This window comes from Pyrus communis, chromosome 2 (genome assembly GCF_963583255.1).
Source record: "Pyrus communis chromosome 2, drPyrComm1.1, whole genome shotgun sequence".
Classification (NCBI taxonomy): Eukaryota; Viridiplantae; Streptophyta; class Magnoliopsida; order Rosales; family Rosaceae; genus Pyrus; species Pyrus communis.
In genome coordinates, this window is record NC_084804.1 from 18,079,899 (window position 1) to 18,150,852 (window position 70,954).

Consider the following 70,954-nt stretch of genomic DNA (forward strand, 5'->3'; position numbering starts at 1 on the left):
GTCTGAAGACTCAAGCTGCTAGACGAGCACCACCTCACAAGCTGAGGATTATCCAGTTGTTATGCAGTTTCTACCTTACAGCTAAGTTCTCGTTCGTTTCACTCATTTTTCAATGAGGAATTCAGAAGTAATCACAACGTGGCTCAGCTGCATGTTTGCAACAACTGATCACTCCTGCATTTCAAAGAAAACCGCGCCCTTTTTAGAAACTCATCGTAGGAATTACACCCCTCGATGGACCAACCATGCTCTCTAGTACGAGAGGGTAAACCAATTCCCCGACACCTATATGGGTCAGCTCTCCAAGACGAGAGGATAAACTCTACACTCCAAATATCCAGACGTGGATGAGCTTGGCTGCCCTATTATAACTAGATGCACGATGGCTTGCGCCGAGATTCCTAGAAGTAACCACAATGGTCTTTTTCAAGGCTTAGCTAACTGAATGATTTTGGGTCTCTTGGTCTAATCCTAGGGAACCGGGCCCCAGAGACGGATGGGGCACTTTACACAGTACGCCCTGTGGACTGCTGCCCTGGAAACCTAAAGTTGCTACTGAGTACACTAAGGTAGCCTACGGTTTCTAGAAGACTGCCTACGACTTATCCTTTGAGCAGTAAAGCCATGCTAGACTTATGCAACCGCACATTCTTATGAAAGGTTAAACAAGCTAGCGTGCATATACTAAACTTTATCCACTGCCGACATGCTACGTAGTCAATAAGCTTCACCTCTGCCAAGTGCGTAACAACTTACACTAAGTCCTAAAGTGTTGTGATACTTGCTACGCAACCTACGAAATTAGAGAAAGCCAATGTTAACAGTCTAGTGGTTACGCGGACTTGTCTGCTTCTGTAAGTAAGGCACCCGGCTACTAACCCTATGGCTAACAACTTTGTAAAGTTCTACACCAACACCTATGACTGCATAGGTTACGCGAGCATGTTTGCTTATGAAAAAGTAGCACGTATGTTACTAGTCTATAAAGTCTAAAGGTTAAGGCTTGAATGAAAGAAGCGAAGATGAAGAAAAGCGAATGAAGCATGTTTATAAACAACTAACAAATGCCGAAAGAGTTAAAGAAAAACAAGAGCTACAAGGAAAAACAAAGAAAATCCTAAAGCCTACCTAAAAGACTACATTTCAGCAGCTTGGACATCCCATGACTACTTTGTCACCACACATTCAGCAGCCGCGACGCTCTTAGCAGCGGCATCATCCAGCGGTTCACCTTTGGCTGCCCTAGCCTAGGCACCAAGTTCTTCAATTACTTCACCAATGGAAACCTTAAAAGTAAAAACAAGCAAGTCTTCCGAAGAAATAGATAAGGTCTCGAAACCTTAATCCCATCTTTCTCACCCTTGAGCTGCTCAAGCAGACCAACACGGACACGCTACAACTAATCCACTTCTTTCTTCAGACTTTCGTTGATCTTCAATACATCTTGAAATCCAAGCACTTGGAGTTCAAGCCTATCGACGATTCTCTTGAAGTGGATCACTTGATTATAAGCAGTAATCACCTCTTCATCCTTTGCATAAGCAGCAAAACGAAGCTTAAAAACTGCAAATCCAAGATCTTAAATCTGAGGTATGTAACATCCAATCTATTTCTCTGCACTTTCATACTTAACTTGAATCGCGTCAAGCCTAGTCTTCAAGTCAATAATATCTTGGAGAGCGGTTTCAAGCTGCAAAGAAATGAAGGCAGAAATATTAGACCCCTTCAAAGCAATGAGCTCAGAATCTAACCTCTTAATCTCTTCGGCCGAGGAATAAGCTTCAGATGCCATAATCTTCGCCACCTCATTGGCAACCTTGCTATATCTACATCATAGCAAGCAGAGCAATCCTTCTATATTGGGTTGTATGCTTCACAAATGAACTTGGGCAAACAAACCTTTCTAAATGTCATCAACAAACTTGGCACAAATGTCTATGTCTTCAAGCATATCTGGTTTCAAGAGCACACAGATCTTAGTAGCCTTCCCATAAGCAGGCTTAGTGGATTTCTCACAGCTGCCCACGCAAACAGTCTCCTCATTCCCAACAGGCGAATTAGTATCAGCAGCAGAGGGAGTGGGCCTTAGTGCCACTTTAGCAGCAAAGTCCACCTTATCGCTCTTCATAATAGCAAGCCTTTTTCGAATAAGAACCGGACTTAGCTCCCAACGGACATTTTGGCATAGACTTCGGCACTGGGGGCATGACAAGACCTCTACACTGAGCAATACTATCAGTAATCGAATTAGTCATTCTCAACATGGTAAGTGTTATAGGCTCAGATCTAGCAGCCTTATTTTTCTTCCCATTAGAAGAAGTCATGTCAATCACAGGCATCTTGACAGCATGTGGACCCTCACGAACAACGAAAGAAGTTTTCAGTTTTTTCTTAACCAGCATCTCTTGAGCAGATAGGGAAGATTTCTTCTTTCCACATTCATTCACAGTAGGCTACATGACAGCGATCAGATGAGCCAAAGTATACACCTTGATCCTCTTTACCTTCTCTCTCGGGACCAACCCACATTTCTCTCAACGAAGAAAACTAAGCAGCCAACGTTATTCACGGTACTCAGCAAGGGAACTCAACCAATACTGGTTTTTTCCTCATTTTTTCTCCCAAACCAACAGGTAGGAGGCCTGTATGCCCAGCATTCCAGCAGCCCATGAGGCTCTCGACCTCTTCATCTCTCTCAATCGCCGGCCTGGCCCTTGTCAGGTCCAAAAGTTCAAAGGACAAAAATCATACCGCTTGCTTAGCACTGCGCCTCAGCGCCTCAATCTGCGACCCCAGCCGCACAAGCTGCCCTTGGTTTTAGCCAAGCCGAGCAGCCCAAGCAATGGTCCCTGCCACAACATCTCCTCAACCTATACTGAGTTCGCTCCCAGCCCCTGCCAGCCGACGTGCCACACCACCCCGACGGCTGCCCCGCGACAGCACTATCCAAGAAGAAGACAAGGAAAATTAATTTTTTCTTATCTCGGTGCGGCGCAGAGAAGACAAAAAAAGCAACAAAAGACGATCATTTGCACGAGCAAGATGTAGACGATTGCTAGAGGAGGGGGAACAAATATCCTATAAGCTCTCTTTCTTGTAGGGTAGAATAAATCGTTCTCCAAAGTTCATTTAATAACCCACTTAAGGTGGACTTTTCCTATTAAAGAGAGAATCAACATCAAAATAGGAAACAATCCTACGTTTCCTAAAGCAAGAAGATCTCTACACCTGCTGCCCTTTCCTATAAGCAGCCCAACAGGTGTGGGGGGCATTTGTGGAGCCAAAAATAATCAAGAGGCGACATGTGGATTTTTAGGTAAAAGGACAAAATTACCCTTGAGGAGCACTGAAATTCCTACGCACGAGCAGTGGACAAACATCCCACAATTAAATCAAAAGTGCCTAAAATAGGTAACAAATTCAAAGTTATTTCATCCATCCTCATCCTATATTTTCCACAAGGTAATTATTTCATAAACTTCAAAACGTTCCATATAAATTGAGTTAATTGGCTAATTAATGTATTTATTCCTCATTAATCCATTAATTACGAATTATATCACTCATCTCACACAAAAAATACCCCAAAGGGCCGGCCACCTTTTCTCCAAAGGAGGACCGGCCATGCTCTATATATTGAACCTCATTTTCTCTAAAAACCTAAGGACACACTCTTGCAAAACTCCAAAAACTCTCTAAACATTTTTCTATCTAAATTCTAACTTTGGCATTGGAGGTTCTTCAGCCAAAGCCCCCCATTCATCGTGGGCGCGTGAGGCTTTTGGCCTTGACCCTAAGGTGTTAGCTGTTTTGTAGGTGCAATTTTGTCCAAGAAGGAGGCAGAAATTGCACCCACAATGGTGATTTTGAAGTTTTAAATCCTTCAACCAAGGTATGACTCAATTTATGAATTTTTTGTTCGTTTGATTTCAATTTTTTAGAATTTAGAATATGAGTATTTTAAATTTTACATGTACATTCCTAAATTTTTATGTACTAAATTAGTATTTACGATTTCACACAAAACAATAATGTTTCTGACATTCAAACACCAAAGACTAACCAAGATGCATCTTGAAATACAATATAATTCAATATAACTTGTAGCCTTTGATATACTGCAGGTAAGTAAGTCTTGTGTCTATGACATATGTGCTTGTAAATTAATATGTGTGCCACAAATCTTAGGCTGGTGGTGGTTGCCCTGCATCTTTAAGGCATGGCCGTTGGTTAGACTTGTACAGTGGTATTGGATTGGTTGGAATGTCATAAGCAAAATTTGCAACTGATATGCGATTGTGCATTTTCAAAATTACAGAGATATTATCTTGTCAAACAAACAGTAATGTTTTCAAACAAACCCAATTTAATTACTAGTGCTCCATGCACTTCATGAAGCGTATAGAAAGATTCTTATGAAAAGGTATGGTAGCAGACACATATGCTCATGAAACAGAGATCACATAGAGAGAGATGGTGATACATGGTTTTTGTCAACATCTACATAAGTGTCAATCTTGTTGTCAGCCATGGCTGAATTCACACCTCAATTCTCACTGTCCATTTTCAAACGACGTAAAGGTAGAGTTATAAATCAAATGGGTGTAAAAATAAATTCACATATTAAATTGGATTTATAGGGGTATATTAGATAATAAATTTGAGTTTAAAGAGATATTAGTAGTTTAGTTAAAAATCAAATGGGTGCAAAGAATAAGTTAGGTGTAGAGATAGGTTACATGGGTTTAAATAAAATTTCTCAAATTCATATTCAACAAGATAATTAAATTTTAAATAGAAATTAGAAAAGGGTTGTGAACCAATTTAGTCATGATCACACATGAGCCGACCTCATAATGGGCCGGTTTGATGGAACATGACGGCCCAATAATAAACCCATAAAGTAGCCGAATGGCCACGTTCTATATGACGCATCAATGATCTATTGAGGTAGAACCCAAAGAGTCAAAGGAAGGTTCCTAAACATAGTCAACATCACAAATGTTTCCTGTCCATCATCGTATGATTCACTAGCATCATAAATTAAATCAAGACATGTCGTGTGAAATATGGACCTGAATGTTGTCGTCCCCAGCACTGTGCCATGTTGTGGTTTATCACCAACTTCAATTAGATAACACAAGATACGTTGAATTACTTATCTAATTTTAAAATGCTAACGAATGTGACAATGTTTCATTATTAGGTTGCAATTTAAACACTAACAATACTAAATAAACCAAGTTATTTTAATGAATTTTGAAATATTAACTGATGTGACAATCTTTCATCCGTTTTACATTTGGGCTCATCTTCAAACTTATTTATTCACAACAATAAAAAAAATATTAACATTGTTAAATAACTAAAGTTTGCGTATAAGTTGATTCTCTGTTATGTTCTCTCATATCTTCTTTCAATCATCATTGTCTTTGAATTTGAATGCGGAAAATAATAATCATTTATACAACTATGCAAGGTTGGCTTTGGTGAAAAGGACATTGTGGAGGACCACATGTCTAAACTCCAATATTGTTGGGTTGCTTCATTAGCAACTTCGTGAAAATTTCAATGGCTAGATTGTTGGTGAAAGATCCTCCTAAAAGTCCACAAAGCAACAAAATTGGATTTCTAATTCATTTCTATATTTAATCAGCTTAAAGCAACCCATATTTTAGCATTAAACAAATTAATAATCTACTTTCCTTGGTACCTATAGTCAGCATTCAAACAATTCATGAGGAACAACAGTACCAACTTAGAATAATAATGGGAACATTAGTAATCAAATCATGCTACCTATGTGAGAGAGAGAGAGAGAGAGAGAGAGAGAGAGAGAGAGAGAGAGAGATAGGATTTGTTCAAAGGTGAGGTACTGACAGACAGATGAACTACGTACACAAACAACTCAGCAAGAGCTATATATAAAAGCTTGAAGCTGCAGGTCAGGGTCTTGTACGCTCTCTAAGGGAGAGAGAATCACTTGGGAGAAGAACAGGCTTTGGTCATTAATTGTTCGATCGAGTGTAAGCTTCCTTACTTCTAATACTATTTGTACTTGCTATTTGTCGTCTGATTCAGCTTCTTCTTCCAAAGCTTAGGGTTGTTTGTTTCTGTACAATTTTAGAGTTTTTATTTGCATATTTTGTACCGAAAGGGATTCTGTTGAGAGTATCCCGCATTAGAGAGGGTAGTATTGCATAAGTGCTTAAAATATTCTTTTAATTTTTCCCTCTATCAATTGTGTTTTTGGTTTAAAACTTGCATTCTAATAGGATGCGTTGAGCGGATTGTTTGGTACGGGGCCAGTAACTTGTTACAATGATTTTTTTTTTTTTCCAGGACCCTTCCTTGAGCTCAAGATCATCAAGAAAAAGAAAAAGGAGCAAATTTGATGGAGATTTCATCAAGAGGAGGATCATCTGAGCTGGTAAGACAATTCTGCAGCAACCCCTGGTGTCGTTTCCTTTTGGACAAAGATAAACATGTGCAACAAAGGTTCTGTTTTTAATGTTTGAATATTCAAGGATTATTTAGCACATAATTAATAATTTGAGATTGTATTAATGTTAATGTTTTGGACTTGTTTGAAACAGTTTCATTCATTGTATTTGATGAAATATTGTCTATACTTAATTTGATAATTACGAAGGAAAATTGTTTAACTTACAGGGAATGGAGGATCCCTTCTTCATCAACCAGTGGCAGTACATGAACTCTTTGGATGAGCTCGGTATGCTCCCGTTAGCAGCTGCATTTGGGGAGAATTTACAACACTCTCAGTTCCACCCAATTTTCAACCTCAAAACTCCTATCGATAATGCTCATACCACCATTGACAGACCAACAAAACAGCTCAAAACTGATGGATGGACTTCATGCAAAACTGATCATCTTGTATCAAATCCACAAGTTGCTTCCTTGCCTCCAAACATTCTTTCGTTCGTCAATTCTCATCATGCAAACCAAATGCCGGTGCTTAAGCCCAAAGAGGAGGCAGCAGCAGTGTGTTCAAAGAGCACCAACACTCTCCCTTCTGATATATTGCTTTCTCAAGGTTCATTTGGAAACCGAAATTATTCATCAAATGGGATCAGCACAACCACTCGGCTTTCTCACACCCAAGATCACATTATTGCAGAAAGGAAGCGCAGAGAGAAGCTCAGCCAACGGTTCATAGCTTTATCTGCAATCGTTCCTGGTCTAAAGAAGGTAACAGAAATTATATCCTCTATCTGTTAATCCACTGCAAGTTTTATTCAAGACATTCTTTTACATTTGATTGTCTTGCTTATACTCCAAGTAACCGGTAGGTTTTGGGATGGCATCGATTCCAAGAAATTTGGATTTTTTTTTACCTGCTGAATTGTGTTTCTAAACGTAAATCATACTTCATGCTATGACAGATGGACAAGGCTTCTGTTCTGGGAGATTCAATTAAGTACATCAAACAACTGCAGGACAAGGTAAAGACGCTTGAGGAACAGACGAGAAACAAAAACATGGAATCGGTCGTGTTTGTGAAGAAAACACAGCTCTTTGCCAACGGCGACAATTCTTCCTCTGACAAAAACGGCACCACAGGCCCGTTTGACACGACACTGCCTGAAATTGAAGCAAGGTTCTGTGACACCAATGTCTTGATAAGAATCCACTGTGAGAAAAGAAAAGGAATTGTGGAAAAAACAATAGCAGAGGTTGAGAAGCTCCAATTAAAATTCATCAATAGTAGTGTGATGACATTCGGGAGCTGTGCTCTTGATGTTACCATTATTGCTCAGGTAAATTTCCTTCTCAGTTATATGAATGAAATTTGTTGCTTCATAATATTTTCAATAGAAATGATTTCCATACACTCGTGTCTCCTTCGACAAACTAATGTTTATTTTTGTCCCTTAGACTCTCTTAATTTATTCAATAAAAAAACAGAGATAAACAGCCGTGTGTTGGGGATAAAATGGGCGAATATCTCTTCGCCACTTTTAATCCAAAGTCATTTGATACCATATCTCGATCTTTGCAGATGGAAGCGGAATTCAGCCTCTCGGTGAAGGATCTCGTCAAGAATCTACGCGCAGCTTTTGAGCTGTTCATGTGAAATGAATCTACTCGCAGCTTTCGATCTGTTCCTTGCTGCAGAAGCTTCACAATAAATAGGAGTATTTCCTCAAATATACCAGTCCAAGTTTAAGTACCTTTTTCAGAATCTCTGTTTACAAGGCCTGCAATCCTTCACCAAGTTAGATTACCAGTACCTTCAAGCTTGTTTGCTGTCAGGTTAATATTTTGCAGGAGGGTTTTTTCACTTCAACTTTTTTTCATGGTTAACTTGTTTACCATGCTTATTTACCCAACTGTTTAAGCAAGTTATCTCACAGCTTTTGATTTACTTCAAGGAGTTTGCGAAATGCGACTCATCCCTTTGTGTCCCCTAGGGTTTTTTTTTTATAGGTGAGGATGAAAGCAGGCATTTGTTTGGTCAGCGTTTTAGAGGCATCTTGAACATCTAATTTCTTGAGCCTCTTTTTCTAGTAATCTTCTCTTTATATGTAACCCTTTTGTTGCCAAGTAATGGAAAATAAGTAATTTCATGTTACCTTTACCCACAAGTGTATTGGAGTGGATGTATGTTATTCTATGTAACAAAATAACGTTCCGTTATTTTTAATTGACTTCTTATGGTTTGGGCGAAGTTCCACTTTAGTTTCTACAATTTAAGTTTTATCGAATGCAGTCACTTAATTCACTAATTATTGTAATTTTGAGCACAAGCTTAATTTTCGTCAAAAATTTTCACAAATTAGCACAAGTATAAAATCCAAGGGGTAAATTGGAATTGCCTCATATGTGCGTTAAACATGTTACACAAACTGATGTGAAACAATTAATAACTCCATGACTACAATCGCAAAAAAATGGTACTTCGCCCAAACTATAGGAATCAAATCATCGTTTTGCCTTTTTAACTTTCCTTGTCCAAATGATTGTGTATACTCTCTAAACAAAGGGAAAACACACACACACAAAATGCCATCACAAGGATAATAGTTGAATACCATCATAGCATATATCAAAATTATTGGAGGTTAGTTGGGAATATAGCTAATTAATTAAGCTTGCTGGTTTTTGGTATTGGTGGGTGCTGGGGAGTAGACTGGACAAATAAGACTTTGAAAAATTGACACTAACTAGAGACTCGAACTTGGAATTTTGAAGGTCTTATTATCTTATAAATTTAGGTGAATGATTAGCGGAGCTTAATATTCTCTGCTAGCCCCACTAAGATTGTGATCTTTGGTATGACTTTATGGCAACAACCTCTCTCAAGTTTCAAAAGAATGATCCCCCTTCATTATAATCATAAATTAAGATACTTTAGAGGGGGAGAATTAAAGAATTAAGGCAAATGTAGCCGTTGATTGGATGAGATTTTATATTGAATATCTATAAGCCAGTAATTCACTTGAGTCACAGAATCTCGTGTTAATTTTGTCTGTTAGTCTTATAGTCTCATATTAATAAATGATTAAAACTTGTCTATAACGTGAGTGTACAAGAACTATATGATAATAAATTAGGACTGTAATAAGTTCAGAGTTTGATTTCTTGCTATATAATAAAAAAATGAATATCCTAATCCTCTGATAATCAGAAAAAGGAATATTCTATGCATGTACACATAGAGCATAAGAACTAACAAAGCAAGTTCCTCAAATAATTCCTCAAATTGTATTAGGGCAAGTATGTATGCCGTTAATAAATGAAATTTCAGTTTTTTTGTCACAAACAACTGGATTTTGATTTCTAAACACCCATAATCTTGTCCCTTTCTCTCCCTGTGAGAGACCTTCCCTCTGGTTGAGGGTGATTCTCATCGTTCTGTGTGAGTGGCCAATCGAGTCCCTTTCTGTTGTCGCCGATCCTAGCTATCGGTGGGTTTTCTTTTGTTTTTTTCTTCCTCGAGTTTCTTGGCTGATCTGCCTTCCTCTCTCCCCTCTGCTGTCTCTCATCCATCTTCATCCAATTTCCGAGCTTCAATCACCTTTGACCACGATTTGTTGTGGTGTTTTGAGTGGGTGTGTATCGATCTGGTGCTTCCACTGGGTCGGGTGTTCCTTGCACCGTCACCCTCTCTTTGTTGTTTGCCTTTGTTGGTAGTGTTGCTCGTGGACTCCCACGAGCTTCTTTCAATTGGTTGCAGGTTCTTGGTGGTTTGTAGCTGTGTTCAGAGTGAAGCTTGGATTTGGCTGCAGGTATCGATGAGGCGCAGTTTATTTTGGGGCCAGATTTTGGATGGATCGACATGCACGGCTGCTGTTTTGGTGGTTGCAGTGGTGGTGATGGTGGACGATGCAACGGAAGTGGAAGTTTCTAGGTTTTCTTTTGTTTTGGTCTTAACTTTTGGTTGGGCTACTGTTCTTTGTTTGTGTGTTTTGTTTTTGGGCCTTTGTGTTGTATATTTTGGCCCATTGTGTTGTAATGTTTGTGATTGAATATATGTTGCCTTTGTTCCGAAATAAAAAACAAAACAACTGGATTTTGTTGTTGATTGGTTTTGATTTCAATTGGGCTGCTTCTTTCATTACATTTACACTTAAAATGATTTGGTTTTTCAAAAATTTAGCCTGCAAGGTGTCGTGGTGTAGTTCGTTATCATATAAGTCTAACACGCTTGTTTGGTAAGCCAGTTGAAATTAGATCTTGAGAATATGATTGGATTGACAAAGACTTGTAAGATATGATTTGTAACCATGTAAAAATATAGGTTAGATAACTCACTCTATTGTGGAATCATAACTCATCATGTTCAATCATGTCTTTGTATAAAACATGACTTACATACAAGTCATGTCCATCTTACATTTGATATAATAAATAACAGATTAAACTCAAGTATACTTTAATTGATCATAATATATCTTATCCAATCCACCAAACGGGATCTGAAGGTCCCGGGGTTCGAACCCGGTCAACACCATTTTTATGTTCCGTAGTCTACCTGACGTCGTTTTGTGTAATCTATTTTAAACGTTGCCGTTTATTTCTCCTTAACGGTGTTACGAACCTCAATCCAAGCATAGAAACCCCGCGAAACACGCGGCGGGCTAACTCAAATTTGCATAATCCACGTCATGGTGAGAAGCCTCCACCAAACCTCAACCAATCACGCGAGCCGTTGGCATAACTTCCTCCCTTCCCATTGGTCCGTTTCCTCCACGTCATCACCCCCTAGATTCTTCACCACTCAAATTTTCCCAAGAAAATTAAGAAAAATGAATTTTCTCGAGAAAAAACGCCCCCACTTTCCCATACATAAAAGATGAAACCCCGAATCCAAAATCTAAATCAAATCCACCACCGATTTCATTCCCAAAATCGCAACTGTCCAATTCCCAGTTCGTCCAAAAATTCAAAATCCAAAAACAATGGCTCCCAAAACGCTGCTTTTGATCCTATTGACGGTGCAATTCCTCCCGTCCTCTCTCTCTCTGATTTCCGCGCCGGAGCTCCGCCCTCCCTACGCCACCCCAAGAGCCATCTCCGTACGCCCCATCTCTTTTTCTCTCTCTCTACAATTTGAATTTTTGGATTCGGATTGATTGATTGATTGATTGATTGATTGATTGATTGATTGGTTGTTTGATTGAGATTTGGTTGGTTGATTTGCAGGATTTGAAGGAGGCGATTGTGAAGGGACTAGGGTTTCAAGCGGAGGATCTAAAGGTGTCGGGGTTCGATTTGAGGGACGCGCAGGTGGGGCATTCGGTGGCGTACGAGTTCGACGTGGAGGTGGACAACAAGGTCCTGCCTTTCAAGCTTCTGGAGGACGTCGACCGCTGGGACTACGCCGACTTGCCCATTTTTAGGGTCGAGGACGAAAATGGGTTGGTCCTGAAAGGCAAATCGGGTGGTGGGTTGCCTCCGGTTTTGGCTCCGTTTCAGCTGGCTGGGCCCATGGAGCTCTGGATTCAGGACGCCAAAGATATGAGGATTTCGCTTCCTGTAAGTATAGGCAACTAGATTTCGAATATTTAGCTCAAAGTGTTTTAATTTTTAATACACAAACGATATTTTACTTTAAACTAATATAGAATCTGCGGATTTGATGAATCATTTAAAATTTTAACTTGTTCCTAATTTTAAAAGTATGATTTACGGAATTATAATCACGGAAGTAAAATTGCAATGTGACCTGTTGTTTATGATTAAAATTTGGAGTTCTGGGAACTGATTTGTTGAATGTTATGCAGCATGATGTGGATGCTGGTGTGTTGAAGAAGGTGATATTGGCAGAAGGGGCTGTGGTCACAGTGAAGGGTGCCAGGTCTGTGAGTCTTCGCCAACCTCTTCAGCTCCCATTGCCATTGAACCGAACCAACAATGGGTTCGCTTCTGGTCTTGTGACCTTGGCTGAATGGCTGCGCCGTGCTTCTCGAACCCAATCATCTCCACTGCTTTCTCTCCGCATTGTTGGTCCGACTTCCCTCGCATCACCTTCCTCGACCTCTCCCTCCGTGAACAACAAGCTCAAACTAAAGCGCCTTGCCCCAGGCCTTGTGGAGTTGTCCTCACGATCAAACACCAAGCCCGTTTCTGTTGAGCTGCAAAACCAAGAGACCACGGCCATTTTAACCCCTAGCTACTTCAGCACGGTCTGGCCCCTTGCTTCCATTAATGGCTCCAACCCTAACTTGGTAGGTTTCGAGTCACTGCTTGCATCCGTGCTGGGTCCTAAGGCCAATAAGAAAGGATCCTTCAAGTTATTGAAGGCAGATGTGTCTGCACAGACGTTTTTGAAGATCGGGTTTGGGGTCGAGAAGAAGCTTAAAGAAGGAGATGGGATTGATTTGAAGGGTTTTCCAGAATGGAGGACAAAGCCTGAGACCGTGAGGTTGCATTTTGAGGTGCTGGCTAAGGTTGACGGGGATAAGATCATTCCAGAGAGAGTGGTTCCGGTTAACCCTGTATTAGTGGAGGACACCGTGGCACCGAGTGAGCTACTGGGCAATGTCTCCATGTCCACAGTCCCCATCATTCATCCTCCGGCGAACCCCTATACCTTGTAAAGTTTTCCGGTTTAGGGTTTACTGATACAAAATCTGGAAGTGTAAAGATAAAACCGATTTTGTTCCTTTTTTTCTTCAAGCATGAGGAGTTAGATGAGGTGTGGTTGTACTATAAAAATTTATGTAATGGAGTTACCGAGCGTTTAAATTAATTTATGAAACCTTGATTTATATGTATATATAGCATGAGTTCAACTTCGTCAGAAGGACTGATGTTTGAAATGACAATTTAATCCAACTGGATTCTTAGTACAACAGCAAACTAAATACAAATCTCTGCAGGAAACTTGAGAATTTAGTAAATTTCACTTCTTGATGAACGAAACCCCCTTCTGGATGCTTGCTGCTAACTCCGTTTTCGCCTTCTCTAATCCAACCCTATCGACAAACCAATAAGAATGTTTAAGTTGTTCTATGCTATTTTGCAGCAACACAATTGTGGAGTGTGCATAATTAAGAACTGTTTTACCTCTCATACTCATTCAGAGGCCCGAGTTGGTAGATTTCCTCTGCTCCGCCACGACCAAGCCGGACCTTGGTTGCGAAGAAAGGAAGTTCGGTTACCTGCCACAAAGATTAAGCATTGTGCTTGGTTACTAGAAGTTCAGAACTTGGTCTTAAGACAACGTTGATGCCAATAAGGCTAGAACAGAGTACCTCAGAGGCAACAAAAGCGCATTCAACAACACCAGCATCTCCTCTCAAGCCGCGGAGGCATGCATCCGCAAATTTCACAGCTGCATATGCCTGCAGAATATTTTAGTCAGTTCCAAGACTTGATAATCCTGAAGTAAATTATGTGTATACAATTGAGCGAATTGAAATGACCAACCATTGACAGTGTTGCCGAACCAGCCCCAGCTTTTGCCTGCAAAATTGCGAATGATAAAGTTGTCGGAGTTTTGTATATGATTTCATTGAAGAATAAACACACAAGAACAACGCCTGGACTAAACAGTAATATGGAAGAACAATATGCGTCAAACCAGATTCATAGCTTTCCAGATAATAAGTGAAGAAGATTCACAAGCTAAGAGGCATTACCTCAACAACTTCTGTTCCACCGTTTTGAATCCGGTTTGTTAGGTATTCTGTTTCTTCTTTGGTGAAGGAGCAAGGAGGCTTGACCTGCATACACAGGCGTCGTCTTTAGAATTTTGCGCGCTTGTACGGCAACCAGTTCATTATTTGAAGGCAACATAAGAAAACAACTAAAGATGCTGAAACTTGTATCCTTCTATACAACCTGTGACAGAAGCGGCAAAATGGTCACTCCAGCATGACCACCAACAACTGGAACATCGACTTCCCTAGGATCAAGTCCAAGAACTTCCGCCTGGAAGAAAATTACGCGAGTGGAAAATGAAAAAACCACGAACATAAATGATAGGAAGCGCACACAAACTTGTTTGACTAGTACTTACAACAAAAGTATTTGCTCTCACGACATCAAGCATCGTGACTCCTAGAAGACGCTTTGGGTCATATGTCCCGGCTTTCTTGAAAACCTCTGCTGCAATAGGAACTGTCGAGTTCACTGGATTACTGATCAAGTTGACGATTGCCTTAGGACAGGCTTTCGCAATTCCTTCACAGATGGTCCTGACAATTCCCGCGTTTATTTTGAAAAGATCATCCCTTGTCATTCCAGGCTTCCTTGGAACACCGGCAGGTATGATCACAAGGTCTATGCCCGTGAGAGCGCTCTCAAGCTGTGGCTGCCCCAAGAAACCGCGCACCTGAACTCCAAGGACGATACTTTCTTAATCTAAACACTTGACTTGAAGACTTGAATATGAGAAAATAAATTAAAAATTGTACGTCTCAATCTGTTATCTAATCGAACGGTTCATAAAGTTCTAAATCAAGTATCTCGGATTAGGGTCGCATTAGAAATTTAGAATGCTTCCATAACTTACAAACATCATTGTCATTAACTAGGAATCATAACATTGTTGTAGAATGTAACGAACATTTCATCGAAAACAAATTGAAGATTAAGGTTGGTGAAGAATTCATTACCACAGCTCCGGTATCCATGTGGCTAATGTCAGCTGTGACACCGGGGGCATTAACGACATCATAGAGATGAAGAACTGAAACCAGTGGGTTCATCTTCATGAGCATTGCAAGAGGTTGGCCAATGCCTCCAGCAGCACCCACAATCGCCACTTTAAAGCCCGGCGCCCCGCCCTTGGCTCTGCAATCACCTCTGCTCAGAGCAGAACCATCCTCCACCTTCACACAACCCATAGTCCCGACATCATTATTTGGCACCACAACAGCAAAAACCAAGCCAAATTTGAAAACCGAAAAACGTAACTTTGAGTTTTCAGTAACGAAATGGTTATCAACGGGCTCCTAAGCAAATCTTGATCATAAATTTCAAATAAACCGAATGTTAACCATCATATAATACTAATTGCTACTTCATCAACAGTCACAAACATTTTTATGAAGTAGTACATCAGAAAATAAGTTAGTTCAAGTCACGTAACGCATTTTTATTGAGCCAAAGGTAAACCCGAGCGGATTAGGCTAATCGGCTAGGGCAGTATGCTCTCCCTCGCATCCGAAGTAAAATCTTTTCTCTATCTAGTAAATTAATATAGAATATTGCTTTGTCAAAATAAACAAGGAAAATCCAAGAGAGAACCTGGGAATTTGGTGGAAACAGATGAGCTGAAATCCTTGCAATGCGTCCATTAGCTTCCACGCTCGACTCCATTTTCTCTGTGCTTTTTTTCAGACAAAGGGAGAGTGAGTTTTCAAGTGTACCGAGCTAACCTGCTTGCATTGCATGCAATGGAGAATGGACAATAAATAATTAAAAAATCCAAAAAATCCCACTTAAGAAAAAAACAAAGAGATAATTGGAAGGAACGATACATAATTTTTTTCTCAATATTTAAAATGTGTGGAAACTAATTATTTAGAGCTCTTATCCTATCCATTTTTCTCAATTGTGGCTCTCACAAATTTTGAACTAGCGACTTACATCTGTCTGAGTTTGATCCAATCTTGTTTATACTGATGTGGTGACGTGGCACCATGGCTCTCCCTTTCCTAAACTTGGCCCACCAATTTTTTCATGGATCAATATCCAACCCAGAAAGGAATTTGCATGATTCAGGGCCATTAAACGGGCCAAAATACCAAGTTATGAGACTTGAGGTCCATTGGACTCTATTATTTATCATCCAAAGAATAAGACAAAGTACTTATTTTTTATGAGTTAATGTTACGAAGATCAAATTTTTGCACTAGATTTGAATAACACGTGACGCCACGCATACAATGTAACCAATAATACCTTCTTCTTTTTTTAACAAACAATATTATCTACACTAAAGAGTGAATGTGGCTCATAATGAACTAGCAATAATATGATTTAAATTCGACTTTGTTGAGAATCGAACCTAAGACTTTTCACTTATAAGTGAAGAGAATATCACTAAACCATGATACTAATAATACATAAAGATATGATTATTGGTTGACGTAACATATACGAATCACATATCACACGACGTTGTATGGTATTTCTAAGTGTTACTGCTTTTTGTAAAAATTCTATATATACTAAAACCCAGTTCAGAAGGTTCACTATTCTTAAGCATAGTAAAATGATAGAAATACCCCTATTTTATTGTTTAATTTTTTCTGTCTTTTTCTTATTTTCATAGTGAAATGACTAAAAAGCTGGACATATGTGTTGCTTTTATATGATAGTGCGTTGTCGTCTACTTCGCGTTGTCGTCTCCTCTCTATTCAATTTACTTTTCACTGCCATAAACCGTTCATTGCCTTTTTCTCTCGCTCACAGCCATCACAAAATCCCTTAACCCCTCAAACCAACAAATTCAATTTCGCAATCTCTCACACCTAATCTAAACCCTTGCAACTTCACTATCAAGTATTCAAGGTATGGATTGAACTTTGAATCTTCCTCGAAATCTTTTCACTTTTTCATATGGGTTTTTTTGAATTTTAGAAAATATTCTCTTCTTAGGGTTCAATTTTTGTTAATTTTAGTTGTTTTCTCCTAATTTTGGTGATTAGATTTTGAAACTTTTTTTTTCCCAAATCCACATTGACATGGGTTTGTGGTTGTTTTAAGAAAGTGCAAGAAGACAATGGCATCTGCTCAACTCAAAGCTTTTCTTTCAATGGTTAATTAGTACCTTCTCGACTCATTGCCAAAATCTCTTCAATTTCAACAGCAGCAACCACCACTCTTCCCCAAAGGTAAATTTCTCTTCTCTTTCTTGCATTCAGAATCTTCGAAGTCCTCATCTACATTGTTTGATTTCTGCAATTTCAATTCACAGAAACATGGTTCTCTCTGCAGCACTGCCCATTTTCCACCAAAATCACATCTCAAATTCTTCCAATTTCGAACACGACATGCCAATGAAGGTCAGTACCCTCACTCATACCCAATTTACCCAAAGATAATTTTAATATCAGTGATGGGTTTTTAACAGGCACTTCAGTTGAGTTAGGGTTTTATTTAATTAAATCTCATTAGTTTGATTCTAATTCAATAAATTTGAGTTAGGGTTTTGTTCAATTCAATTTTAATAGTTTGATTCTAATTAATAAATTTTCCTCATAGTCCATTCAATTTGTTTTATTTCTAATTTGGATTTTGAAAGTGAGTAAATTTTGTAATTGCTTGCTGCAATTATTCAACTTATGTCTCTACAATATTTATGTACTTATAGGTGCTCAGCCATCGTAAGGGTTAATCTGTATCTTTTTTTGTTCCTTACTACAGGAACTACATCCTTGCACCAACTATTGAGATGACCATGGAAATAGTTGAGCTAAAAAAAAGGAGCAAGATGATCAAAAGCAACAATCTGCAGCACCTTACTTTGTTAAAAATATTGAACTGATCCTAGGTGAGAATGAGCGTTGATACGCAATAATTTAGTTCCTGAGACAATAGTGTTGAATCTACTTTTATTATACGTTCAATTTATAATCTAATCTTATTTTTCTTCAATTTCTTTAGAAATAAGAATTTTGATTTCAATTTTTTTTTTTTAAATTTTTGTTGAGAATTCATATACTTACCTTTCTTTTTACAGATTCCTGAAGACTTGGCAGAACAATTTATGTGTGCAGAGTAATGAAATTTATCATTTGCATCAGTGGCATTCAAACACATCTATCTAATGAATGATTGAAAGGATGGATATATATATATATACACACACACACACACACATTTTCTTTGTCATTTCAATGTAGTGATAAACTAGGGTTAAGCGTTGAATTGGGATCCTTTGCAACTGGACTAATTATATCAACTACTGATCTCATATGGTTAAGAAATATGTAAGCTGTCATTATACTCTAGATAAATTAAGTATATTGGACAACGTCATTCATCCTCTTTTTTTTTATTTATTTATTTACTTAAATTTATTTTCCCCCTCAATTTTTCTACCATGCTATTTCATTTGGTTTTTGATTTTCCTAAAGGTTTTCATTTGAAGGGAAAATATTGCATTCGTATGAATTCTACGTCGCTGTTCAAGTTTATAATTTTCTTTTTTGTTTTGTTTTCTTCCTTGCTCAGGCATTATTTTCTTTTTGCTGCATATTGCTATTGAGTTTCTGTTTGGAAATGCCTATGTTTTTTTTTTTTTTTCTTTTTTTTGTTCACTTGCTGAAAATGTCTCTGCCAAAATTTTAAGGGCTTTTCCTTTGTTTCTTCTTATCTTCCTCTTTCTCTGTCCAATTATAAAGCAGTTTTACGTTTTTGTTGCTATAAAGGGTTTTCCTTTGTCCAATTATGCTAAACGCAACTTTTTCTAATTTAAATGGACTCTTTTTGTCACACATTGCATTTGATAGACAGATGAAAAAAGAGCGAAAACAGATTATATATGCTCCCTCATTATCACAAGAAAACTCCGTCTTAGCTTTTGGTTATGTGTCCCCCATTTGTTTACTTATATGTTTTACTGTTTTGAGTTAAATTTAACAAATTATCCACACTAAGAGCTCCCTATTTCAAAATGCGAACCCATACAGAGAAAATCCATAAGAGAAAATTGCAAAACCCATTTTTTCTAGAATAGCAAATTCCATTTCCAACTTACTTTATATATGATTCTACATATGTATGAGTACAACATTGTACATCAATGTCTTTTCCTTTTTAGCTTTACATGTTACTCATTTGTATGTTGTTGCTCTCAGACTTCATATAATCCTCATTTGCTTCATTGTTTGCACATGATTCCTTTATATATGGTTTCTTTGTGAAATTAATCACAACAGATTATTACATCTTCGTCATAACGATACCTTCTTTACAATTTTAATTTCTACATACACATTCATTTTTTGACTGTTTTTGTTGCTATAAGTGATTTATTTGAACTCCCCGACTTTGTCTAATTAGTATCACTGAGATATATTTTGTGAAATCTCACATCGTCCAGGGGAGTGATCCTTATATGTATATTCCCATCTCTACCTAGCACAAAGCCTTTTGGGAGCTCACTGGCTTTGGGTTTCGTAAGAACTCCGAAGTTAAGCAAGTAGCAATCGAGAGCATTCCCAGGATGGGTGACCCATCGGGAAGTTTTTATGTGAGTTCCCAGAAACAAAACCGTGATGGTGTGGTCGGGGCCCAAAGCGGATAATATCGTGCTACAGTGGTGGAGTAGGCCGGGGAAGTGGTCCCCCCGGGCCGAGATGTGACATATTTGATATAGGACTTAAGTGCGAAAAATGGGTTGGTTTGAATGCACAAAACCGTGATGGTGTGGTCGGGGCCCAAAGCGGATAATATCGTGCTACAGTGGTGGAGTAGGCCGGGGAAGTGGTCCCCCCGGGCCGAGATGTGACATATTTGATATAGGACTTAAGTGCGAAAAATGGGTTGGTTTGAATGCACTCATTTTAGTCCTTTTGCATCTGATAGAGCAGATGAAAATAACGGGAAACAAAAATCTCATTTGCACCTTCAGGATCACAAATGAACTCTATCTCAGTTTTACTTTTATGTCCCCCCTTTGTTTTCTTATATGTACGAACTAACAACTCCTTGTTTTTTTTTCAAAATTTGTAGGAACTAGCTGAAACCTTAAACAACATAATGAAGATGAAGATGAGCCGGAAACAATGAAGTAGGAAAATCTAGATTCAATAACATGTTCATAGTCTATCTAAATATTTTGAATAATGAGCAGTTTAATGCTGTTAATCTTTTGATCACGGTAATATGTTGCTAATTTACTTTCTCAAACAACAGACATGTAAATATTGATATATAAAACTTATTTTATGTTAAATAGTATTGTCTTAAAGTGTTCTTAAAACCCGCAGCAAAGCGCGGGTATTCATGCTTGTGGAAACTATAGGTAAGATGAACATTTGCAATCCAAGGTGTAAGATCGCCAAACATTAAGGTGTAATTTCAATAAAAGGAATTGGGGTGTATACAATTGCAAACTTGATTTTATTGAACATATTTTAATATGATAATACAAGTCATATTCTATTTTATACAACTCTAAATTATAAACAAAAGATTTAAACTCGGACACATAGAAGAGAGCGCAACTGTTTTAATCAACATAGTTATATCCACATTTGTGAATTGTGATTAGAGATAAACGTTAATCGGTGACTTTGAAGTTTCAAATACAGTTTTGAACAACCTACATACAAGCGCGTGTCAACTAATTGTAGCATTCTTTGGTAACTTACTGTTTCAACATTTTGTTACAAAAGTTGGGGATGTTTAAAAAAAGACACACCAAAAGAAAAAATAAACGGAAACAATTAGGCTTTTTAGTCAAATTGGTTCCTAAAATTAATATAATTTCTCAAATTTAAAATCAATCGAAGTAGCCCATGAGATTATTCACCGTCAATCATTTTTGTCATTTCATGAAAAATTCCATTAAACTAAGGACAATTCAATCCCGCTACTTGAAATGGTGGTTTCTTCAATTAATGAAGTTTTTTCACATAATGACTAAAATGACTGACGGATGACAATTTCAAAAACTACTTGTATCGATTTTAAATATTAAAAAGTCAAAATAAGGAGTTATGACTATCTCTCAAAATAGATTTTGGCTAAAAGTCCAATTATATGAGACACAAAATCAAAGTGGGATCCAAACAATTATACGAGACAACATATCAAAGTGGGATGGCTTTAAAGCATATGATTTGATAAAGTCCACAATATACATACAAATGTGACCATATGGTTCTTGGTACATGGACCCACAAGCTTGATATTTCTTTGACTCTCTTGCAGTCACCGAATTAATTTCCCAATCTTCCACCTACCTTACTCCTTAGTCAATTTGACTAGTCAACTGATTTTGATTTTTTTTTTTTTTTTAACAAACGATTTCATTCACTGAATTAGTTCCCAATCTTCCACCTTCCTTACTCTTTAGTCAATTTGACTAGTCAACTTAATTTTTTTTTTTTTAACAAACAATATCATCTACCTTAAGGGAAGATGGTAAGTTTAGCCTCATAATGAGTTAGCAATAATGTGGTTTATACTTTCCTTTTGGCGAAAATCGAACCTAAGGCCTCTCACTTACAATATACAATTGCATTCAGTGAATTAATTTCCCAATCTTCCACCTTCCTTACTCTTTAGTCAATTTGACTAGTCAATTGATTTTTTTTTTTTTTTTAACAAACAATATCATCTACCTTAAGGGGAGGGGGTAAGTTTAGCCTCATAATGGACTAGCAATAATATGTTTCATACTTTATTTTTGGTGAGAATCGAATCTAACGTCTCTTACTTACAAGTGAAAATGAATACCACTAGACCGTAGTATTAAGTTGCAGTCAATTGATATTTTATGTACCATAATTTGTTATTTGAATGTATTCAAAGAGTGTGACTTCAATGCTATTATTTAATGATACGAGCGTATAATTGCATTTAAATTTTATAATTATTTGAATATTTTATTTTTAATTTTAGTCTTCATTCGCGTATCATTTTTTTTTTTTTTACCAAAATTGTGTATCATTTAATGTTACAAAGTAGTTTTAAATAAGTTTTATATAAAAAAATTTGAAAAGAAATATCAAACTTTGGTGATCTCGTGGGATGCTTAGAACAAAAAGAAAATGATTAAAGTAGGGTTTCACCGGAGAGAGATCATAAGAGATGTGGTTGTTGCCTTTTCAATAAACAACTTACCCTAAATTTGTTGATGAAGGCACGTCTTACAACTCTTTAGTTCTTTAAATGGATACTAATATATCGCCCACTATACATTGTGTTTAAGAAATTAAGGTTCAATCGCCAATATATTTCGCCTATCTTCTTTTCTAAAAGTAAAATTTGCACGAAAAATTGTGTAAAACCGGTGTCATGCATGCAAGTTTTATTTTTAGAAAAGAAGATAGTAGCAACTTACATAAAACAAATTCCTTCTTATGCTGCGTTGCAATTCAATAATGTGCGACATATGAGTCTATTGTAAAAGAGATTCAAACCATTTGCAGTGTTGCAGTCAACACTGTATTGTCCATTTTCCTTGCAACTCTGATGGTTATTTTTTATACACGAGGACAGGCAATGTCCTAATCATGCAACCATACACTCATAGACTTTGAACTATAATTAATAAAATTGCAATTAGCTTGCTAGACTAATCCAACTCTGTCAACTTCAATCTGGTATTTATCCATGTCTGCATGTTTTTCTCTCACCAGATTTTGTAAACCCAAATGATGTGAATATTGATGATTAAATTATTACTTAAATATTAATTAACATATTTATTTTTTATTGTGTGACATATCAGTTGATTGCAAATTTGGTTTAAAATTTCGATCTCCTTAGCATTATATTAACGGATCCATGCAGGCTTCCAGGTAATTTACCAGGGGATGCTGACATGGCAGTTTTAGATTCAACAGTGGCGGCCTAGTAGACCACATTCCTAATCCACACATGCGTAAATATTTGAAGATTTTGTCTTTAAGATATTTGTATCGTGACACCGCCAACTAAAATAGAATTTACGCACATTTGGACTGATTGAGCCGTTTGGTAGGTGGGAGAAAAGAAACTGTTGTTATCTTCTTTTCTTCTTTTTCCTTACAAAAAGAATAGCGTGCCAGAATGACTCAGTTTATCAATTATTATACTACACTTGATTAGAAACTTGAAAATAAATTTTAACTAATTATATAATGATATATGGTATAATAGACCGTGCTTTAGGTACATTGAAAAATCTATCATCTCTCTGGGAATGAGCTTGTTCCTTCATACGAATAATATAGTCTGACTGTAAAACTTTTATAATAGGAGTTATTCGATTTTTTAATATCTATTTGAAGATGACTCTTACAAAACTTTATTTCAACAATAGATCATTTGGTCACTCAAATCTCACGTACGAATCGATAGTTTAGGCACCAACATATTTATGATCAGCAATCTATTTATTTGATATGTTTGGAAGATTAAACGATCTCCAATTTAAATTATGTTTTAGATTAATGATTTACAAATAAAGATTAATAAATTGAACGGATCCGATAGTTGAATTTATTCGGTCAAAATATATTTTTTTTCACAAGTACGGGTGCAAGTAATCCATTAAGATGGAAAGTAAGCAAACTAATTAGTACAAAAATGTCTTTTTGGCTTTCTAATAAGTAGATGATTAGACATAATTAGTTCCTCATTGGGTATCAAGTTGCAAAACATCTACAATTAAATTCGAAGGAGATGTGACCCTACAGTTTAGAGATAATCGTGATCCCCTATTTTCATTAGCAAAAGAAGCACAGAGATATAATTTGTGAGTTAAACTAGTTAGTTAAGAAAACGTAAAACCTCTTGAATCTAAGTTCGAATATCTCTGATCGGAAACCAAACCGGACAATTAATTAATTTATAGAATCCGTTCCGATTTATGAAACCCATGCTTAATTACAACTTCAACATCCCGTACCAAAAATTTCTTCCCCCATTCTGCTTACCACACACGTGAATTCCCTCTCACCGTGTGAACACATGAACTCGTATTCCAAGCCGCCCTTTTCCCTCTCGACTTCCAACTTGCCACTCCATCGAGTCCATTCACCGTAACCAAAAGCTGGCACATCCCCCTTAGCCACCACCTCCAGCTGACCTCATGTCTTTCCGGCAGAGATTACTTCCGACGACGACAACCATCCTCCTCCCTCTGCTCTTCCTCTTCCTCTCCCTGTTTTCTCCATCCACATCCGACGAGCTTCAACCTCTCTTAAACCTCAAGCAATCCCTTGAAACCTCAAACCCAAGTCTTTTCACTACTTGGGCACCACCCAATTGGGTCTGCAACTTCACCGGGATTGTCTGCGACTCCGACGGCTTCGTCTCTGAAATCAATCTCTCCCAGCAAAACCTTTCCGGGTTTCTTCCGCTGCACGCAATCTGCTCGCTTCCATCGTTAAAAAAGCTTTCTTTGGGCTCCAATGGATTGTATGGAAGCCTCACGGATGACCTGAAAAACTGCTCGAGCTTGGAGCAGTTGGATTTGGGTAAAAATTCGTTTACCGGAAAAGTTCCAGACTTGTCTTCTTTGACAAAATTAACCCTCCTGAGTCTCAATGGCAGTGGATTTTCCGGGAAGTTTCCATGGAAATCGCTGGAAAATCTCACCAGCTTAGCGTTCTTGAGCCTCGGCGACAACCCTTTTGATCAAACTCCATTTCCTGAAGAAGTTGTGAAGCTTGAAAAGCTTTACTGGCTGTACCTCACGAATTGCAGCATCGCCGGAAAAATCCCAGAGGAGATCGGAAACCTCACTCTGCTCGAAAACCTCGAGCTTTCGGACAACCAACTGTTGGGAGAAATTCCCCAGAGAATTTCAAATCTCGGGAAGCTGTGGCAGCTCGAGCTTTACAACAATTCTCTGACCGGAAAAATCCCGGTTGGATTCGGCAACCTCACAAGCCTTGTCAATTTTGATGCCTCAATTAACAAGCTTGAAGGTGGCCTCTCTGAGCTGAGGTTTTTGACAAGGCTTGAGTCTCTGCATTTGTTCGAAAACCGGTTAGAAGGCGAGGTTCCAGCGGAGCTTGGGGAGTTGAAGAGCCTTTCCAAGCTCTCACTTTACACTAATAAGCTCACCGGTGCACTTCCTCAAAAGCTTGGTTCTTGGGCGGGATTGGATTACATTGACGTGTCGGAGAACTATCTGACTGGTGCTATACCGCCCGGAATGTGCAACAATGGGAAGATGATTGATTTTCTCCTTCTGCAGAACAATTTCACAGGTGGGATTCCTGAGAGCTATGCCAATTGTAAGTCTTTGGTTCGGATTCGTGTGAGCAAAAATTCGCTTTCGGGCACTGTTCCTGCTGGATTATGGAGCTTGCCAAATGTTGTTCTCATTGATCTTTCTAGGAATCAATTTCAAGGTCCTCTGACACCAGAGATTGGTAAGGCAAACTCTGTGGCACTATTACTTTTAGCGAATAATCGATTTTCGGGTGAATTGCCTGATGCCTTGTCTGAAGCTACCTCATTGGTCGCAATTCAAATGAGTGTGAACCAATTTAGTGGGAAAATCCCAGAAGCAATTGGGAAATTGACAAAATTAAGCAGTCTTGATTTGGACCAAAATATGTTGTCTGGTTCAATACCAGAATCAATAGGCTCATGTTTTGGTATTTCTGAAATAAACCTTGCCCACAATTATATTTCTGGTGAAATCCCTTCAAGTCTTGGATCATTGCATAATCTGAATTCCTTGAACTTATCGGCAAACCGCCTTTCCAGCGAAATTCCTGCTACTTTTTCGTCACTAAAACTCAGCCTTCTTGATCTGACAAACAACCAGTTGACTGGTCGAATCCCCGATTCACTGTCCATTCAGGCCTTTAATGAAAGCTTTGATGGAAATCCGGGTTTGTGCAGTCAGAACATGGAAAATGTGCGGTCTTGTTCCTCAAGTCCTGGCACTTCTAGCCGGCCCCGAATTTTCCTGTCCAGTTTCATTGCTTCAATACTTGTTGTGCTTGTTGTGCTTGGTTTGCTCTTGCTGTTGAAGCTGAGGAAGAGCAAACTTGACCGTCCGCTAAAGAGTGATTCGTGGACTATGAAGCAGTACCATGTGCTAAGCTTCACAGAGAAGGAAATCTTAGATTCAGTGAAAGCTGAGAACTTGATTGGCAAAGGAGGGTCAGGGAATGTATACAAAGCTGTGCTAAGTGATGGGAGAGAATTTGCTGTAAAGCACATTTGGACCACTTCAGACTCTGGTGACAGAAAAAGTTACCGAAGCAGCGCTTCCATCTTGAAGAAGACTAAATCCGGGTCATCAGAGTACGGTGCAGAAGTGGCCACACTGAGCTCTCTGAGGCATGTGAATGTGGTGAAGCTCTACTGCAGCATATCAAGTGAGGACAGCAACCTGCTGGTTTACGAGTACTTTCCGAACGGGAGCTTATATGATCAGCTACACACAAGTAAAAAGATGGAGATGGGGTGGGAAGTAAGATATGAGATTGCGTTGGGGGCTGCAAGGGGTTTGGAGTATCTTCACCATGGAAGCAGTCATAGACCTGTGATACACAGGGATGTGAAGTCTAGTAATATTCTGCTGGATGGAGATTGGAAGCCAAGAATTGCTGATTTTGGACTTGCAAAGATTATGCAGGCTGGTGTAGATTGCACTCATGTCATTGCCGGGACACTTGGGTATATAGCTCCAGGTAATTCTTGTCATACAAACAATGTTTTACCTTAAACTAATCTAATCTGCAGGAAGGGAGATTCGAACTTGGGTGTAGCCACATCGTCACAAATAGTTTATTTCCACGAGTTAGAATGTAACAATGTAATGGGGGATTTTAAATATGACACTAAAATCTGATAAAAATATGTCTGTTTTGGTTGTTCAGAGTATGCATATACCTGCAAGATCAATGAGAAGAGTGACGTTTATAGCTTCGGGGTGGTGTTGATGGAGTTGGTCACGGGGAAGAGGCCGGTTGAGGCTGAGTTCGGAGAGAACACGGATATAGTGAGCTGGGTCTGCAGCAAAATGCGATGCGTTGATAGTGAGCTTGAATTGGTGGACAGGAGCATTTCTGACGATCTAAAACAAGATGCCATCAATGTTTTGAGCATAGCAGTCCGCTGCACTGCCAAGGTGCCGGTTCTAAGACCCTCCATGAGAATGGTGGTTCAAATGCTGGAAGAGGCTGAGCCTTACAAACTCAACTGCATAAGCATTGCCAAAGAAGCTGATAGATAGCCACAAGGTGGAACACAAATACCGCAGTTGATATACAAAAGTTACTTCTAGTTGGGAGGTGACTGTAGCAGTCTTCGGTACTTTGTATCTGTTTTTCTTAGAGGTGTGGGAAACATCCGGAGCACTGAAATAAAATCCGGAGCGGATCCCATCCCACTAAGTACCCCTCGAAGAAACGCCAACGAAGGGGACCATATATATATATAGCTTACAATACACAATGAATGGTTAGTTTGTAAACTGCAATAGGCTTTCCCTTGGCTAAGAGAGAAGCTACTATCTGAAAAAGCTTGAAAGGAGCTGTGTAGTATTTAGATCTCTGTTTGCAAGAGACATGGGATGGATTAGGTTTTTTTTTTCTTTCTTATCTCCTCTTTGCTGCAGATTCAGAGGGGGTACTTTGTAACATATAGAATTGCGATGAATACAACCATTTTCTCAGTTTGTTTGTCACATCTCACATATAGGGTATGTTTGGATCCTTGTCAGACCGAGCGCTAAAACCGAACCATTTGATTCCAACATACCGTTTTTGAATGGTTTGGTTTGATTCGGTTGCTTTAGAAAATCATCTCATCCAAATCAAATCAAACAAATTGCATCATGTAAGTTTAAGGACGAAATTGTACCAAACCAACATATGCTTAACCCTAATTATTGGTGCAATGCAACAACATGGCAAAGAAAACATATAATATAGAATCTAAAGCAAAATATGATCAAGTGAAACAACAATGATAATATAAAATTATGGACTGTTTTAATTTTGGATTCCTCTCCATCCTAATTTTATTTCCCTCCTCTTTTAACCTAAGATTCCATTTTGTTTTTATTTCAATTCCCTTCCATTTTAATCCCACATAACCAAACGCGGCATAAGAATTACAAAGAAAATGATCCGATTTTTCACTTCCTTCTCCTTGGGAAAGGTGTCAACTGCCAATTCCTCTTCTTGCGCATCCCTCCACCTCACTCCCACCGCCATCTCCACTCCTTCACCTTCCTCCCTCTCCTTCTCCTCCAACAACCTCACTGGTATCTCTATATCTGTGTCTCACTCCTCACTCTCTTTAACTCCAACATTGACAGGAAACTGGCGGCGTGTTTGTGAATGCAGGGAAGAGGAATTCCCGAAAACAGTTTTGCGCGGGCAAAGTCTGGGCTTTGAGAGCGAGCCGAAACTGGCAAGCGATTCGATGGAATCGGAGAATGAATTTCCCCAGTCGAAACGGAACCTGTACCCGGATATCGAGCCGGACAGTTCCGGGTTTCTGAAGGTTTTGGACATCCACACAATGGAAGCTGTCTGGAAATCCCGACGGCCATGTGAGTTGCAATTCTTCGTCCTAATAAACGACTTAGTTTTTGCATTTGTTGTTCGAAGTTAGAGTTTTTATTAGATACAATTTGATTTGTTCACTATATAGTGTGATTTGTTGAGGAAAAACTACAGTACACAACTCTAACACAAGTGTTGAAGAGACGACACAAGTAAACAAATTACTTGTATTACACACACAAAATATTACAACATATAAACTTGCTATTGTATTTGAACTAGAAAAAATATAGTTCCATTTGCAGCTGGACAAAGTCTTCTAGAAGCTTCTGCCTTCCAAGCTTGCTACTGTATTTGCCAGAGTTTTCTAGAATCCAAACACTAATTGGGCTGGTGTTGATCTTCAACACTCCCTCTCAACACCAGCTCATTCTTTCCTCCATGTCGAGTTGATGTCAGAGCTTTTTCTTGCACACCCATTTGCGTAATATGGGTTTCACATCTCGTCGCTTTGGCACTAGATTCCAAGCTTGATTTAGCTCCACCGCAATGACCTTTTCTCCCAACTTTGAGCCACTCAGGTTTAACTGCTTCTTCTTCTGTGGCTACGTTGGCGTATTTAGGATTTGGCTTCCGGATTCTTGTTGACCTCCTTAGTTGTGATTATGGAGTTGATACTTCCACTTCACTAGGTCTATCTTCTTCGGGTTGTTGATATATGCCAGATTGCCAAGGGTTTTGATGTACTGCTTGCTCAATATCATCACCATCAAGTGAATCCTCAGACTCATCTGGTCTCGATTGGATTCGAATAGTTTGCTCCCCCATCTTCTGCTGCAGCTTATTTTCAAACTCTCTGGGAGTCTGGCAATGACTCGTTTTTTTAGCACCACTAAGAAGATGCTTCTGCGTCCCATTCTTCCTCCAAGGCTAGAGACGTTACGGCATCCCAATCATCTTCACTTTTCTTCTCTGAGTTGGTGACGTTACTCTTTACGGGCTTTTTGAACTAGCAATCCTTCGCCATGTGGCCTTTCTTTCCACAATCGTAACATTTTCCCTCAAACCTTTTATTATTCTGGGACTGACCACGGTTGCCATGATACTTCGGAGCTCCGCCTAGCCAAGAACTCCCTCCTCCTTGATGACCTTTTGCCTTGTCACCATTTCTTTGAGACCCACCACCAGCACGTTGTTTAAAGCGGGCTTTACTTTTATTGGTGTAGAGTGCTTCCTCCTCACCTCTTAAAGAGACCCTTCCCATTTGCTTTGCCAAAACTTCTTGATTGGCAAACAAATTCTCAAATTCAACAAGTGATGGTTCGGTCGGCCATCCTTGTTCAGCGGCAACGAAGCCTCGGTATTCAGGTCTCAACCCATGGATAATTATTCTTTTTATCCTGAATTCTACAATGGTAGCACTAGGATCTAACTTAGAAATTTCACGGCAAATAAACTTTACCCTGTGGAAATATTCGGCAATCGTCATGTCTCGTTAGGCCACTGATAACAACTCATTCTCGAGAAGCTACAGTCTTGTATTGTTCTTCTTTGAAAATAGTGTGGCGAAGGTGTCCCACGCTTCTTTCGGTGTTTTGGCTTTCCTTGTGTGCTCTAACATGTCTTCTTCAACTATGGTTTTTAAGGCGAATATGGCCTTACCTGCCTTAATCTTCCTTTTCCGCAAAGTGCCGTTGGTGTCTTCTTCTGGCTATGTAACTTCATTACCGCCGACGACATCCCAAAGATCTTGACCTTGTAGGTAAGACTCCATACACGTCGTCCATGTGTTGTAATTTTTGTTGTTCAACTTCTTGATTGCTCCAACAACTTGAAGATCAGACATCGTGTCAGCAGAACTTAGATAAGCCAAACAAGATTAGTGAACAATCTTGCAAAGTACTAAACTTCTCATGATTCTTGGAAGCTTCACTAGAGACGGTCCCTTATCGTACCGCTCTGATACCAATTGTTGAGAAAAAATTAGAGTACAGAACTCTAACACAAGTGTTGGAGAGACAACACAAGTAAACAAATTACTTGTATTACACACACAAAATATTACAACACACAAACTCTCAAGGACACTCTTTAGAAGTTAAGACACTCACTCTTTCTAGAGACACACTCCAGACCACTCACACTCTTCACAAGACTACTCTTACTTCTCACTCTCACTTAGCTCTCTCTTGATTCTTACTTCTTCTCTTTTTTCTTGATTACTTAGCTCTCTCTTACATCATTTGTCGAGTTTAGCACCTCACATATTTATAGTGTGAGGTTTGCCGACTTACACACTGCCACCGCCCTAGGCTTTGCATAATAGCCACACAATATTGCAAGCTGCTAGAACTTTCTAGCTTAATATGCATGCACACCGACTTAACATGCAGATTTGAACTAGAAAAATCTAGTTCCATTTGCAGCTGGACAAAGTCTTCTAGAAGCTTCTGCCTTCCAAGCTTGCTACTGTATTTGCTAGAGTTTTCTAGAATCCAAACACCAATTGGGCTGATGTTGATCTTCAACATGATTCTTCAGTTATTAGAGATTCCAAATTTTAAAAAAACGGGGATTATTAAATCCTCTCAAAGTTGTAGGACTTGGAAATGAGCTCTGCTGAAGAAGGCTGCTTTCATTGAGATATGATTTCATTTAAGTAATGATAAGTTACAACTGAGTATTTATAGGAAAGCTAAAAGTAACAAACTAACAGAAAGGTAAATTACAAAGATAATTTTCCTAGCTAACATTTGACAGCTGTCAATTACTATTTACTTCAGTAACTTTGTCTTCAGCTTTGTGATGAAATTACCATATTAACAGTGTTGGGTTGGGATTTTTGATACTGGTTTTTGGTTTAATATGTTTTGAATCTTGTCCTGCAGCCTGTTGTTTTTCTTCATGGGGGTCCAGGAGGAGGAGCTTCACCAAGTAATCGAAGATTCTTTGATCCTGAGTTTTACCGGATCATTTTGTTTGATCAGGTTGCTACTTCAACCTTTATGATAAGTTATTAGACGCATTTTAGTTCGTCCTACATTTGATATCTGAAATGATTTCGGTATTGCTAGAGAGGTGCGGGGGAAAGTACCCCACATGCTTGCTTGGTTGAAAACACGAAATGGGATCTCATTAGCGACATTGAAAGGCTCAGGGAGCACTTGGAAATTCCAGAATGGCAGGTCAAGAGGTCGTTTCTAGCTCTCGGTAAAGAAAAACATGCTTCTTTCATATTTTCGATTCTAAATACAAGGACTTTTCTTACTTTGTCATCTAGGTTTTTGGTGGGTCATGGGGGAGTACACTTGCCCTTGCATATAGCCAATCACAAACTGACAAGGTTCATAGTTTTTGTTGATTTACCATCAGTTCTTTTGCTTGGATTCCAAACCTATTCATACAGGTCATCTACACTTTGAAATTCTCTACCATATGATGGAGTTTTCTATTTTTTTGTCGTGCTTTTACAGGTTACTGAAATTGTTCTTAGAGGGATTTTCCTTTTAAGAAAGAAGGAGATTGATTGGTTTTATGAGGGTGGTGCTGCTGCCACATACCCCGACGGTATGCTACAATTCTTTTATGTTGGCATAAATCATATTATCCACCTTACGGATAGTTCTTGTAAATTTATAAGGATAGGTGTTTTGAAGTACATGTCCATAGTTTTTCAAAACCCTTTTGCATTGAATGACTACTGCACTGTTCTTACAATTTTATCAAACTAATAAAAAGTGCAATTGTGGAATTTATATTATTAACAAAGAATTTGTTCGAGGCTTGCATTTCTGATGTAGTGTTGTTAGAAGTTGATAGAACTTGTAAATGATTCCTAGTTTTAAAAATCATCAACAAAGAAGGATTCTTTTTTTTGTTCTTTTTTCCTGGTAACTATGCTTGATAACCTCATGCATACTATAATATGAGCTTGGTTTTGGCATGTCTATTAGTTTTATAGCGGCTGATTGCTTCTGATATTTCAAAATCCAGCGTGGTAGCCATTTCGAGATCTTATTCCAGAAAACGGAAGGGACTGTTTTGTTGGTGCGTACAAAAAGAGATTAAACTCCGATTGTCAGGAATACAAGTAAGACTTGCCTGGCTTTAGGCATGTGCTGTCTTTCTTAACTTCTTAAGTAACTTTTTAAGGTCATCTTATTGAATGGTATGGTTCATACCTCAGGTCTTATGTATCTAGTGTCAATGCCATTAAATGAGAACATTCATGTGAGTCTAATGTTAATAGCCTCTTGTGCACTAATTGGACTGGTCCTCCCTTGTGTTACTTTTCTAATCTTGTCATGTGAGTTTGGATTTGTTCTATCGGTGCTCCCCTTAACTCTTTCCACATATCTTAGTATGCAGCTGCTAGAGCATGGACCATGTGGGAAATGATGACTGCCCATCTTCTTCCAAATAATGAGAACATCAAGAAAGGGGAGGACGATGAGTTTTCATTGGTAGGTTGAATTACTGATTGACTATAAAAAATCTTGCATGATTTATTCATTGATGACTGAAATTCCCTTTTGATTGACAATGGTATTTTCTTTGTTGTATCCAGGCATTCGCAAGGATCGAAAATCATTACTTTGTGAACAGAGGATTTTTCCCTTCGGATGGGTTCCTTTTATCACATTGATAAGATAAGGCATATAAAAGCTACGATTGTACAGGTAGGCAATTTTTCCCCTCAAAACATCATGGGCATGCTCTTTTGATTGGAATAGAAAACAGTTAATCTCTTTGGATTTGCGCTTGATATTAGGAGGCCTAATGATGTATCATCTGTTGTTCGTATGTCAGATTTTTTGTTTCAATAGCAGTTAGAAGTTCATAAGTAACATATTTAAGACATAGTTTCAAATTTTAAACGGAAAGTGGAGTAAATAGACCCATTGCTTGCTGTCCGATTTTATGCATTTAGTTTGGGTATGTTGCGTGTGCATCATGCCTCAAGAGAAAATTGTCTCTATGTTTTTCTTTTTCTTTCTACTTCCCTTGTTGTAGCCATCTTGTCCACTCTGTTGGTAATTTTACAGTTTTCTGTTCTAGAAAAACACTTAGTTATAGAGTACTAGAAGTAGCAACTGAGATTTGATATTGCATGAAATCTTGATCTTTACTTTATAATTTTGCACGTGTAAATTTTCCCATGCATTCATTTCGACAGTGAACACCAACAACATCTTAATTAAAAAAAGAATAAAAATACCCGTGAACAGTGGTGGATTCAGAAGTTTTGTTCAGGGTGGGCGAAGTATAACACATAAGTTATTTTAGACAGCAAAGCTTTTTTTGAACTTTGAAATTTGAGATTTAGGTTATATAATACATGCATGGTGTGGTGTTCTTGACCAAGTTGTCTTCTTGGTGGGTGGACCATAGCGATGGTGGCGCTGAACGGATGGAGGAAGGAAGTTGAGATGGAAAAATTTGATTGACGAAGTGGTTGAATTTGGGTGTACATAACATTCTTTAGGGTTTCTTGCAAATTATGACTCTAAATACATGTAACATGCTTCAAGTTTTCTTGTCAAAATAATCAATTATATGTAAAGAGCACATTTATACTTTGGAGAGAGTTTTGCCGTGCTAAACAATTTAGACATTCCTTTAAAAAATAAAGAACTGAAGCTTTCTTCTTCGGTCCTTGGCTGAAGCAGCCTCTGCTGCCAAGCCCTTCCCCAGCTGCTGGGTGGGCAAAACCGGCCAGTAGGGAGAAATTTCGATGCTGCCCACCCTTCCATACTATGGATCCGCCACTGCCCATGAACATATGGTTTGTCATTAGAGAGTTATAACCTTAGATAACCAGAAAGCTTTCATTTTTCTTTTACTCAACTCTTTGCAAACAATAAAGGGATCCTCGAATTGAAACGATTTATCCTTTCTTTTCTACACTAGTACGATAAATGTGTTTAACAGTAGTTCCACATCTAGTAAAGTCATTCCTTCAAACATGTGCTTATGTGTGCCTTGAAGTTTCATTGTGAATCTGATATATTTAGAGTTGAAAGAACTAAACAACTGACTTTACAGGGAAGATATGATATGTGTTGCCCCATGATGTCAGCTTGGGATCTTCATAAAGCATGGCCAGAAGCTGATTTCAAGGTAAGTAGGCCATTCATTGCTGTGAAATGGTTACGGCTTTATATACCAAACATATTGATTTTTGTTCATCACTTGGCCATTCATTGTATAGGTCACATCGTTTACCAATAAAGCCACTGTAATGTATATGAACTGTGTAAGATGCCTAGCATCCTGCATCATGTGTACCGTTAATTGCACTTACCCTAATTGCAGTAGTCTTTCCATCTTTCTGCTATATATTATCACTGAATTATTTTGCTCTTAACAGGTTATTCCAGATGCAGGACATTCTGCTAATGAACCAGGAACAGCTGCAGAACTTGTGGCTGCAACTGAGACGCTAAAACACATAAAGAAAGGACAATAGGAAGACATACAAAAATTCGTACCAGAGAATGAGCAACGGTCTTCCCGTTTGGGTGCAGACTCCAGTTAGAGACCGTGCATGCATGTTCTCAAGGAGTTCATACATCCACAAAGAAGCAGTTTGCAAACAAGTCGGTTCCAGTTCAACGCACATAATTGCGTGGAAGTATTGGACAGTTCTATCAAACTGTGTAGCATTCCCCCAGGATTCGGGTACCCAAAACCCAGAAACCCTTAGTTCCCTAGGCGGGGAATTGGATGGGGGCCGTTGAGAGGGGAGCCAATGAATAGTGAATAGAAAATGTTGATTTTCAAATTAGGAAATTGGAAAGGATTTCAATTCTCTCTCTAAATATTGCATGTTTCTTTGAAATGAATAAATACAATTCAATCCTCTCATTTTTCATTGACGACAAGTACATTGCCTCTGCCCTTCAAATGAATACAATTCAATCCTCTCATGAACAAACAATTCCCAAAACCCTAACACAACCAGAATACATTCAAGCAAAGCAAGCAAATACAATTCAATGATGTTATTGAACAAACAACAATTCATCACACAACAACACAAGGCTTAATTTTGTTGAGCATCCAATAAGTCATTTTCCTTGTGCAGCCCAGCGCAGGTCTTCGGTACGTGGATATGGTGAAAATGTGGCTCTTTCGGAATGGTTGTAGGCCTTCGTCCCCTTGACAATGATCTGGAAGGGGCAGAAGCAGAACCTTTGGTTGCCGGAGAAGCACTGCAGGGTGCTACTGCTTTCTTGGGTCTTATCTTTGTTGATGAAGTTTCCTTTATTACACTAAGCTGACAAGGTGTCTTGGAGGAAACCATTGCTCTCTTCCTACTTGAATCTACCCTGCATAAGAAAATGCCAGTATGATTATGTTTTGATGAATATACATTGTTTGTCATTAAAGATGATAAATGAGGAAACGAAGTTAGTACTGACCCTCTCGGTCTCACAGACTTCTGCTGCACCATTGGTGATTTCGCCCTTTCTTTCTCTGATTTTTGTGCCCTTTCAGGGCTCGAATTTTCATAAGTAGAAACTTTATGTCTTAGCGGAGTCACCACAGATGCTTTTCGTTCAGAGTCTGCTTTTGGGGTCTTCAAACAAGTAACTCCTTTCATTCCCTGCATAATACCAGAAGAGCTTGGTCAGATCTCCATGCAATGAACCTTCAAGAATATGCCATTTCCATCTTCCCTCACTTACATTTTCTTCAAGTCGTGTTCTTCTGTCTAATCTCTTTTCACAGCTTCCCTGGGTATCATTTTCATGTTCACTTTCTCCAAGGCAGTCTTTAGTTATCTGATCAGGAACGAAGAATGCATAAGCCGGGAGCTATACTCATGACAAGATAGAAGTGATTGAAAGTTCAACTACGGACTTACCTGTATCACTTTCTGATGTTTGCTTGTTGACTTTGCCCTTGGGGTCCTGACTAATGTGATCTCCTTCAGCGGTGCATGAACTGTTTTCTCCAAAGTCGCATCCTTAAGCATCCCTCTTTCCTAAAAAGAACCCAAAACATATCAGATAAAGCATCAACGCTATAACTGCTAATCAAAGAAACTGGTCACAACAGGTTTCACATACATCGGTTCTAAACCTAAAAGGCTTCGGATTTGTAGGCTTTGGTCTCCTATACTTCACCCCTTTAGCATTGCTGGCAACAGATGTGGAGTTTTCTTTCTGAATCTTATCTGCTTGATTGACCTGCATCATTGTTCAAGTGTTAGCAGGAATTAAAAGCCATGAGGGAGAATTGAATGAACATAAACACTTAGAAGATATGATATCCTCATTTCTCCTATATCTTAAAAGGGGTTAATAGAAGCAACCTCTTGTGAGTTTTTTGAAGCATCATGCTTCCCCAGATTTATCCTCTTGGAATGATCATTGATATTCAGTTCTCTGCATCAATTGACAAAATTTCATTACAATGGAGTTCTAAGAAAAAGAATATTTATAGAAAAATGAAAAGTAAACCACACCTGTTATAACCAGAAGCGGTATTATTTTCCTTATCATCACTCTCCAAGACCTCATTGTCATTCGCTTTGCTGTCAGAGGCCAAAGCATTTTCTTTATCATCATCGTCGTCCACATGTTCAAGGGTGTTCCTCTTCTCTGATCTTAACTTCGTTTTCTCTTGATGACCGTTTCCATCATTGGCGCTTTCCTTATTGTAATTCTCTTCCGAATCCCTCTCTTCAGAACTTGACAATGAGGTAGTATCGCCTTTCGATGTCTCGGATAGGATTTCAACTTGATTCTTACCATTCAGTCTACCACTCTTACAAGTGCCTGATATGGAGAACCCTTCCAGTGTACCTTTCCTTGATTTTTCATCAATTTCCATGTCACTGGAATCATTGTCATCAACCTCTTCACGAGGCAGAGGATCACAACACTGTTTCAAGTCTTTTTCCATATTTTTTCTTTTCATGGATTTAACTTCCTGGCCCTTGCAATTATTAGAATGCAAAGAATTGAAAACCCGGCTTTTGACCTCTCGCCCTCTAAATTGTTTTCTTGAAGTATCTAAAGGCAATGGCTTGTTACACTCCAAACCATGTTTCTTCCCGCTAGTGATCTCAAGTTTCTTCATGGCTGAACAAATTTTTCCCATAGGAGTACCCCACTCCGTTGAAGCCTTGGTTCTCACAGGCTTCTTCGGAGAGTGAAAGACCAGAGCTTTGGCTGCCACCCTATTCTTTGGCACCACAACATTCTTTGGTTTGGGGTTCCTAACACTTCGAAATGTATCTGGATTTGAGACCAGCTTCCGATTCCTTGGAGTAGTGAGAGCCTTGGACACAGCAGACGGTTGTTTTGCCTTAACATTTGGTGTTGCACAGATCTTATGAAGAGGTTTTCTGGATTTATCTTCGGCATTGACCATCTTACGAGAGAAGGAAGAAATCAGGGCCAGCCTTGATACTCTAGGCTTGGAAGATTTTGCGGGAGCTGTCAGTGGGCATTTCAAACTAGTACATAGCAAACAAAAGGAGAATCGTATTGTTAGAAGCCCAATCACAGAAGTAGGAAAAGGAATTGGAATTTACGCCATTTAGAGCTTTGGTTTTGCATGTATACCTTGGTGCTTTTCTGGCCAGTGCTTTTCTAAGTTTCACATTAGGACTTCTTGCTGCCATAACCTGCAAACTCCAAATACTTTCACATCTCAATAAAGTGAACTAATGTGATCCCACTTCAAACGAAAACCGGAACTTATAAACTCACCCGAAGAACGAAGTTCTTGTAAATCGCTTCTGAATCTAGTTCTTCTTCATGCTTCTGATCACATCCTACAAAACAAACCCCAACATACTCAAAATTCATTACCACAACAAAAAAGGGGTTTTTTTTTTTTTTTTTTTTTTAATACCAAAGCCAACTGGATCAACCACTCAAAGTATTAAACTCAAATTAATGATCTTTCCGTTGATTTTGTTCATTTTCTAAAAACCCATCACCTAATTTAATACTTTATCCCCTCAATAGTGCTCCATTCAAATTAATCATCTTTGAGTTGATTTTGTTCATTTCCTCAAAGCCCATCACCTAATTTAGTAATTTACCCCCTCAATTTTCCCAGCAACCAAACAGAGAGCTCCAAGTCAAACAAACCAGAGCAAAAATCAAATTCAAAACAGATCAGAAGCTAAAATCCACACTTAACCAGTCAATCAATAGCACGAAGTCCAGTCAATCAATAACACGAAGTTCATCTTCAAGCTTAAAAATCTAAAAAAATCTTCAAAATTTGAAAGCAAAATAGCTTTTTCTGATTACTGAAAATAAAGGGAAGAAATTAAACTTATGGGTTACTGGGTTAGAGTGAAACGAACCGACTCGCATGCAGAACCAGTAACGGTCGTCGGGCCGGTATGGGTCGGGTTCGGTGAAATCAACGAACTTGGGCGCCTCAATCTTCTCGTAAAACTCGTCCCCACCTTCGTGGACGCAGTCGATCTGCACGCTCTGAGTTTCTTCTTCCATTTCCGCGAAGCAAGGGAGAGAGCGAGAGAGGAGCGTACGGTTGCTTGAGCGGCAGCGAAAGCGAGATTGGTCAGTGAAGAGTGAAAGAGTCGTTAAGTTTTAAATTTGGCTGTCTCTCTGTAAGTAGCCGTTGGGGAAAGATTCTGATTTTCGGACAAGGTCACTGAAACGGTCTCTCAGGGGTGGTGTCGTCATTTGGTCTTCCTGACGCCACCTATCGGATCTTTTAACGGGTTTGCCAGTTTTGACACAACTGTGTATGAGGCCCAAGCCCATTTCTTTATGGTTAAACTATTGTATCTTTTTTTTTTTTTTTTTTTTTTTTTTTTTTTTTTCAAAAGGTAACTGTACTCTTTAATTCCAACAATGATTTTGTAATGCAATTGCATCTACGCATAACCAAAAAGCATAACCTTACCTTGTATTATTGTGTAACTTTAGACTAAATTGCAATGATTAAAGTATAACCTTAACATTATTAAACTTATCTTGAGAATACTAATATTTACAAGTTCGAACGATGAAATGTAATTTTATGACGTGCACTAATTAAGAGTTCATGTCAACTAATTATATGTTAAGAGTCTGTTTGGAAAAGACGGGATCTTGTATGTGTTTATAAGTAGTTGAGCTACTCCCATATTACCAATTAGGTTCATGGTGAAATCTCAACTTCTTTCATGATATCAAAGTAGGTTGTCACATGTGTAAAGCGAACTGCTACACATGCTTTATGTCAATTTGTGTGCACGTGTTAAGCTTGAAAATTGTCACACATGAGGGGGCCAACGTATTGAGAGTATGAATGAAGGTACCTTGCATATACTTATAAATAATTAAACTATTCACTATATTGACAATTAGTTTTATAGTTGGACTGAAGGATGGATGCATTAAGGGGCAAGGAGGGTCAGCTGACCCTCCGAACTCTTGTGAATTTCCATAGATAACTTGAGTGCTGCCCTTTTGAAGGTTGGAATTGCCCTTCATACATTTGACAAAATGGGCAATTTATCAGCCAAAACATAATCCAAAGTCTAAAATTTGGAAAAGATTTCCCTTGTGTTTCATTGAGATCGCCGTCAGTTACTGGGTTGCAGTCTTGCAGAGTATGAGGCCTTGTGCGATTCGAGGAGGACAACCTGAAACCCTATTTTTCTATTTTGTGAACGACGTCTTGTATTATTTTGATACGTGGCATAATCTATTGAGTCTAGAATCCTGTCAGCACAATGAGTGCAATTACTCTCTTTTTTATGTAGAAGGAATAATAATGAATAATAATATTCATCCTTTTTGTAATTATATTTCAACAAATAATATACACTACGTTTTTTTAGTTGCTTGACTTTATGTTTTATAGTTCCATTTCAATTTGTGTTGATAAATTGATGAAAGTTTTTATCTAGATATTGAATGAGTTAAGTTTTGTGTATTTACTAATTACATTGGCTTTGGTTATACTTGTTGCTATTGCTTCAGCCTTTGATGAAGAAAGCATTTTTCGCTATGAATATTTTGAAAAGTCCATCGCGATATTGAATGGAAGATCTGTAGTTGAGTGATAGCATAGTGGTTTATATCGAGAACAATGTTTTTTCTTCTATTGATAATGAGGATAATTGTAACTTGTATTGTTATTTGTTGTATAAATTACAAATGATGGAAACATAGTTTAATTTTTAAGGTTATATGTCTAAGAAATATTTGTGAATTTTTACATGTGACCCTCCGAATATTTTTTCCTGAATCCGCCACTGGTTGGACTTCATCTTTCTTCAGTATCAACACAAGTACACAAATTGTGTGCCAAGTTCGAGTTGCATTACGGTATCTTGTTAAAAATTATCACCTTCTTCAGTGCGACAAATGTTTTGTGAGAATGAAGGAATTGTAAGTCAAGAGAGATGTAGGTTGATGCACGTATAGCCACATTTACACAATTTGGACCAAGCTGTGTAATTGGTTATTATTGGGGTATACAATGCATTGATTTAGGAGAAACCGAAGCTCCATAACGAGTGCTTTTACATCACGTTAAATCATAAATGAATCTCACACTCGTCACTTTAGCCCATATACAACTCAAAGATATAAGTTGATACGATTTTAAAACACAAAGTAAAATATAATTAAGAAAATTAAAATTAAGACCCCTTCTAAAAATCACTTCAAACTTGGAAGATGTCAAAATACAGTTTGCATATAAAGTCCTTTAAATGCTTGGTATATATGCGCGAAGCTTTGCCATGATTTGAATCTTAAGCGCATGTGGAATGCCAAACACATGTTATCTTGGTCGGAGAAATTTCGAAAGCAAATAACGAATACATGCATATTGATTACATGCATGGCCCATGCAATTGCAAGGTAGAAAATAATAGAGGGGAAGAGTGATCACGATCGAGTCAGATTTTTCAAAGAAAGGGGGCTATATAGACGAATGGGTTGAAAGAAAAAAATTTGGGGTCTCAAATGCGGGAGATTATGCACATCAACATTTCACCAGGCTTATCCCCTGATCATACAATGAGTGTCGTGTTGTACTTACTCATAAAAATATGGAGGAAATTCGAATCTCGTGTAAATTTTCCACATGGTAGGATTCTGTTAGATTTTGTTAGTGTATCATTTGTCACATCATGTTGTACGTCAATGTGATACATAAATATGATTTTTTATTTATTTTTTATTTTATTTTTAACATTAGTCTCATATATGTAATGTGATTAACTTCTAATGGAAAAGATAAATATTCTTATGTAATTTAGATGTTCTTATGTTTGCCCTTCATAATGATAAATGAGGTGAAGGTGTTGTTAATTTCTGTTATTTTTGTTCTTCAATTTCGTATGACTTTTGTGGAGGCATGCTAAGTACAATCCAGGCATATGACAATATTATTGAAGATTTGTGAAGGCTAAACCAAGTACTGTTGATTAATCAAATATTTATCGCATATAAATTACTCATAAATTCATTATCTTGATAAGTTTATACTAATTAATATCCAGAGTAATCATAATGATTTTAATATATAATGGATTTCACCTAAAAGGTTCACTGCCATCTTTTCTTAATAGTTTTTATTTTTTTATTTTTTATATTTATATATATATTTTTTTTTTTACAAGTGAAATTAACTCTAAATACTATGCTTAGGAATGGAAAATGTTCGAATTTGGGACTTATCGAGTTAAAGAAGAAGCCCCTATCTACTTGGACAATCAACCGCTTACAATTTCTTATATCTTTAATTTATATGCATCAAAAAATGTAAATCATCCATATGCTATCATTCAAGAAATGCACGAGATTCGTGTAAAATGTTGAAGACATGTGTCTTGTTTTTGCAGTCTAACTAAAATTTATGTCTTATATTAAATTTTGTTATCGATTTTAACTAAAGAAAATGTAATTTCTGAATAGTGAATGACAAATATTTCTATAATTCTGCTAAACTTCCTAGTAGTTGGTAACATTAATTTTTTAAACCAAAAACAAAAGAAAATGTCATCGTGATTAACTTGACAAAGTATTACTCCACTTTGATGTTGACTAGACCCAGCTTCCCCGTTGCCCTCAAGTCTCCATCTCAATACGAATATAAAAGTCATATACACACACGTATGAAAGACTACTTATTTAATCAAGAGTTCTTTTGTTTTGTTTCCCATGGTTTTGAAAAAAAAAAAAAAAAAACCTTTTAAAATACAACGCTGGTTGTAAATTATTATGTGCACATCTGGACCTCGTAAGTATCATCCAGCAAAGCAGTAGTCTTTGACCAAACTTAATTGGTCTCAGTTGGAGAGCTAGCTAGCAAGCTCTAAGTCGTAGTCAACTCTGTGAATAAGTTTTTTTTGTTTTTGATTTTTCTTTTGTTTTAAATAAAATTCCGCATGTACTCTCTACTATCTTCGTTAAGAGAAATTCTTTGTGATCTTAAATCAACCACCCATTAATCCATTGTTACTAAAATACTAGAAACAATTAAATACATATATAGATTTCAATATCTCTTGTGTTCAATAGAATGAGAATCTCTTCGTTCAAATTGGCAAATTTAAACATAACCTATATATATTGGACATTTTAGTACTAATTCACATATTTAAGCATAAACTATGTTTATATATGGAACTATTTTATGTTTATTCACAAATTTAAACATAAAATATATCATACTTTTTTTGTGCATAAAAGATGAAAAAAATTATTTGTTACATGTAAGCCACTGATAACATGACACTTTAAAATAGAAGAAAAATAACTTCTTCAAACTCAATATCATGGAAAAAAAAACTCACTTACTTTGTAATACCAAAATAAAAAAAACTAAATGACATGGAAATAGATAAGATGTATTTTTTTTTCCTCAAGTATTATGATTTATAGAAGTATTTTTCTATAAAACTTACAGTGTTCAGAGTGTTTGGATAATGCTTGTGTTCCCCCGTGGGGGACTTACTCATCTTTCTGACTTACGATTAACGAACCTTTACTATTCGAACATTATAATAAAAAACGTTGACTTTTTTTTGTAATCATGTAAACATCATGTTTGCAAAAAATCATTCAATTTGAAGATTAGTAATCCATACATGTTCAACAAATCAATGGTTTTAGTAACAAGTTACATCCTTATTAAAAGGTCTCCAAATTGAATAAATTTGTATAGATATGATCTTTAGATGATGACAAAGAGAACAAACAGTTTCGATTATGATATTTAGACGGTAAAAATTTGTTAACCATAAATGAAGGGACAAGTAAGTCCCCCATGTGACGGACACAAGCATTGTCATTTTTGGCTTGCATTTCGCCACGTGAAGCCTATTTATAGGTATTTCAAAGCAACACCATTTTCTTTTTGTAAGGGTACTTCAAAGAAAAGTTCGAAATTAGTTAATTGTTGAAAGTTAATATAGTGTCGATTCTACATATACACTTATCTCTAAACCATGCATCTTCTTTCGTGCTAATCAAATTAGATGTGGGCCTTTTGCTGTTAAGGAAATTTATCGTATGCATAATGAGTTTGTAATTTTGAAATTGTAGTGTTTCTTTAGGTATGTGTGACATTTTGATTATATTTGACATGTCTATTCTATGTACATTATTACCTTAAAAAAAAATAATATCAATTATGACTGACCATCTATTTTTTTTATAATACAAGAAAGCTACACTACAACAATGAACCACCTACAATGAACTTAAACTGATCACCATATATGTATAATCATCGTGTTTACATGAGTTGACCATAATAACATGGTTCAACTAAGTGAAAATAGTTTTCACTAACCGAATGCTAGTGCGAAAATTTGTTTCAAATACATGATACACAAATATCAAGTTAAGTTAAAATCATATTTAATAAGTCCTGATTTGACAATTTATTTTCGGAAACCCAAATTGATACACTTTAACAGATAATTACTAGAAGGTAGAGGAAAAAAAACCCTAACCGCTAGAGAGGAAAACCAAAGAAAAAAAAATGTACCGTCACCGACCCTAAGCCAAAACGCTGGGTTCGAGACAACATGATCTATTGCTTCTCTTTCTCTTATATGGAATTCTGTTGAGCTTTTCAAGTGATGGGCTATAAAAATATATATATATTGGAAAAAAATTGAGCTAAATGATGAAACTTTACAGATTACTAGAGAGTTCAATGCTAGAATTATTTAGAATTATGTGGATTTTCGAGGACTTTTTAATACCAATTAAGTTTTTATGATTAAAATGGTGATCATGACCTTGACAAAGAGGTGACGATGGCAACGATGGTGATGGTATGGTGATTGTGGTGGCGGGGTTGTATTGGCGTGCGAAAGGAGTAGGGATGGGGGTGCTGGTGATGGGGTGGTGATGATGGTGGTAGACATGGCGGTCAGGGTGATGGTGGTGCAGGTGATGGCCATAGCAGGTAGTGATGACACTCATGGCAATGATGGGTAGTGGCGGCGATGGTTTCTATGTGGCAATGGAAGTGGAGGAGACGGTCATGGTAAGATGGCGGTGGAAGTGGTGATAATTATAGTCATTGCATTATGGTAGGTGGTGGAGTATATTATCAGAGAATTGAGAAAAACGAAATCCACTAGTCTTAGTGGGGAGATTGGATTTGCTATGACAAAAAACTTACTATAAAAGCACTAAAAGTCCATCAAAATTCATGACTTTTTAAAATAAGTGAAGTTTTGAATACAATTGATTTTTGTAAATTCAAAAAAGTCATAAAGAAATACCACAATGTTGTAAATGGTTGTGAATGCCCACATAAACAAACACGTGAAATAGAAGAATGGAAGTCAAAGAAGTTTGGTGTTTACTATTTAGGTGTATAGAATTTCAACGTTCAATATTTGGTATTGTAGACTTTTGCATGTTAAGTGCTCTATATAAAGAGCATGCAATATATGATAAAGAACACGAGAAAGAAGAAACAGAAGAAGAGAAAGAAAGAAAAGAGAGAAAAGAAATAAGAGAGAGGGAGAGCAGAGAAAGATAGTGAGAGTTATCTTTGTACTTTTATTATTTCAGATCATGAAAGAAAGTACTATTGCTGCCTTGAGAGTTATCTTTGTACTTTTATTATTTCAGATCATGAAAGAAAGTACTATTGCTGCCTTGAGGATGTAGGCATACTTGCTGAATCTCGTAAATATTGCGTCTTATTTACTTTATATTCCACTACACATATATCCTTAATTTCACATCACACACAGAATTTTCATAGACTGTTTAGAAGTTATAAAAAGTCTTTATTCAATATAGCGTGATTTTTGTTGACTCCTTAAAAGCCTATATTGAATACACTTGAATTTAAGAGTCAAGTAAAGTCCATTAAACTCTATAGACAATAACCTTCGTAATATTTATGGTAGTGGCCGCTCTCTCGCTATGTTGTGAGAGCCTTTGGTAGCAGATATATATGACTTACTGCTTAACCTTTAATTGTAGAGCGACAACTGTTCTTCAAATATGGTATGATGGTTTTGTAGTTTTTGGGATTGGCAAGAACTATGGAAATGCCTGATACTAAGATTTGTTGCCAATATGCATGATCAACAAATGGTGGTGTGATCTTACCCTCGAGACACCGTTTTTGTGGTTTGAGGGATTCAAGCCATGTTCTTGTCGTGTGTTATTGCAAGGTCTTCGTATGATGGTATGTTCTCCCGTGACTAGACTATTGTAGAGCTTGAGTTGTGTTGTTATTTTTTTTCCTCAAAGAAAAATTAACACCTATTAAGAGCATAATTATCGTAATACAATAACAACTATTATATGTACGTACATTAAAAAAAAGACCTCCGATCCTTACTCAAAGAATTAATTATAGAAAGATTGCGCGTATCAAAACTCCCATCCATTATGCCATTTCTTACTAAGAAAATCAATCTGAATCTATAATATAATGACGACGACGATGATGATTGTGTGCTTTATATAGTCAATCATAGTAGAGTTAAAGTCCAACAAAAACTGACCGTTCATTAGCATTATGTTGCGATTGACACCTTTAAATTGTCCACAAGTGACTCTATCTTTGTCCTCTCTCTCCATCCCACATCATTCTATCCTAGGATCACCCACACCCTATCACAACCGCACATGAATATTAAAAAATGGTCCCATAACTTCATCGGTAGGCGCCAACCCTCAAAGCTTATAGCTTTTGCCCAACAACTGTCTATATAAACGCTTTCAAGTTCCCATTGCTGTCTCACAACCATAAGCACTTTCTCTCCTCTTCACATTCACAACCAAAAACCACCACGTAAGTTTACAGATTGTGAACAGCCAAAACCAAAATCCCCATTCTTCCAAATTTTCAATTTTAGCGGTATATATATTTATTTTGATATCAAAGATGGATTACCAGTATGTTCTTGGTGGGGTGTTGGTTTCTCTGCTGGGGTCTGTTTTCTTCATGATCATCAACACCACTCTCAGCGGCGAGAAGAAGAAGGTGGTCGAGAAAGATTCCCGCAGCATTAACGGAGATGGGTACGTGAGGATGCCGTCCCAGAACGGCAGTTTTCAACCGGAGATTGCCAGCGGCACGGATGTTGTCATTGTCGGTGCCGGAGTTGCCGGTGCTGCCCTTGCTTACACTCTTGGAAAGGTGACAAAATAATTCTCTCTACATATAAAATGAATGTTATGGTTTTTAAACAATTCCCAAGTTCCAAGTTCCAAGTTCTAAGTTTTAATTTTTTTAATTTTATAAATTTAGAAATTTGATGGTGAATGAAGAAGCAGTCAAGGCTTCAAAGCCGTGTTTGGTGACAGTGAAAATAAAAAAAAAATTGCATTTCCTTTCTTTTTGAACAGAAGACGTAGTCGTTTAATCATTATTTATTAATTAAAATGTTATTACTTTTTAAAATCTATTTCCTCAAACAAACCCAGCTGAGCAGTCAAAGCTTCAAAGCCGTGTTTTCTGACATTTTCTTTTTTATTGTTCTCTCTATTTTTAGCGAATAAGCACTTAAACTTATATTCTATGAATTTTAAATAAAAGTTTTTTCCGCCCTTTAGGGATGATGATTTCAATAGCGCAGTCCAAGCCATTTTTAGTTTCGTTTTTTACAGTGCAAATAAACTGAGAAGGCTAGTTCAGATCTTCTTTAATTTCTTGGCTAATCGTGTGAGCTTTTGAGTCTAAACATATGTTTCTCTTCCTTGTTACAGGAAGGACGCCGCGTACATGTGATCGAAAGAGACTTAAGTGAGCCAGACAGAATTGTTGGTGAGCTGTTGCAGCCTGGAGGCTATCTCAAATTGATTGAGTTGGGTCTTGCGGGTAAGCAATTGCTTAAAATTGTTTAATTGGTTTAATCTTTTTTCATATTTCTATTCCAACCGATTAATTAGTACCAAGTTTATGTTCATCGATTTTGATCAACAAGTTATATTTGTGACATGCAGACTGTGCAAATGAGTCCATTGATGCTCAGAAAGTGTTTGGTTATGCTCTTTACAAAAATGGAAATGACACAAAACTGTCTTATCCCTTGGAAAACTATACTTCAGATATTGCCGGGAGAAGTTTCCATAACGGGCGTTTCATCCAAAGAATGCGCGAAAGGGTTGCAACTCTTAAAAAGTAATTCCCATTTATCCTGCGTTCATGATGTTTGGATTGTTTTAATTTATATAATATTTTTTAAATTGTTATTCATGTCGCTCGAATTTTCTCAACAGTGTGACACTAGAACAAGGAACTGTGACAACCCTAATTGAAGAAAAGGGCACCGTCAAGGGTGTGATGTACAAGAACAGGGCTGGAGAGGAGATGAGATCGTATGCTCCACTGACAATAGTATGCGATGGGTGCTTTTCAAATCTCCGCCGCAATCTCTGTACTCCAAAGGTTGACAATCCTTCTTGCTTTGTTGGTTTGATCTTGGAGAATTGTGACCTTCCACATGCAAACCATGGACATGTGATTTTGGGAGACCCTTCACCCATCTTATTTTACCCTATCAGTAGTACCGAGGTTCGTTGTTTAGTGGATGTTCCCGGCACGAAAGTACCTTCAGTAGCTAACGGTGAAATGGCGAAGTACTTGAAAACTGTGGTGGCTCCTCAGGTATCTATCCCTTGACTTGTTAGTTTCAATTTCATTGTGACAAATATATATCAATTGAAATGAACTAATCAGACGACTTTGGTATTTCAGGTTCCCCCCCAACTCTTGAAGTCTTTTCTAGCGGCGGTCGAGAAGGGAAATATCAGAACAATGCAAAATAAAAGCATGCCTGCTACTCCTGTTCCCACTCCTGGTGCAATTTTATTGGGTGATGCATTCAACATGAGGCACCCTTTAACCGGAGGAGGAATGACTGTGGCTCTTTCAGACATTGTTCTTCTAAGGGATCTTCTTAGACCCCTAACTGATCTCAGTGATGCACCAGCTTTGTGTGAATATCTCGAATCATTCTACACATTGCGCAAGGTATAAATCATCAATCCGATATACGATGAAAAAAACAAATTTATGGCTAGACAATAAGATATGTTATGTTGTATTGTCTGACCCTAATTGAGAGTGACATTACGTATATTGATGAACAAGCACTATCTTGTATGTGAAATGTATAATGTGTCCGATTGTGTTTGTTTGCGATTTCCACCTTGCTGATAGGTGTTGTGCTTGGTTTTGTTTGCAGCCCGTCTCATCTACTATAAACACATTGGCCGGTGCCTTGTACAAGGTATTTTGTGCCTCACCTGACCCGGCAAGACAGGAAATGCGAGAAGCATGTTTCGACTATTTGAGCCTTGGAGGCATATGTTCATACGGACCTATATCGCTTCTCTCTGGGCTTAACCCTCGTCCGATCCATCTGTTTCTCCATTTCTTTGCTGTGGCAGTCTATGGAATCGGCCGCTTAATGATTCCATTCCCTACGCCTAAACGTGTATGGCTCGGGACTAGGTTGATCTTGGTATGTTCACTAAAATTGCCAATATACTTCCTCTTTATCAACATACTTGTCATTTACAAATTAATACATACGTTACTTTTCACTTGAACTAAAATTTTGTTTTTCCTTTTATTTTCAGGGTGCATCAGGAATCATATTCCCCATTATTAAGGGTGAAGGAGTTAGACAAATGTTCTTTCCTGTAACAATCCCGGCATATTACAATGCTCCTCCTCTTCAATGAAGGATCGGGAACAAGCAATATTGAAGTATACATGGAGACAAAAAAAGCATGACTGCGAAGAAATATGGTTTCAAGCAGAGCAATTCAATTCATACTCTTATTTCTGACTACCGTAGAGTAAAGTGACAACACTCATAATTAATGTACATGATATTCATACTCTTTTGTTTTATTCTTTTGCAATTAGAATCCGAAGTTATTGTTCTTTTAGTTGTGCAAGACCTTTTACACTTTCTATGTATTTTGCCTCCTACGAGGCGACGAATTGTATCAGAACTTTGTCACAAACATTTGTTGTAGTAAATTTTTGGTGATATAGTGTGATCAAATCATCTAATACTGAAGAACTTCAATGAAAACAAGTTCCCCATTTTAGTAAATTTGCTTTGTTTTAGGTTTTTATTCTTTTAGTGTTGTGCTATCCACACATTTCTTATTACCTTCCACACACACCCTGTTAAATTTTACCTTCAAGTTAATCGATCCAACGATAGAAAATTAAGAGGCGTGTGTGGAAAGTAAAAAAAGGTGTATAGATAGCACCATCCTTTTTGTAACACTATATTTAAGCACTACGAGAATTAGTAGTAGGGATTGATATATGTATGAATGTCTAATAAATGGTTATTAGGGACTAATTTATATATCAATGTTTAAAAATACTAAAAAGTTGTCACTTAGTAATACAGTCTAATGGTATTCCTCTTCACTTGGAAGTGAGAGGTTTTATGTTCAAATCTTGTGGATGACGAATTCGATACCAAACTAGGTTGTCCATTGCGTGACTTAGTCGAACTCCCCCTACTTCTAGTGTAAAACTATCGATGTACTAAAAAAAAAAAAAACTCGAAAGTCACATATATCTGTGCCTTTTTCCATCTTAGGATTAGGGACATATTGACGTGCTAGTTGACTTTATATGTGTAATAACGTGAGGCAACAAAAAAGGGAAATGAAGAAGCCTGCTCTTCAAACTAAAGTCGAAGAGCTGGAAGCTCAGAACAACAAAATAGCAATCAGGAATGAGATCCACCAAAAAAAAAGTATAAGAAGGTCTTCGAGACAATCCACGACGCCTAGCTTAGCCAAAAAGAGGGGCGACGTCAGAATAAGGGGAGGAAAATTGAATTTGAGCATGAGCTGTTCAAATCAAAATTGAGCAGGAAGGAAGAGGTGGAAGAGGAACCTAGTGAATGGGATCCCACATGTCAGAAGGGGCATTTCTATTAGTGGAAGAAATGAAATAAAAGAAAGCAAGGGCAAATTTGAAACTCCACTGTGCTTATGAATAGTAAACTAGTTTGTTATGAGATTTAGTTTAGATTGAATTTTGATGTGGTTCTAATATAAGTGTTTATGAGTAACTACTTTCTAAAAATTCAATTCCAAACAAGCCCTCCCAAATTATAACCACAAAAGAATTAGACATTATATGATGACAGTCTTACTCTCCTAAGGTCTTCAATTTGAGAACCTGTGAGGACCAAATGCATATCAGTCACAAGATTATGTTAGTTTTGATCCAAAGGCTTAATATATTTGACAACTTAATAAAGAAAAACCAACTTAAAATCCATGAACAATTAAAAAACCCATTTTCTTGTTTTGAGCCCAGAACGTGGTTGATGAGTTTGCTGGCAGATTTCTCCATGTTTGACTAGGAGATTGTTTCCTAGTTTCTCTTAATTTATTTTGTTTCCTAGGTTCTAAGACATTTTCTAGGAAGGATTCCAATTATAGTAGTATAAATAAGGCATTTTGGCCAGCCCTAGTTCTTCTTCTTTGTGCGATTTTTGACAGAGGAATTTAGCCAAAGCTTAGAGATTTCAGACTTTTACTTTCAAGGTGTTTTCATTCTTTATTTATTTCACTAAAATTCCTTTTGAAATCAATTATGAATTATGAATATATGTAACAACCTGTCCCTAATTTTACGACTTTCTTAATTTAAAAAAAGTGAATTGACGAAAATGCCCCTAGAGGCGAATCATTAACTTTCATTGAACATCATTTCATGATGCGTATGAGCTATTATTTTACCGTATTCATGTAGTACTCGTTGCTACAAACGCGTGGGCATAAGCGGAATCAAAATCGAAGTTACAGCTAAAATTTTACGGAATTACGAACGTGAGGGTACTTTAGTAATTTTTTATTTTTGACATTTGGTCATTGATTATTCTAATGTTTTGTGGTGGGATATTTTATTATTTTAATAATATTTCTGACCAGTGGGGCCCACACCTCACCCAACCTCTCATATCCTCTCTTGTTGCGTGTCCCTTCCTCATCTCGCTAATCTCTCATGCTCCCTCTTCCCTCAGGCTCTCTATCTCTCCTTTCTCTGCACAGTGGCGTTGCCACTGTTCAAGATTATTTCCCGGCGATTTCTCGCCGTCCCCGATAAAGGTAAACCTCGAAGACCCCTAAATCTTCTTAGATTTTGTTTTGGAGTACGATTAGGGAAATTTGAGATGTTTTGGAGATGTTTGGATGCATGAATCAATGAGGTGGAAGTTCCCTAGTTTTCCCACATTGATCTGGCGGTTTTCGAGCTATTTTTCGGCCAACACTGACCATAGCGCAGCCCCATTTAGGTAGATTCTTGTTCCTCGTGTCCTTAGCTACATTTTGGTTTTGATTAAGGTTTGAACCCTAATCGGATCTCGGGAATTATTGATAATGATTAAGTTTTGAACCCTCAACGAAAAAAAAAAAAAAAAACAAAATAAGGGATCCAAGCCCAATCTGTGGGCCAGATGTAACCCAAATCTATGGGCCAGATCTGACCTGGATTTGCGAAATTTTCTCGAAAACCGTTCTAGGCTAATATCGACGCCCCAAGTTCATTTTTGACATCCATTTAGTGAAATTCTGAAGTTTTAATGTAGTTGACTGGCTCGACGTTTTGGTTGACTTTTTAGGATTAACTGTTGGCTTTTTGTTGACTTATTAGGAAAATTACCCAGGACTCTTCTTAGCGTATTTCGACGCCATGATTCCAAATCCACACTCCATTTTCTCAAATTTAATCGTTTTAGTGGAGTTTTACTAATGAGTCCCAATATTATGCTGAGGTGCGATTAATATCGGAGACTCCGGCCTTTCTAGTTTGAATAACTGCGACCTCGCAAGTATCTATGAGTGGGTCTTTTTTATATAGTATATATATTTGTTAGTTTCCAGACACACACACACACACACACACACATACACACACACACACATATATATATATATATTAATGAATTTTCGACGTGTTTGCCATAATTAAATTAACGTTTACAAGAAATGTCGTATTGTTGGGAAATTATGAACTAATCCTATGGGATGCACATGTAAGCTTACTGTAAGGGGATGCCTTAATTAGATTTACAACTATGAATAGTATTATGTTGATTAGAATTATCGAATTATAGATTTACCTTTATATGATTATAATTACGTTATCTGCTCATCGTGTGTTACACTGGTGTTTGTACTCACCCAGGCCAGGGCCAGGCTTCACGTGTATGTTCACATCGCATCGTACGTTCACTTTGGATCCATTATAGGTGCTAGTCCTGTCCTAGATTGCTATAGGCAAGTAGGACTTGTATGTGACGCGCATAGCGCCAGTACTCACGTGATTGTAGTACTAGAGTGTAAATCATTATTACACCCAGTCATGTTCATGTCAGAATATCTCTGCATAAACTCGTGTGTCATCATATGTCGATGAGCACTCGATATGATATATTTGTTTATGCGAAATTATGTGATTACCGGACATTAGGTGTTTATTTACGAAATACTGTGACGTATTGAATTCTTGAGATATTGCTGGCTATGGTAAGTATTTTTATACTATACGTAGTGTGTTATATTTGGAAACTATACTTGTTTACGTTGTGGGGATATTATGTTTTTGAACAAGTTTTTCAAAACTTTATTTTTAGGCCCACTCACCCTTGTTTTTCCTCCCTCCAAGTTTTAGTAGCTAAGCTTTCATGTCGACGAGGATTCTTGGAAAATCTTGGTACAAGTGATTACCTTTGATGGTATAATTCTCATTCTACTTTTATTGTACTTTACTTATGCTCTGACATTACGTGTGAAATGGGCTTATTCCCACTCACATGCGCACTCTTCCATTTAGACACTTCTAGGTTTAAATTTATTCACATTTTCCACCTCACTACACTTTATGACTTCGCCACCTTCTAAGTGTTGGTCAGCACGGCTCGATTCGGAGTCCAGGTGGACATTCCGAGTCGAGGTGTGTCAGAGAACATGTGATATATGTTTTAAGGATTATACTGTTGGAGAGAAACTTGATCAAAATTGTATCATATCATTATATTAAGTTTCATTTTTGTTTAGAATAAAAAATAGTATTCCATTAAATAATCACTTTCATTTTTTAGTTTGTAGAAACTATATATATTTGTTTCGTTGAACGCAACTTTTTAGAAGGGGAGTGGACAGATGTCCTAACTAATCCTAAACACAAGTCTTGTGCAATGCACACGACTTATTTTGGATGGAAAACTTAACGGAGTTAAGGGTATATGGCAAATTAATGATTTCTGAAAGTTGAGATGACAAATCGCTTAAAAGTTTAGTTCATATGACAAATTAATAAAAATGTATAGGTTCATATGACATTTTTAATTTTTTTTTCTTATAATAATATAACAATTGAAATCTACTAAGGCTTAAGAGTACCCTAGTTTATTTTGTTAAAAAATAAAAAAATAAAAAAAATAGTGCCCTAGTTTATAGTATTAATTCAGAAGTTGGTCAACATATTTCAACTAACTTTTTTCTAATGATCTATTAATAACTAAATGGTATAGAAACATCCAATACAATAATTCAATTTATTTTATCGTGCCCATAATAATAATAATTTTTTTATTTATAAAAAACTTAACTTTTATTGGTTGCGAGCAAGCGTGTTATGTGTGGGTGTATAGTTAATATAGTTTAGCATATCGATATCTTTTTACAAACCACAATATTCTGTTACAAGAAGATATAACACATTAACAATAATACAATTGCGTCATATGAACTGTAATGCATCTTCTTGTTAGCTAGATGGCAACTTCAAGAAATTAAGCAAAATAATTATAGTGCTCCCCAAATAACGACTCTGTCAACTGCCTCCCACCCACCTCTGTACAGTGGCAGGACAATGTTGACATTTACGTAAGATTAACGATGTCTTTTTCTTTTGGCTCCTACGTACACCCACATCATTCGAAGGATGTAATCCAAAACAAAATATGTATTACTAATCACCAAGGGGCGTGAGTGTTAGATAACTGGAAATTTCTTGTGGCATGTATTAAGCATATATTACATGTTAAGCATGAAAAGAAAAGGTATGTACGTGAGAAATTGTTGACCTTAAAAACTACCAAGCTTACGTGACGCACAGGCCGAGTAATTAATAAGCTAACTACGTCATTCGTTTGTGTGCGGGGCGTGCCAACTCGCCGGCCGAGCTCAGCCGGGGAGTAAAATATGTTGATGTTGCGTTTAGCGCACTGCTGACTTCTTGATCTTGCGACTACGGTCGAGGAAGGAACATGTCTCGGCCTTCGGGTTCTAGAGCTTGAAGACAAGGTTGCTAGTCTTGCGAAGTTCACTGATCGTCGACGCCGGGTTCGGCCACGATGATTATATTCGTAAGAGTATAAGCACGCCAAACTGGCACCAAACTATACGGACACAAGTACTTAACAGAGATGTATGTCTTGATGGTGAATGTGGTTCGACCGTCAGAATGCTGAACTCTAAAACTCACTTGTGAATACCCAATCATAAAACAACTCGGCATCCAATGCGCCGAGGCCAGTAATCTGTAACACCTTACTTCGCTAAGAAGGCTAATGAGGCGACCTCGGTCAATAAGGATTCAAAAATCCTTCTCAACTGAGACTTGGATAGATAACCAGTTGGCCTCGACGTAGTGCTGTTTATCCAAACTGAAGGTGCTCCGCGGTCGGCTGATTCTACGGCAACAATGATGTTTATCCAAACTGAAGATGTTCGCCGGTTGCCTTCACAGTGCTGTTTATATAAACTGAAGATGTGTTGGCAGAAAAAGAAAATAAAAATATCAAGGTTGTTGAGAGGTTTTGCGTAGAGCGAGAGTTTACGCAGGGCAGTTTCTGTGCTGAATTGGAGAGGCCTTGAATGATGCACTTCCTCCTCTATTTATAACAGTGAACCTGCTCCTGGCTGAATCAAAGACGTACTCAGTATAGAACTTCTTATCCCAATCTGATTGTGACTTGGCTAGTCCTAGTTCCAATGGGTTTTTGAACTCAACTCTATAGTGAACCAGATTCATTCCCTGACTCTCAGCGCCTTCAGCTTTAAGACCCCGTGTGGTATCAGGATTAAACCTTCGCCTTTATCCAAATCAATCCTTCTCGCAAAAGGACTTTGCTAAAACCGACTAGACAACTCTTGGTGCCTAGCTAGCCCATGATACCCCCGGAAGACAGCTGGGCCAAGAGTATCGGCCCAAATTGTTACTCTCGGCCCAAAATGTCATTTTGGGCCCAAACATTGCCCCTTCGTTTCTGAGGTCTTCGGCCTATAACTCTTTGGCCGAGTTTCAACCTTGAAGAAGTGAAATCAAACCCTTTATGTATCTTTGGAAGACAACGAAAAGTCCCGAATATTCCATCCACTCAGGTGCATTTATGAAGCACGATTGCACGATCTTAATTTGTCAGATGTTCTGCCATGTGGCGATGCCTCAACCTACTCATTCTGCCATTAATAATGACATTTGAAATGTGCAACCATTGAATTGTCTTTTCGCCATTAACTTCGCTGTCATATGCAAACGTGCATCCTTAATCTGCGAGTTCTTCGGTCTCTTTACCTGGATTCTTTGAATATCCAAATGATTACAAAATCCTCCGATTGATTTTACACCCCCAAATATTGCTGATCTTCCACCTAAAACACCTATAAATACTCTGCTCTCCTTCACTCAAATTTTTACACTTTCAAAATTCTCAAATCTCATTGCCAACTGCTTTTAAACCCAGAAAAGCCAACCTTCCCAGCAAACCTTCATCTTCTTCTAAAACCCAAAAAACCTTCATCTTCTACAATGGTTGCCAATACCATTATCACCAAGTTGGTAGAGGAATGCACCAATTGTCAAAGCATCACTGATCGAAACAGTATCAAAACCATCCGATTTAAGGATGAGCCAACTATTGCCCATCAAACCCTCGACCTATTGTTCAAAGATGATGTCCTAGAAGTGATCACCGAAATGCTCAAGGACCATTGCCTGAAACCCTTATTCCAAGGGTATGATTGGTCAAAATGGAATTGGCCAGACCCCTAGGAGTTTGGCCTTCGACCACTGCGGCCTGGGCTACTTGGGTCACTCGGCTGGAGCTACATTTCAGCAATGAATGGAAATCTCTTGGCATTTTTGGCGCCATCAAACTCTCGACCAACGAGATAAGCTTGGATCGAGAGCTCGTGATGGCTGCTTTGAGCTTTTGGTGCTCGGCCACCATTATGATGGTCATTCCCTTCGGTCCCCTTGGCTTAACAATGATGAACATCATAGCTATACTTGACACCTCTCAAACCGGCTTCCCAATCAACAATTCTCTCTCTCTGGGTATCAATTTGACCTGGACTTGAAAACCATTTTCAAGGACCGTGCCGTCAAAGCCCTAACAAAGGAAAACCAAAAACCGCCAAGGGAAGAATCGCAAAAACTACATAAGAACTTCTTCAACTACAACACCCTAATCACTCACTTCGCAGGCTCAAAATGGGAAGATCTTAAAAATGGTGAACATGGGGCCTTCTTATTCTATTGGTACAACAAATATATATTTTCTGCCAAGTCGAATAAATGCATGGCCGAGAATATGCCTATCGCTGAAGCCCTGGCTAGCGGTGCTTGCCAATTTCACCAGGTGCTTGGCCGAGCCTATAGTGGGGAAAGTTGACCCCCACCAAAACAGCCCGCTCTAGGTTTTTCAAGTTTATTTCTCGACGATGTGGCCAAACCTTGAAAGCTTCAAATCTTCCGAAGTCATAGGCCTTGAGCAGGCCTCACGACCCATTCCAGATTTGCCGTCGACGAACGTACCCCTTTTCCATTATCCTTCCAACATCCGCATAGGAAGACGTCGAAGAAGCTGATCTTCGAAATTCCTAGGGTTCACTTATCATTACTCGTCACCTGCCCTATGGTTACGAAGCTCGATGAAGAAGCTGGGAAGTCTATCACCCCAATTTCTTGGCTCGTCAACTGGGTTATCTTCAAGGATGCCCTATGCCATTTCTTACTTCTCTCTCCCTCTTGAGCCGAGTACACCTATCCGGCTCTTCAGAGAAAGAATGTGACATAGTCGAGAATGATTTCAAAGAGCGGTGCGCTAAATTCCGTCTTCGGTCGAAAACTCCAGAATCTCGATGTGCTAGCATCTTTGCCAATTGGCAGGGTGCTTACACTAAGGACTTCTTTATTGTTTCGGTCGAGGAAGTTTCCGAGAAACTTTTTGGCGACCGCCTTAAAAAGACTATCGGCCCAAGGTATACAGCTTTCTTTTTTACTTTTCTTGCTTGTTTATTTCAAACTTTTTTTTTTATTCAAGTTGTGTTTTCAGGTGGCCAAACCATAAAGAGGGCTGAGGTGATTGTGATGGCCGCGGCCAGCTGTCGTGCCAACCCCGTCAAGCAAACTGTCTCGCCCGGATGTCTAGACGGCTGGTGAAGCATTCTAGTCGAAAAAACGTGTGAAGACATTGGCAAAGAAAGAGGAACGGGAGATCCATGTTATCTCCAGCCAAACCACGGGAGCAACTACTCCCAATGCCTCTTTCCATTCCCTTGCTGTCAAGGTCTTGGCTGTGATGCAGCGAGACTTGGTGACTGAACCGGTCAAAAATTCGGCTGTCGAAGAGCCTGTAACTTTAACACCGGCCACTGCTCATGTCGAAGTCGACCCGGTGGTTGCTTCTCCAGAGATGGCAGATTCTGTAGCCAAGAAAAACCTCCTCCCGAATCCCAAAAAGGCTTCAACAATCATGCTAGAAGAAGAGGTATACAATTTCATAATGTTTCTTCTATCTCGAACTCCTTGCCTAACGACCAATCTATTGTCTAGGAGGATGAAAGCGAATGACCCTTCTTGGTAAAACATCCTCAACTGGCCAAACTACCAACCATCACTCATCAACCAGCAGTCGAGGCGACGGATCAAATTGTGCTCCAGCAATTGAAGCAGATTCGGGGGCATGAAACGACACTACCTATCGAGCCAGAGGCGACAGCTGAGACGCCAATTCATCCCCAGGACCTGAATCTTAATATCCCTCCCTAGGACGTTACTTCCACCTTTGTAAGAAATGTTATTGTGTCCCCTTTTTCAATTCATAACCGTCGAATTTTGAACCAAGAGTAAACAAGGAAATGCCAGGTGCATGATCGTTCATTTCACCGACAATTTTACCTGCCGAATGGTGTTATTTATATTTCTTGGCCGCCTCAGTGGCCATCGAATGTAGATAGCCTCCATCAGCCACTTGAATTAAGAGGCTCTCTTAAATACTGGGCTCGGCCACTTAGTTTTCTAGGTTCGAGCAACGAACCAACAGACATGGCCAAGATCTCATCTTAGCAAGTCTATCACGACTTCCTTATCTGCTATTCTTTTTGTATTCTTCTTTACTAACTTCTTCTTTGTCCAGCCTTCATGGGAAGTCAAGCTCAACGCTCTTCTCTTGAGTACATGTGGAATAGTTGGGCCTTCTGTCGCGTCAGCCGACCCTTCCGCAACCGTGGCTGAATCCAATGCCTTTGTCAAGTTGTAGGAACTCCTGTCCCTTTTGGCCACATAAGTCCTTCAATGTAAAGGCTTTAATTATGTAAGAGAGTGCCTGAACAATCTTGCAGCTGGTGGCTCGCTGAGCACCGAAAATGTTGTCCACTTGTCTAATAACCTGGAGCGGACCGAGTAATACTTTACTACTTTTGAAAAGGTTCTCCGGGCTGAGGACAACCTAAAGGCTGCAAAGCTCGTTCATGAAGCTAGTCGGCCAGAGGTTGAGGCCATAAAAACAAAGAAAAAGCGGCTGGCCGACCTTGATCATCAAATTGCCGACCTTCAACTACAAAGGTTGGTCGTTGCTTCAGAACTCGAAAAGGATTTTGAAGGTAATAAGGCTCGACTAACAGACTTCATGACTGGCACAAAGCAGATACATTAACTTCAGCTTGATAAAAAAAACAAGGCAAGCCGAAGTCACAATGGGTGAAGTAAGGTGGTAGGAGCTGAATGCCACTCTTGAAGCCTTCTTTCCCCCTTAGGATTTTGGCTTTAGTAATCAACTGTTAGAATCTTTTGTAACTTCACTTGTACATTTTTTTGCAAAATTAATGAAATGAACTTTTTATTCTCGCATTTCCCAAGTGACTGGATAGTATTTCTTTAAAAATTCCCATTGATTGGTAGTTTATGAATTAGACTGGTTCGGTCTTTAAGATGGTTTTATCCCTTGCCGAAAACTTTGTGGATGACAAACGGTTCTTCCCAATTCGGCGACCATTTCCCAAATCTAGGATCTTTGATTCCTACGGGCAACATGGTTTGCCAAACTAACTCTCCATCGCCGAAAGTTTTTTGTTTGACTCGTTGATTATAGGCGCGCTGGAAAATCTTTGTCTGTACCACCAATAAATTAAAAGCACCAAGCCGAACTTTCTCCAAGTCTTGCAACTTTTGCCTCATGGCCTGATTATATTTGGCACTAAACAAACTACTTTGCTATGAATTTATACTTAACTCGACCGGTAGCATAACATCGTGTTCATAAGCTAACGCATACAAGGTCGTCTCCGTTGCTGACCGATATGCCCATAAAGCCTCGTTCAACTTTAAATGCCACATGCTAGGCTTTTCTTTTATCATTTTTTCGAGAATGCCGATCAAAACTTTATTACTTGCTTCGGCTTGTCCATTTGCTTGTAAGTAATATGGCGTGGATTGCTCGAGTTAGATTGTCAACTTCGCCGTATATTCTTTGAACCTATCGGTTATAAAGATTGTGTCGTTGTCAGTTATGATTGTTTCTGGTACGTTGAATTTGGTCACAACGTTTTCTTCTCCAAAATTGCAAACTACCTTGGATGTTAACTCGGCGTACGATTTTACTTCGACCCATTTGGTGAAGTAGTCTGTTGTAACAAGTATCCACGCATGCTTAGTTGACCTAGAAGACGGCGTAATTTTGCCGATTATGTACATGGCCCATCCTCTGAACGGCCAAGGTTTGCTGACCGAGTGAAGTAGTTCGGCTGGGATTCTTTGTATAGGCCAATGAATTTGACATTGTACACATTTTCGTGCGTACTCGATACAATCTTTCAATATACTAGGCCAAAAATATATGTGTCGACGAAGCAATTAATGCATATTGTGTCTAGATTGATAAGCTCCACAGATTCCTTCGTGTACTTCTGCAATTGCTTGGGTAGCTTCTTGCGGCCGAGGCACAGTAACAATAAACCATCCTCACATTTCTGATACAACTCATTCTGGTATGACACATAGTTTGTGGCATGGACCCTTGTCTTCTGGTCGTGTTTGTCACTAGGTTATCGAGATATCTCATAATCGACCTTCTCTAATCGTCTGGTAATGTCTCGACATCGCAAACATTTACAAAAACCTTTCGTTCTAACAATGTAGGTAAGGACATGACTCGTGTACGGATCACGCGATCGTGTTTGAAAACTTGGTGATTAACCAGGGCTGGGTACGATCGTCGTACTACCTGTATTATCCGACCTAGTTTGCCCCCTGGGAGTTGAGCTCAAGAGGCTATTTGTGCCAGTTCGTCTGCATCAGTGTTTTGAACACGCGAGATATGCTCAAATGTGATTCCCTCAAATGACTCGGCTAAATAATTGGCAACCATGTGATAGGGCGCCAAAGTATAACTCATGCAACAAAAAGTGCGATTAAGTTGGTTAATTAGAAGTTCTAAATCACCAAGGACGAAGACGCGAGTTGCTCTTAAGTCATGAATGACGTTAAGGATAATGATTAGAGCTTCATACTCGGCTTGATTATTCATACAATTGAAATCTAGCTTGAGAGAGAAATACTAGCGGTAGTGATCTGGGGATTGGCTGACGATACCAACACCACCCGAGGCCAAGGTACTAAAACCATCAAAGTACATCGTCCAATAATTATCACGTGTTTCGACCAGCCGATTTTGACTTCATTGCCCCCAAAACCATATGGAGAGGGGTGTTGGGCTAAAAAATCGGCTAGTGCTTGCCTTTTGACTGATTTTGGGGGCACATATTGCAAACTGAACTCAGACAATGCCATTGTCCACTTCCCAATTCGGCCTTTTACGAGTAAGCATGTAACGAATGACATATGTCTAGGTGATGACATGCGTAACCGATTGGAGCATGTAATGTCGAAGTTTTGACGCGGTGAAAAACAAAGCCAAATAAAGCTTCTTGACGGGTGAATAATTGATCTCAGGCAAATTCGGATTCCGGCTGAGATAGAAGATAGCCTGTTCACGTCCAACATTGTTGTCTTGTTCAAGGAGGCAACCGATAGACTATTCGGCCGTCGAAATGTAAAGCTTAAGAGGTTTACCATGCCGAGGTTGTACAAGGACAGGTGGGGTTGTAAGGGAAACCTTGATTTGCATGAAAGCCGCTTGATGTTCTTCGCGCCATTCGAACTTGTCCGAATCCTTGAGTTTCACGTAGAGAACACCTTCATTTTTTCTGTTGAATTAGTTATGAAACGGCGGAGAAAATTTATCTTGTCGAGTAAAGACTAGAGTTGGTTTTTAGTCGTCAGGGGTGGAGCATCGATGATTGCTCGAGCCTTATTTGTGTCCACCTCGATACCACGATGGTGTACAAGAAAACCCAAGAAGTTACCAGCTGATACACCGTAGACGTACTTGGCCAGGTTCATTTTGAGATTATGTTGGCGTATACGAAGGAAAGCTTGCCGAAGATCATCTAGATGCGTTTGGCGGCCCTTCAATTTAACTACTACATCATCAATATATACTTTTATAACCGTACCAATCAGGTCATGAAAGATGGTATTCATAGCACGTTGGTATGTGGCACTAGCATTTTTAAGGCCGAATGGCATGACAACCCACTCATAAGTCCCAAGTGCCCCTGGGTAGTGAAAAACAGTTTTGTGAACATCGGTTTCGCGATAAAGATCTGATTGTAGCCAGTATGGATATCCATGAAAGACAACATTTCATGATTGGCTGCAGCGTCAATTAACAAATATGAGGTTAGCATTGGATATTCATCTTTAGGGGTTGCCAAATTCAAATTATGAAGATCGATGCAAATGCGTAGAGCGCCGCTTTTCTTTAACATTGGTACGATATTCGCTAACCATTTGACGTATCGAGCTATCCGAATAAACCTGGCTTTTAAAAGCCAAACTAGTTCGTCTTTTGCCGAGTTGTACTTCGATCGAGAATCACCGAGGGTGTTGGTGAAAAAGCTTACAACTAACTTTGATACGTAATTCATGCTCAACGAGAGTTTAATCTAGACCAGGCATCTTATGGTAACTCCAAGCAAAACAATCTTTAAATTTGTTTAGTAACTTACAAAGGTCAGTTTTCATGGGTTGGGGTAACAAAGCACTAATAAATAATGGTCGAGGGTCATCGACCGTTCCAACATTTATTTCCTTTAGTGGGTCTTTGACTTGGGTCGACTGTCTTCGAGTTCGGCCGGGCACCTTTAACTTTGTTAAGGGAAAAGACGGGACCATTATCTCATTCGGCGAGAAACTCCACGAAGTTTACGCCTGAATTCGGTTGTTTGGAAATTATATACTAATGGGCTAGCAGTCGTTCCGTAGTGGATGAAACCGCAGCCCGACGTTCGACGTGTTTGGTATCAAACATCGAGATCGGTAATGAAGTCAGCCAATTCGAGTCTCACCGAATCTTGGTGAATAGTCTTGGTGCCAACCTCGATGGCTTTTTGAACCAAAATCCTAGTTAGTCGTCCTTCATCGTTGAGACTGTGCAAGGTGATATAACCGACGTAGTCATCGTAGTAACGCGCTTAGATTAGGTTAGCTTTGAATGGCTGATTGTCGGCTGGATGAACCATGACAGATTTGTCGTCCCAGAAAATATGGACTTAATATAACGATGAAGGGATACAACTTGTTTGATGGATCCAATCTTGACCTAGCAATGCATTATATTCGGTCTTTGAATTGACTATGAAAAATGCAGTCATGTGATTACGACCTGAGATATTGACTTCTAACGGAAGTACCCCTTTAGTTAGGGATTTGTCTTCGACGAAGCTACTCATGGTGACCCCTGATGGAATAAGTTCGTCGTTAGAGTGACGTAATGCTTTCATGATGGATACCGGCATGATATTGACCCTTGCTCCGCAGTTTATGGATGGAGATTGGCTGAGGAAGAGCAGGGAAACAGCTCAGCAAGAGCTGCTTTGAGTTTGTCTTCTTTGCTTACTTGCTCGTCTTCTTCCATGACGAAGTTGACTTGCATTACTTCTTCAGCAACCACATCACCATCCAAGAAATTTGGTTAGGACCTGGTTGGCTGAAATTCAGTCGGTAGAATGTGGACCATGCTAATTTCTATGATGTCAAAAACCGAAGGGCCCATTAGGTCATGGTCGTCGTCTTCCGGACTACTGAGCAAAGTATCTTATTTTTTAGTGTCCTCGACCTGATCATTTTTCTTTTCAAGTAACTGTTCCTATGGTGCATTCAACAAACCTGTTTCATTCTAATTGTTATCTCCGTGTTTGCTCTACGGTGGAGACCGGTCTTATCTTTGCGACACTTTACGGGCACCCTCCTGATAGGCAATTCTGGCATCCCTCGTGTCTAAGTAGGCATCTGACGGTGCCACGCGCTCTTTCTCATCGGCTGTCAGGCCGAAAAGAGACATGGCTGAGAAAACTTCAAAATGGTATCATAAATATTGGAGGTCTTCGAGGGAGAAAGGAAGCTCGGTGGTAACTATATCAGTATATGGATTGACCTTGAAGCTGAGAAATCGAGCTTCATGTATATGCTGGAACCTAGCCTTCATCCCCGAATCGGTGGTATTTTGAATAATCTGCTCGGCATCAGGGCAAGTTAGTGGCAGATCAAAAGCCTCTTGACACTCCTTTGGTAGGCTATACAGGTTGTTAACAGAATATTTCTTGTGAAACTCTTGCATGTACTCTAAGGCTTCGCTGAGAAATGGGGGGTTTAGATTTCATTGAACTTTTATTAATGGCTTTTGTGAAGGCAATGGAGGAAGTTTGCTTTCATCTTCATTCCTGAAATGTTTGAAACGAGCCTTTATCTCCCTAGGCCCAAGAAAAAGTTTAATGCGCTTTTCAGATTCTTCTATTGTGGTCTCAAAATCGTGATTGATCACCTTCTTTCCCTGAAGTAATTCGGCCATGATTGTTGGGGGTTGTCTATCATCTTCATTATCTATTATTTCTTTCGCCTGTCATTTGGTAGCCAAGGTAGCATGAGCCGCTTGTCGATGGGCTATGTAGTCTATTCGCTGGCACCAGCATTTCTACGATTTAGAGAGTGTAGTATACACATCGGTAGGAGAATTGTAACTATACCACCGTTGGTCAGGTGGCTCAGGCGACTTAAAAGTCTTTTGGCTCACGGAAGAACTCGAGCTGTTAGAGTTGCACGCATAATAGTCCTCATTATAAAATGGTGTGTTGAAATCAAGGCATCGTCTGGCTAAATGTGGCTCATCGATCCGTGCTTGAGGGTCGAGCCTATCCAAAACTCTTTGACGTTGGCCTGCGCTGAGAACTTTTTTAGGTGTGTTGCGACCATAAGAGGCGATCGTTGTATTGTAGACTGAGGTGGTTTCTTATTTGGCTCGGTGAAGATGACGTTTGCCTTACACCGAGTACATAAAATCACCAGCCTATTCGCTTCATCTGTGCTGGAGTCTAACATGGGCTCGATGACAGCTGGTCTCGAAAAATCTCTAGGTGGCACGTTTGAAATAAATCAATCTTGAGCCATAGTCGAGATTTCTGCTTTGGGATGTGTTGCATTGGAACAAACTCGGCCTTTCCTTTGCCTTTATTTTTAGGCCGACAAGCATCTACCATGTTTATTGTCGCCATAGGAAATGGGTCGATGTCGATGCCCATTTTATTTTCTAGAAACTTGAGTTTACCATTATTAATCTAGCTTTGGATGGCGTCTCGTAAAACGACACAGTTGTTTGTCCTGTGCTTGTTCGAGTTATGGTACTTGCAATACGTTCTTCTTTTCAATTCTTTGGCTTCAGGGATATTATGCCCAGGTCGAAGTTTGACGATTTTGGCAAGTAGCAGTTGATCGAAGATAACGTTGGCCTTAGTAATGTAAAAGTATAACATATCGCTGTTTTGATGGGAGGATCTTCAGGGGCCGAGCGAGTCTTGACATCTTTGGGATTGGCATGAACCAATGCCTTGCATATATATGGTTTGTCGATTATTAACTCGGCCGCGTCTATACTGGTATATTCTTCAGCTTCGGCCGACACATAACTGATTGTGGGGTTTTTGTAAATTATTCCTTTAGACGGGGACTTTGAAGCATTCTCTTCTCAGAGTAAATATTCATATTGCTCGACATGTTGAGCTAGTTTGTACATGTCACGGAAGTTTGCCCCTAGGAATTTCATTTTGTACTCCACATCCAGCCCATTCAAAGCGAGCTTAACAAATTTAACTTTAGGGAGAGGTATCAGCACCATTTTCTGGCCGATTTAAACCTTTTAAGATAATCCATCAGTGACCCATCAGATACTTGAGCCATTCTGGCCAATGAAGAAACTAACATTTCCATCCCCGGCCGATAGAATTGCTCATGGAATTTTTCGACTAGTTCCTCCCAACTTTGGATGAAGTTAGGTGGGAGGTTAATGTACCATGCGAATGCCAAGCCTGTCAAGGAGAAGTTGAATAGTAGCAGTTTATGGAAGTCACTATTAACATCTCTGCATTGTGCAATGAACCGAGTTACATGTTCTAACAAGGACAAGGACAATTCTTCAGCAAAAAGGCTGAAATCTGGGATCTTAAAGCCTTTAGGATATTTGAACTTTTCTACATAAGGTGGGTATGGATGGATGAATTTCAGGAACTTTGGCCCCTTTTTCAAGGCTGAATTGATCATTCTTTGGATGTCAATCATATCGACGGATGTTGTTTCGACTCTCTAGTCGGATCCGTCTAATCTACTGCTTGATCTTCCTGTTTTTTCCAAGTCGATCGCTTTGAGTCGAGCAAACCCTATTTCAGCCTGTAGCGTTGATAACATATTACTCTTAAGTGGAAGTTGTCGGGAACGATCGGCGGGTCTGCCGTCGTAAGCTTTACTAACCAATAGTTCCAACAATTTTTTGTGTGTATCACCATTACTGCGTATCACCTCAAGTATATTTTTTTACTTCTTGACTGAAATTCTGAGATTGCTCTTCAAGTTTTCTTCGGAGAAACGATCTAGTTGGTGGATCAGAACCTTCACCATCATCCTCATCACAATCCTCGATTATTCATTCGACAAGAATTCCTTTTGTCGTTTTGGTGGTGATTTCCGCATCACTAGCCTATCCACCGAGATTGACTTCATTTTCTCGACGTCTTGTACTTGTGGCTTCGGGTGTGATGGCAGTATGAGGATTCTATGCTTGTGACATGCCATCATGATTTGGGTTTTGCACCATAGGTGGAAGGTTAGTCGCTGATTTACCCATCCCTATTTTCTTTTTTACTGATTGTGTCTTAATGGTCATGAACTTCATAGTTTTAGCACTGAGTCCCACCGAGCGTGCCAAAATGTTGACACTAAAAGCTACCAAGCTTACGTGAAGCACAGGCCAAGTAATTTATAAGCTAACTACATCATTTGATTGTGTGCGGGGTGTGCCAACTAGTTAGACGAGCTCGGCCGGGGAGTAAAATATGTTGATGTTGCGTTGAGCGTGCTGCTAACTTTTTGATCTTGCGATTGCGGCCGAAGAAGGAACACGTCTCAGCCTTCTGGTTCTAGAGCCTGAAGACAAGGCTGCTAGTCTTGTGAAGTTCACGGATTGTCGGCACCGGGTTCAATCACGGTGATTATATTCGTAAGAGTATAAGCACGCTGAACTGGCACCAAACTATACACACACAAGTACTTAAAAGAGATGTATGTCTTTATAGTGAATGTGGTTTGGCCGTCAGAATGCAGAACTCTAAAATTCACTTATGAATACCCAATTATAAAATAACTCGGTGTCCAATGCGCTTAGCCTAGTAATCTGTAACACCTCACTTCGTCGAGAAGGCTAATGAGATAACATCTGCCAATAAGGATTTGAAAATCCTTCTCGACCAAGACTTGGATAAATAACCAATCGGCATCGACGCAGTGTTGTTTATCCAAACTGAAGGTGCTCCACGATCGGCTGATTCTACGGCAGCAGTGATGTTTATCCAAACTGAAGATGTTGGCCGGTTGCCTTCACAGTGATGTTTATCCAAACTGAAAATGTGTTGGCAAAAAAAGAAAATAAAAATCTCAAGGTTGTTGAGAGGTTTCACGTAGAACGAGAGTTTGCACAGGGCAGTTTGTGTGTTGAATTGGAGAGGCCTTGAATGATGCACTTCCTCCTCTATTTATAACAGTGAACCTACTTCTGGCCGAATCAAAGACGTGCTCAGACTAGGACTTCTTATCCCAATCTAATTGTGACTTGGCTAGTCCTAGTTCCAATGGGTTTCTGAACTTAACTCTATAGTGAACCGGATTTCTCACATCCTAGCCCGGGCCCCCACCATATCCCGAGCTCAACTCCACCATTACACGATATTGTCCACTTTCGGCCCCGACCATGCCCTCACGATTTTTTTTTTTTGGGAACTCACACGAGAACTTCCCAATGGGTCACCTATCATGGGATTACTCTCGTGCGAACTCACTTAACTTCGAAGTTCCGATGGAACCCAAAGCCAATGAGCTCCCAAAAGGCCTCGTCCTGGGTAGAGATGGGAATATACGTATAAGGCTTACAAAATCTACTCCTCTGGGCGATATGGGATGTTACAATCCACCCCCCTTAAGGCCCCAATTCCTCATCAGCACACTTCAGACCAGGGATTGGCTCTGATACCGAGTCACATCCCGGCCCGGGCCCCCACTACATCCCGGGCTTGACTCCATCGTTACACGATATTGTCCGCTTTGGGCCCCGACCACGCCCTCACAGTTTTGTTTCTGGGAACTCACACGAGAACTTCCCAGTGGGTCACCTATCTTGGGATTGCTCTCGTGCGAACTCACTTAACTTCGGGAGTTTCGATGGAACCCAAAGCCAGTGATCTCCCAAAAAGCCTCGTGCTAGGTAGAGATGGGAATATACGTATAAGGCTTACAAGATCCACTCCCCTGGGCGATGTGGGATGTTACAATCCACCCTTCTTAGGGGCCTGACGTCTTCGTCGGCACACTTCTGACCAGGGATTGGCTCTGATACCATATTGTCACATCCCGGCTCGGGCCCCCACCACATCCTTGGCTTGACTCCACCATTGCACGATATTGTCTGCTTTGGGTCTCGACCACGCCCTCACCGTTTTGTTTCTGGGAACTCACACAAGAACTTCCTGGTGGGTCACCCATTCTGGGATTGCTCTCGCGTGAACTCGCTTAAGTTCGGAGTTCCGATGGAACCCGAAGCCAGTGAGCTCCCAAAAGGCCTCGTGCTAGGTAAAGATGGGAATATATGTATAAGGTTTACAGGATCCACTCCCCTGGGCGATGTGGGATGTTACAAGATTCATTCCCTGACTCTCAGTGCCTTCGGCTTTAAGACCCCGTGTGGTATCAGGATTCAACCTTCGCCTTTATCCAAATAAATTCTTCTGGCAAAAGGACTCGGCTAAAACAGACTAGACAACTCTTGGTGCCCAGCCGATCTATGATACCCCCGGAAGACTGTTAGGCCAAGAGTCTCGGCCCAAATTGTTACTCTTGGCTGAAAATGTGGGCCCAAACAGAAATTAAGAGAGAAGTAAGTGTAATGTGAATATGATTGACATATTATCCTCTTTAACTGACAATCTTGACTAGTCTAAGTGTAAATATTTTCAGGTCCTACTATGATGACAAACTTAGCTTTCCATGCTGAATTGATTACAGCTCGTCGTGCTGTGCTGTTGACTCAAATTTATTGCCCTAATGGTATGAAGGTTATTTTCGAAGAAGATTCCAGTGTGGTGATGGCTGCTATGAATGGTCAAGAAGATGATTGTTCATCTTTTGACCCTATAATAAATGACTTGTGTTTCTTTCTCAAATGATTGCCTCAATCAGTTATTAACCATGTTAATCGGGAATGTAATTCGGTAGCACATCAACTTGCTTGTATGGGACTTAGTAGTTCTTAAGAGTTTGTGTGGTTCAGGAAGCCTTCGGATTTGCTTAGGGACATTTTATTCGAAGATGGCTTGTAACTTTCCCTTCTATTGTTCATTTGAGGATAGGTTATATTGTTGTGCGGGACACTTTTTTTTCCTTCAACCAAGTTGAAATCCTTGACAAGGTTTTTATCAAGGCCCATTATGCACACTATCCTCAGTTTGTACGTATTCTAATTTGTTCAATAAATATCGTACATTTTCTTAAAAAATATCGACATATGTTGTTTTTACTCTCTTGTCGGATCCGTCTGATCTACTGCTTGATCTTCCTCTTTTTTCCAAGTTAATCGCTTTGAGCTAAGCAGATCCTATTTCAGCTTGTAGTGTTGATAACAGATTACTCTTAAGTGGAAGTTGTCCGGAACGATCAGTGGGTCCTCTGTCGTAAGCTTTACTAACCAATAGTTCAAAAATTTGTTGTGTACATCACTATTACTACGTATCACCTCAAGTATATTTTTTACTTCTTGACTAAAATTCTGAGGTTGCTCATCAAGTCTTCTTCAAAGAAACGATCTAGTTGGTGGATCAGAACCTTCACCATCATCCTCATCGCAATCCTTAATTATTCATTCGACAAAAATTCGTTTTGTCGCTCTGGTGGTGATCTCCACATCACGAGCC

General features: G+C 38.8%; 6 protein-coding genes and 1 pseudogene across 6 annotated transcripts; 5 read left to right on the top strand and 2 right to left on the bottom strand.

Annotated features, from left to right (window-relative positions):
• The first annotated feature begins 5,861 nt into the window (after positions 1-5,861).
• On the top strand, positions 5,862-8,571 carry LOC137727066 (transcription factor bHLH18-like). Its single transcript, XM_068466005.1, has 5 exons — positions 5,862-6,026; positions 6,343-6,430; positions 6,673-7,212; positions 7,407-7,781; positions 8,024-8,571. The coding sequence occupies exons 2-5, from the start codon at positions 6,395-6,397 to the stop codon at positions 8,096-8,098; spliced, it is 1,026 nt and encodes a 341-aa protein (XP_068322106.1). The 5' UTR covers positions 5,862-6,026; positions 6,343-6,394; the 3' UTR covers positions 8,099-8,571.
• Positions 8,572-11,276: 2,705 nt separating this feature from the next.
• On the top strand, positions 11,277-13,324 carry LOC137725302 (protein TUNICAMYCIN INDUCED 1-like). Its single transcript, XM_068463945.1, has 3 exons — positions 11,277-11,543; positions 11,671-12,003; positions 12,252-13,324. The coding sequence occupies exons 1-3, from the start codon at positions 11,427-11,429 to the stop codon at positions 13,065-13,067; spliced, it is 1,266 nt and encodes a 421-aa protein (XP_068320046.1). The 5' UTR covers positions 11,277-11,426; the 3' UTR covers positions 13,068-13,324.
• Positions 13,254-15,989, bottom strand: LOC137725303 (malate dehydrogenase, glyoxysomal). Its single transcript, XM_068463946.1, has 9 exons — positions 15,724-15,989; positions 15,090-15,305; positions 14,492-14,806; positions 14,314-14,403; positions 14,112-14,195; positions 13,900-13,935; positions 13,725-13,814; positions 13,537-13,631; positions 13,254-13,445 (listed from the first exon to the last, which is right to left on the bottom strand). Exons 1-9 carry the CDS (start codon positions 15,793-15,795, stop codon positions 13,373-13,375), a joined length of 1,071 nt encoding a protein of 356 aa, XP_068320047.1. The 5' UTR covers positions 15,796-15,989; the 3' UTR covers positions 13,254-13,372.
• Positions 15,990-23,981: 7,992 nt separating this feature from the next.
• LOC137727084 (receptor-like protein kinase 7) lies at positions 23,982-27,770 on the top strand. Its single transcript, XM_068466022.1, has 2 exons — positions 23,982-26,798; positions 26,988-27,770. Exons 1-2 carry the CDS (start codon positions 24,233-24,235, stop codon positions 27,341-27,343), a joined length of 2,922 nt encoding a protein of 973 aa, XP_068322123.1. The 5' UTR covers positions 23,982-24,232; the 3' UTR covers positions 27,344-27,770.
• Positions 27,771-30,274: 2,504 nt separating this feature from the next.
• LOC137724888 (proline iminopeptidase-like) lies at positions 30,275-35,947 on the top strand (annotated as a pseudogene).
• LOC137724889 (uncharacterized) lies at positions 35,668-39,135 on the bottom strand. The gene is made up of 10 exons (XM_068463541.1): positions 38,956-39,135; positions 38,348-38,412; positions 38,201-38,262; positions 37,096-38,091; positions 36,943-37,015; positions 36,698-36,817; positions 36,493-36,612; positions 36,314-36,442; positions 36,047-36,231; positions 35,668-35,953 (listed from the first exon to the last, which is right to left on the bottom strand). Exons 1-10 carry the CDS (start codon positions 39,104-39,106, stop codon positions 35,668-35,670), a joined length of 2,187 nt encoding a protein of 728 aa, XP_068319642.1. The 5' UTR covers positions 39,107-39,135.
• Positions 39,136-46,719: 7,584 nt separating this feature from the next.
• LOC137725645 (squalene monooxygenase SE1-like) lies at positions 46,720-49,988 on the top strand. The gene is made up of 7 exons (XM_068464402.1): positions 46,720-47,246; positions 47,816-47,927; positions 48,053-48,230; positions 48,329-48,716; positions 48,807-49,082; positions 49,297-49,575; positions 49,694-49,988. Exons 1-7 carry the CDS (start codon positions 46,992-46,994, stop codon positions 49,796-49,798), a joined length of 1,593 nt encoding a protein of 530 aa, XP_068320503.1. The 5' UTR covers positions 46,720-46,991; the 3' UTR covers positions 49,799-49,988.
• The last annotated feature ends 20,966 nt before the right edge of the window (positions 49,989-70,954 follow it).

Coding starts and splice junctions, on each gene's coding strand:
- LOC137727066 (XM_068466005.1), top strand. CDS start 6,395: ATGGAGATTTCATCAAGAGGAGGATCATCTGAGCTG. Junction 6,431..6,672: donor GAGGAGGATCATCTGAGCTG/GTAAGACAATTC, acceptor TTTAACTTACAG/GGAATGGAGGATCCCTTCTT. Junction 7,782..8,023: donor ATGTTACCATTATTGCTCAG/GTAAATTTCCTT, acceptor CGATCTTTGCAG/ATGGAAGCGGAATTCAGCCT.
- LOC137725302 (XM_068463945.1), top strand. CDS start 11,427: ATGGCTCCCAAAACGCTGCTTTTGATCCTATTGACGGTGCAATTCCTC. Junction 11,544..11,670: donor CCACCCCAAGAGCCATCTCC/GTACGCCCCATC, acceptor GTTGATTTGCAG/GATTTGAAGGAGGCGATTGT. Junction 12,004..12,251: donor ATATGAGGATTTCGCTTCCT/GTAAGTATAGGC, acceptor AATGTTATGCAG/CATGATGTGGATGCTGGTGT.
- LOC137725303 (XM_068463946.1), bottom strand. CDS start 15,795: ATGGAGTCGAGCGTGGAAGCTAATGGACGCATTGCAAGGATTTCAGCT. Junction 13,936..14,111: donor GTGGAACAGAAGTTGTTGAG/GTAATGCCTCTT, acceptor GCAATTTTGCAG/GCAAAAGCTGGGGCTGGTTC. Junction 13,446..13,536: donor CCTCTGAATGAGTATGAGAG/GTAAAACAGTTC, acceptor GTTTGTCGATAG/GGTTGGATTAGAGAAGGCGA.
- LOC137727084 (XM_068466022.1), top strand. CDS start 24,233: ATGTCTTTCCGGCAGAGATTACTTCCGACGACGACAACCATCCTCCTC. Junction 26,799..26,987: donor ACTTGGGTATATAGCTCCAG/GTAATTCTTGTC, acceptor TTGGTTGTTCAG/AGTATGCATATACCTGCAAG.
- LOC137724889 (XM_068463541.1), bottom strand. CDS start 39,106: ATGGAAGAAGAAACTCAGAGCGTGCAGATCGACTGCGTCCACGAAGGT. Junction 38,263..38,347: donor ACAAGAACTTCGTTCTTCGG/GTGAGTTTATAA, acceptor TGGAGTTTGCAG/GTTATGGCAGCAAGAAGTCC. Junction 36,443..36,492: donor AACATCAGAAAGTGATACAG/GTAAGTCCGTAG, acceptor TCATGAGTATAG/CTCCCGGCTTATGCATTCTT.
- LOC137725645 (XM_068464402.1), top strand. CDS start 46,992: ATGGATTACCAGTATGTTCTTGGTGGGGTGTTGGTTTCTCTGCTGGGG. Junction 48,231..48,328: donor AGGGTTGCAACTCTTAAAAA/GTAATTCCCATT, acceptor TTTTCTCAACAG/TGTGACACTAGAACAAGGAA. Junction 49,083..49,296: donor CATTCTACACATTGCGCAAG/GTATAAATCATC, acceptor TTTTGTTTGCAG/CCCGTCTCATCTACTATAAA.